At 44.6% G+C, this 72,089-nt stretch overlaps 1 long non-coding RNA gene across 1 annotated transcript; it reads left to right on the forward strand.

Annotated features, from left to right (window-relative positions):
- The first annotated feature begins 30,729 nt into the window (after positions 1-30,729).
- LOC116978787 lies at positions 30,730-30,907 on the forward strand. Its single transcript, XR_004413552.1, has 2 exons — positions 30,730-30,767; positions 30,798-30,907. It is a non-coding gene; the product is annotated as an uncharacterized LOC116978787 (long non-coding RNA).
- Positions 30,908-72,089: the final 41,182 nt, after the last annotated feature.

Here is a 72,089-nt window from a genome sequence, read left to right on the forward strand (position 1 = left end):
GCCAGAAGCCTTTTTAACCACGCTATCTATCTATGATGCCACTTTCATGGAACTATGTACCTATGAACCTGTACTTGTCTGAAGAAGGTTTGCAACCTGAAATGTCGCCCATTCCTTTTCTCCAGAGATGTTGCCTGTCCTGCTGAGTTACTCCAGCATTTTGTGTTTACCTGTACTCCTAGATCCCTCTGATCTACAACCCTCACCAGAACCCCACCATTCACTGTGTAGGCCATGCCCATGTTAGTCTTCCTGTAGGTCCTGCCCGTCAGTCTTCCAGTAATTCCATTCATATTATCGTTGATTCTCCTTCCATAGAGTTTATGTGACTTAAACATGAGATTTGAGAATTGAACTTTATCAAAGTAACATAATGGCCTTGAGCCCAAAATGGTTTCCAGTGGAAATAACTTGTTCAGCTATCTGTTAACTAATTAGCATCTCAGATCCGTTGCAATGCATTGTGACAACAACAACTCAGATGGAAGTAATTTAAGACTTTCACACCGCCCACACTAAGTGTTAGATTGGAGTTTTCGAGATCTGAATCAACCTCGACAGAAACACATGGATGCACTCTCTCGCAAACTGATTATCTTAATTTCACAAATAATGTATGGATTAAACTTGTAACACAATTTTGTTTTATCCACTTTGGAGACATGAGCATCACTGGCAAAAGTTTTCTGACTGATTTTCTGACTGAGTAGCTTGCTGTTGCCTATTAGTTTAGTTAGATACAGCGTGGAAATAAGCCCTGTGGCCCATCGAGTCTGCGCCGACCAGCAATCCCTGTACACTAGTTCTATCCTACACACTAGAGGCAATTTACAGAAGACAATTAAATTACAAATGTGCAGGTCTATGGCATGTGGGAGGAAACCGGAGCACCAGGAGAAATCGTACAAGCTTCGTAGTCAGAATCAAACTCGGGTCTGGCGCTGAAAGGCAGCTACTCTGCCACTGTGCCACTGTGCAGCCCTTCCATAGATGAGCTAGGAGTCAGACATTGTCGACCCAGACACAGTTTTAGACCAGATCAACTCTGGAAAGTAGATTGTCTTCCCTATATCACAATTGTGAGCCAAATACCTTTCACAACGAATGGTACCAATGGTTCAATGATCAGCATCAATAAAATCAGCAAAAGACACAAAGTGCTGGTGTAACAATGGATCAGGCAGAATCTCTGGAGAACATGGATTCGAGTTAGGACCCTTCTTTAGAAAGGTCTGAAGAAGGGTCCTGAAGCGAAACGTTGCCTATCAATACACACCACAGTTGTTGCCTGACTCACTGAGCACTTTGTTCTTTTTGCTCAAAATTCCAGCATCTGCAGTTATAGTCATGGAGTGATACAGCGTGGAAACAGGCCTCTGTACCCAACTTGCCCAAGCAGACCAACATGGTCCGTCTCTAGCCCAACTACCTACCTGCATTTGGCCCATATCCTTCTAAACGTATCCTATCCATGTACCTGTCCATATCGTTTAAATGTTATGATAGTACCCCCCTCAACTATCTCCTCTGGCAGCTCATTCCATACACCCACCGACCTTTGTGTAAAAAGGTTATCCCTCAGGTTTCTATTAAATCTTTACCCCTGCACCTTGGTGCCAGCAGCCTCCACCTACAAATCTTTTTGTTTTTTTGTTTATTTAGTTATGTAAAAGTGTGTTTTTTTTGTGTTTTGATGTGGGGGAAGAGGGTACGGTGCGGGGGATACTGTCCTTCAGCCGCTTCCTGGTGAAGATGCGACTATTATTCGAGTCGCGTCCTCGCCCCCCCCCCCCCCCCCCCCCCAGCGGCCTACCTACTGGATTGGCGCGGCCTTTCCTGCTGGGATCGACCAGAGCTCCAGCAGCGGCGGGACAGCGCTGTAACATCGCGGGGCTGGCGATGCCTTACCGGGGATCGCTGTCTGGAGCCCGGAGTGCTGGGCCTGCGGCACCGACATCATGGAGCTGCGGTTTGCGGGTTTGCGGGCTCCCAACGCGGGCGGCGCTGATGGACAGTGCGGGGTCCTGTGACTCTGCCTGGCTCGGCCTGCGGACTCGGGAGCTGCGGACTCCGGCTGCGGGAGGCGGCTGATCTGGAGGTCCGGGCCGCTGAGGAGGAGGATGTTCACCGTCGGGGTTCGGCGTCGGCGTTCCACCGGCCCGGCGTGAGGGCCTGGACATCGGGCCGCCCGGGGCGGCGACTGCGGGTGCTAGGAAGGCCTCGACTACGAGTGAACATCTGGGAAGAACGGAGGGGAGGCTGGCTGGACTATGGTGCCTTCCTCACCTTGGTGCCACTGTGTTATGTTGTGTCGTGGACTTTCAGTGTTTGTGCTTTTTTTTAAATTCTATTTTATTTTTAATATGTTTTATTATTTATTATTATTTATTTATTTATTTTTATTTTTATGATACTGCCTGTAAGGGAAATTCATTTCGTTGTCTCTAACTGAGACAATGACAATAAATTTGAATACAATACAATACAATACAAAAAACTATGTCCCCTGGCTCTTGATTCTCCTACTCTGTGCATTTAGTCTATCTATTCCCCTCATGATTTTCCACACTTCTATAAGATCACTCCTCATCTTCTGTGCTCCAAGGAATAAAGTCCTAGCCTACCCAACATCTCCCTGTAGCTCAAGGATGTTGCCAGAAGTTCATTGTGTCGTGCTAGTTTTGTTCGTATCCCCTCGATATCACCTCCACATCCAACATTTGACCTTTGTGGGCTATTTGGCCATCGGTGCTGGCTCTGATCTGTCCTGTACCTTTTCAAACCTCTAGTTTCCCTCTCCCCTGACTCAGTCTGAAGAAGGGTCTCATCCCGAAACGTCACCTGTTTCTTTTCTCCAGAGATGCTGCCTGACCCACTGACTTACTCCAGTATTTTATGTCTATCTTTGCTGGAGTCAGGCACCATTTCAGGAGAAATAGGATGGGTGATGTTTTGGGTCTGGAACCTTCTTCAGAACCATCTTCATGTTGTGTATGTTGCCTGACCCGCTGAGTTACTCCAGCACTTTGTGTCTATCTTCAGCATAAACCAGCATCTGCACTTCCTTTCTACACATTGAACGCAGACCATCTGTTAGAAATGGAGATGAGATCCATGTAATTGTATAAATCAGCAGTCCTGCCCACTTGCATCTGAGTCACAGCCAAATACAATGGGATGCTATCAAGTAGCTCCTCCACTGTGGTAATTGGGGACGATTTATCCTTTTAAAAAGGTTGTTCCAATGATAAGATTTTAATTGTCCCTGAAAGTAAGACAGCTTATGCTGAGACAAAGGAATGGGTTGCTGTCTCCTTAAATTTGACTTTCACTGCTAGAGAGCAGGGGGAGAAGGGCTGATTTGTATGCTGCAAATGGATGTTCTCCACACAAAACTTAATGGGATCACTTGCAAGAATTCAATGTTGAACACTGACTTCTCCAAAGGACACAGAGTGCTGGAGTAACTCAGCAGGTCATCAAGCAATAGAGTTGTACAGCATGGAAACAGGCTCTTCAGCTCAACTTGCCCATGCCAACCAGTAGAGAGCCATTGAATCATAGAGTCATGCAACACTAGTCCCACCTGCCTGCGCTTTGCCCATGGCTGCGGTTTGTCCGTCTAAACCTGTCCTATCACCCCTCATCCTCCTGCGCTCCATGGAATAAAGTTCTAGCCTGCTCAACCTCGCTCTCTATAACTCAAGCTCTAGGCTTGGCAACATCCTGGTAAATCCTATCTGCATCCTTTCCTGCTTGACAACACCTTTCCTATAACATGGTGACCAAAGCTGAACACTATGCTCTAACCATCGGACTTACCATCATGGAGCTGGCCGGCTTCGGAGTGTGGAAAGCTGTGGTGGCTCACTGCTGCGACACGACTCCGGTGCATGGAGGCTCCAGCCCACGTCGGGAGTTCGCGGGTCCCTGGTGGGAGACCGCTTTTCGGAGCTCCCGCAACAGAAACTTCTCCTGCCCAAGTTGCGGGATTGAAGGCGACCCAGAGCGGGGCCTTACATCACCCGGCGCGGCTTTAATGGCTGCGGGACTTGCCAGCGCCCGCCGGGGGCTCCAACATCAAGACCCGGGCAGGGCCTTACATCGCCTGGTGCAGCCTAAATGGGTGCGGGACTTGCCATCGCCTGCCGGCGGCTTTGACATCGGGAGAAGAATGGAGAGCAGGGGAGAGACAAAACTTTACCTTCCATCACAGTGAGGAGGAGATTCACTGTGATGGATGTTTGTATAAATTGTGTTGGTGTGTGTCTTGGTTCTTTTCTTGTTGTATGACTGCAGAAACCAAATTTCGTTTGCACTTCATTTGAGGTTCAAATGACGATAAACGGTGTTGTATTGTATTGTATTGTATTGTATTGTATGTGACCTCGCCAACATCTTATATAACTGCAACATGACCTCCCAACTTCTATACTCAATGGTCTGAAGAAGGGTTTCGGCCCGAAACGTCGCCTATTTCCTTCGCTCCATAGATGCTGCTGCACCCGCTGAATTTCCCCAGCAATTTTGTGTACCTTCTATACTCAATGGACTGACTGCCTCATGTGTCAAAAGCCTTTTTGACCACCCACTCTACCTGTAGATGTACAGTGTATAAGCACAATTCTCTGGTAGACAAAAATGCTGGAGAAACTCAGCGGGTGAAGCAGCATCCATGGAGCGAAGGAATAGGTGACGTTTCGGGTCAAGACCCTTCTTCAGACTGATGTGGAGGAGGGGGTGGGGGGGGGGAGTGCGGGAAGCAGAAACAAAGAGGCGGAGACAGTAGGCTGTGGGAGAGCTGGGAAGGGGAGGGGAAGGCGGGAGAAAGCAAGGACTATCTGAAATTGGAGGTCAATGTTCATACCGCTGGGGTGTAAACTGCCCAAGCGAAATATGAGGTGCTCAAGTGCAAGTTCAAGTTCAAGTTACATTGATTGTCACATACACCAATTGGTGCAGTGAAATTTGACTAACCATGCAGCACACAAATAAGTTAAACACAACAATATAGAATTTGACATAAACATCCCCCACAGCGGAATCAAAGTTTCCCACCGTGAGGGAAGGCAACAATGTTGAATCATCTTCCTCTTGTTCACCCATGATCGGGGCCATTTGAGGCCTCTGCAGTCACCGCAACGGGGGCCCAATGTTTCAAGCCCTCTTGCCGGGATGATCGGAGCTCGGGCGTCGAAACGGAAGAACGCTCTCAGCGGCTTGGAGTTTCCAAATCGGCCGCTTCCTCCCGGGGACCGCGGCTTCCGAAGTCCACAGGCCGAGCTGGGCGGAGCTCTAATACTGGCAATCCTCGGCGAAAGATCACAGGCTCCGGGATGTTAAAGTCAGCGCCGTCCGCAGCTGGAAGCTCCGCAGACCACAGCTCCATGGTGTTAAAGTCGGCAGGCCCAACACTTCGGAGCTCCAACACGGCGATCCCGGTAAGGCATCGCCCGCTCCGCGATGGTAATTTAGTGCTGTGCCGCTGCTGAAGCTCTGGCCGGTCTCCGGCAGGAAAGGCCGCGCCAATCCAGATGGTAGGCCACGAGGGGGGGGGGGGGGGGGGGGGGGGGGCGAAGATGTGGCTCGGAGAAAAGATGCATCCTCGACCAGATAGTGACTGAGAAGATGTTTTCCCCCTCCCCCACCCCCCAACCCACCCCCCACATGCGGCTCCTCCAATTTGCGATGGCACTCACTCTGGTCATGGAGGAGGCCGAGGACAGAAATGTCGGATTTGGAATGGGTGGGGGAGGTGAAGTGCTGAGCCACTGGGAGATCAGGTTAGTTAGTGCGAACTGAGAGGAGGTTTACACCCGAGCGGTATGAACATTGACCTCCAATTTCAAGTAGTCCTTGCTTTCTCCCTCCTTCCCCTCCCCTTCTCAGCTCTCCCACAGCCTACTGTCTCCACCTCTTCCTTTCTTCTTCCCGCCCCCTCCCCCCCCCACCTTCACATCTGTCTGAAGAAGGGTCTCGACCCGAAACTTCACCTAATCCTTCGCTCATTAGATGCTGCCTGACCCGCTGTTTCTCCAGCATTTTTGTCTACCTTCGATTTTTCCAGCATCTGCAGTTCTTACTTAAGCCCAATTCTCTGAAGATCCGAGTGAAAGTTTACATAAACTTCCTCTCTGTAGCTATTTTTTATCGAAATCTTCCATTCTTTACAGAAAGTACACAACTGGACTTTCTACTGCTATCGGCTAAAAATGTTTTTCATTTTGAATTAACATCCGTGCAGTCTGTTAATGCTGATATATTGTTAATGAGAATGTGGGGAGAATAAAATGTGGGATTAATGGAGGATTAGTGTAAAAGATTTGGCCTGTGGTCTCAGTAGGATTAAGGTCCTGTTTCTGTACTGTATCTCTCTATGGCACTCTGACTCTGTTCGATTGCATCTGCAACAACAATTCATGCCATTTTTTTCCCACAGGCATTGTCTTTTGCTCCTGAACTCTATCCTTTGCAATGACTGCGGGTTTTACATGTGTTTGATCGTTGCATTGGCTGATATTCTTTAGTTTTCCTCTCTATCATCTCCACAAACATTGTAATTTTACAGGCAAGATCGAATAGAAGATTCTAACCAGTTTATTTTAAATAAATGATGGACACAAAATGCTGGAGTAACACAGCGGGACAGGCAGCATCTCTGGAGAGAAAGAATGGGTCGAGGCCCTTCTTCAGACTGATGTACAGAGATAAAATGCTGTCGGAGACAGTAAAGGGCCTGTCCCAATTGGGCGACCAAATCCACGAGTGCTGGCGAGTTTGCCCTCGACTCATACACTCAGCATGGTCGAGACGAGGTCATAGGAGGTCTTCGTAACTCTCCTTCATGCTCGAGAGTGGTCTCTGCGTACTCGAGGCCTCAGCTAGGAAACGGCATTTTTTTCAATTTGTTAAAATATGCCAGGAATAAAAAAAGGTCGCCATGGAAAAAATCGATACTTTTTTTACTTGTAGGTTTAGTCGTAGTAGGTCGTAGTAGGTCGGCATGTTAGTTGTAGGTAATCGAGGGTAGTCGAAGGTAGTCGAAGGTAGTCGTAGATAGTCTTCATCATAGTCGAAGGGAGGTCAGAGGTCAAAGGGAGGTTAAAGGAGATCGAAGGAGGTTGTCTTCACTCTCCACTATTCGGTGTCCAATTTTCCCGAAGTTAGTCGTAGCTAGTCTTCAACATAATTAAAGGAGGTCGAAGGAAGTCTTCAACATTTCATTTTTTTTAACTCTTCTAAACTCGCCACTTAGGTCACCCAAGTGGGACAGCCCCTTAAGACTGGTCAGAGAACTGGGAAGGGGGAGAGGTTGGAGAGAGGGGGAAAGCAAGGGCTACTTGAAGTTAGAGAAGTCAATGTTCATACAGCTGGAGTGTAAGCTACCCAAGCAAAATATGAGATGCTGGCCCTCCAATTTGCACTGGGTCTCACTCTGACAATGGAGGTTGGCGTTTATGAACTTGGTCGATATGCAGGAATCCACACCTGGAACAGCAGATACAGTAGATGAGGAGGTGCAAGTGGACCCCTGCCTCACCTGAAAAGACTATCGGGGTCCTTGGACAGTCAAGGGGGGAGGTATAGGGGCAGGTGTTGCATCTCCTGCGGTTGCGGAACAAAATACCTGGGAAGGTTGTGGTTTGGGTGGGAAGGGACGAGTTGACCAGGGAGTTGCGGAGGCAACGGTCTCTGCTGAAAGCGGAAAGGGAAGATGGGAAGATGTGGCTAGTGGTGGGATCCCGTTGGAGGTGGCGAAAATCTCAGAGGATTATATGCTGAATGCGACGGCTGATGGGGTGGAAGGTGAGGACAAGGGGTACTCTGTCCCTGACCTAAATGGGGGGTGGGGGAGCAAGAGCAGAGCTGCGGGATATCGAGGAGACCCTAGTGAGAGCCTCATCAATGGTAGACGGGAATCCTCATTCACTAAAGAATGAGGACATCTCCAATGACCTGGTATGGAACACCTCATCTTGGGCACAGATACAAGATACAAGATAGAAGATACAAGATACATTTATTTGTCACATGTGCCTGTTGGCAATGTGTGATCACCATACAGTCATACAATAAAATAAAGAACACAACACAACACACGATAGAGTTCAACATAAAACATCCCCACACAGCAGAATCAAAGTTTCCCACTATGAGGGAAGGCACCAAAGTCAGTCATCGTCCTCTAATGTTCCTGATGTTCACCCGTGGTCGGGCCTCCGGAGTCCTCTGCAGTCGCCGCTACGGGCGTCCCGCTCGCCGGGATGTTGGAACCGGAGTCCGCGGCTCCCGAAATCCCGGGTGGAGATTCAACGCTGGCGGCCCTCGGCAAAGGGCCCCAGGACTCTGCGATGTCGGTCAGCGTCGCCCACGCTGGGAGCTCCGTGAACCGCAACTCCGCAATATTGGAGCAGCGGCCCAACGCTCCGGAGCTCCAAACGGTGATCCAGGTAGGCATCGCCCGCTCCGCGGTGAATCCAGCGCCGAGGCGTAGACGGAGGAATTGGGAGTAGGAGATAGAGTCTTTACAGGAAGCAGGGTGGGAAGAAGTGTAGTCTAGATAGCAATGGGAGTCAGTGGGTTTATAATAGATGTCAGTCGATAGTCTGTCTCCTATGATAGTGATGGTGAGAACTAGAAACGGTAGGGAGATGGCAATGTTCAAGTGAATTTGAGTTTAGTTCAGTTTAGTTTAGTTTAGATTAGTTTATTATTGTCACATGTACCAAGGTACAGTGGAAAGCTTTTGTTTGCATGCTATCCAGTCAAAGTACTTATGAATACAATCAAGCCATCCACAGTGCACAGATAAAGAATAAAGGGAACAACGTTTGGTATGAAGTTATAACATTAAAGTCTGATAAAATTAGTTACTTAATTACTTTATATTCTATGTGTAGAGCCAGGTCCATAACAAATCGTTATGAGACATTGGCAATTGTAAAGGTTGTAAAACTGTAAAATCTCGATGTAAGGAGATGGCTGGAGGCCTGCTACAGCCTGGGACTCGCCTGTAACAAGCACCGCTCATGAGAACTGCAGCGTGGACTTTGAAAAGGCACCAAAACATGGTGCCGCTTGCATGCGGGCTCAGTAAACTATTTCAGTATGCGTGCTTATCGAGGATCGGGAGTATGGCAATATTCTACTGGACTGTTTGCAGGGAAAAGTATTTCACTGCTTAGCAAATCAGACATGTGACAATAAAAGTAACGTGTGAAGTTATTCCACTAAATAGATAGGCATAGAGAAGTTTTACATAGAACATAGTACTGCAGGCCCTTCAATCCATGATTCTGTGCCAACCATTATGCCAAATTAAACTAATCACATCTGCCTAATATTCAATCTCTATTCCCTATCTGTTCCCTATTTGTCTAAACGGTGCTTAATCATTACTATCAAATCCGTTTAGTTTTGTTTCGTTTAGAGATCCAGGCCCTTCGGCCCACTGAGTCCGTGCCGACCAGCGATCACCGTGAAGAAGCAACTCTACTACTGTGCCACGCTGCTTTCACCACATCCCCTGGCAGTGCTTTCCAGGTATCCGGCATTCTATGTGGACAAAACTTGCCCTGCAAATCTACTTTAATATTTTCCCTCTCGGTTTAGAGCTATGCCTTTTAATATTTAACCGTACTCAAATAACAATCAAGTTTGTAAGATGTGATTTCCACCACACAAACCCATGCTGACTAGGCTTATGATAGTCCCTACCACTGCGAGTGGATCCTATCCCTTCTCCAATAATTTCCCTACCATTGATGTAAGGCTCACTGGTCTATAACTTGGTGAATTACTCCTATTGTCCTTCTTAAATTGAAGAATGACACTGGCTCTTCTCCAGTTCTCTTAGACCTCACCTGGAGGAAAAGAGTATAAGGGGCCTGCATTGTGTTAATGGGTTTATAAAGCTGCTGCAAGTAAGACTTTCACTATAGAGCCAGAGAGTCATTGAGTCATACAGCATGGAAACAGGCTCTTCGGCCCAACTTGCCCACTCTGGCCAACATGTCCCAGCTACACTAGTACTACCTGCCTGCCTTTGGCCCATTTCTTTCCAAACCTGTCCTATCCATGTACCTGTCTAACTGTTTCTTAAACGTTGAGATGGTCGTTGCCTCAACAATCTCCTCTGGCAGCTTGTTCCATAGGCCCACCACACTTTGTGTGAAAAGGTTACCCCTTAGATTCCTACTAAAGCTTTTCCACTTTGCCATAAACTATGTCCTCTGGTTCTCGATTTCCCTACTCTGAGCAAGAGACCTCTATATATACCTCTCCACGATCACCCCTCATCCTCCTGCACTCCAAGGAATAGAATCCCAGCCAACTCAACCTCCCCCAAAATCCCTCTAAACCTTTCCTTGGTGGTGAATCTGTGGAATTTCTTGCCACAGATGGTGGTCAAGTCATTGGATATTTTTAAAGAGGAAATTGATAGGTTCTTGATTAGTAAGGGCATCAAAGGTTTTATGGAGAAGGTAGAAGAATGGGGTTGAGAGGGAAAAATAGTTCAGTTACGATAGATGAGCCAAATGGCCTAATTCTGCTAAGATATTGTATGGTCTTCCAGGACTTATGGACCAAATGTGGGCAAATGAGAATATTCTAGATGGGGATCTTGGTCAGCAAGAACGAGTTGGGCCAAAGGGCCTGTTTTCGTGCTGTATGACTTTATGACTATGAACACTAATATAAAATAATATTCAGTAATATATTCTCATTCATTCATTTATCGAAGATGCCAGGATTCCTGTTTCAATTGCAACCGGTTATGGATTGCAATGTCTTCAGCTTCTGATCAATTGAACCTCTGGGTTATTAACCGCCACTAAAGATGATGCCTTGTCTGCATCTTCTATGCTACATTACAAACTTCATTTACATGAACTGCTTCCATATTCATTACATGAACCAGTTATTCACTTACTGTTAAGCAGCAGGACATTTTATCATGAACAGCATTAATCAGGCATAACTACAATGGTAGCGTATGATGAAGTGTTGACTCAGAGGAGCCAAACTATTATCCCATGGCTCAGTCTGAAGCCTTTATAAATTAGCCTACATTGAGGCTTGTTTACAATATGAAAATGGAATTGTAATATTTTCCTCATTCTTAGTGAAAACATGTTCCTGATTTGTCCCAATTTGTCCCAACCTGGTCATTCCTTCTTCTCCCTTCTCCCGTCCGGCAGAAGGTACAGAAGCTTGAAAGCGGGCACCACCAGTGAAAAGCCTGGATAAAGTGGATATGGAGAGGATGTTTCCACGAGTGAGAAAGTCTCGGACCAGAAGCTGCAGCCTCAGAATAAAAGGACGTACCTTTAGAAAGGAGATAAAGAGGAATTTCTTTAGTCAGAGGGTGGTAAATCTATGGAATTCATTGCCACAGAAGGTTGTGGAAGCTGTTAATGAATATTTTTAAGGCAGATATGGACAGATTCTTGATTAATATGAGTGTTAGGGGTTATGGGGTGAAGGCAGGAGAATGGGGTTGACAGGGAAATATTGATTCTCCATAATTGAATGGGGGAGTAGACTTGATGGGTTAATTCTGTTCCTATAACTTATGAACATGAAAACTCAGGAACAGCTTCTTCTCGTTTGTTATCTGGGTTCTCAATAATCCTTCCATAAGGTAAGGACACCATCTGATTCACATCTACCCCATTTGGACAATGGACTTTGTCTATGAAACTGTTGGCCTACAATTTTGAGAACTATATTCAGCATGCAATCAGCTGTTTGACCTGCCCTGTGCTTGAAAATACAATGGCAATGGAAATGAAATGAAAATGCAATCAGCTGTTTGGCCTACACTGTGCTTGAAACTGCAATGGCAATGGAAGTGAAATGAAAATGCAATGAGCTGCTTGGCCTGCCCTGTGCTTGAAACTGCAATGGCAATGGAAGTGAAATGAAAATGCAATCAGCTGTTTGGCCTGCCCTGTGCTTGAAACTGCAATGGCAATGGAAGTGAAATGAAAATGCAATCAGCTGTTTGGCCTGCCCTGTGCTCGAAACTGAAATGGCAATCGAAGTGAAATGAAAATGCAATCAGCAGTTTGGCCTGCCCTGTGCTTGAAACTGCAATGGCAATAGAAGTGAAATGAAAATGCAATTAGCTGTTTAGCTTGCCTGTGCTTGAAACTGCAATGGCAATGGTATTGAAATGAAAATGCAATTAGCTGTTTGGCCTGCCCTGCGCTTGAAACTGCAATGGAAATGGAAATGAAATGAAAATGCAATGAGCTGTTTAGCCTGCCTGTGGTTGAAATGAAATGGATATGAAATGAAATTTGTTGTATGGCCTGCCTGAAACATTTAATTTCAGCCCACAAGGCCTCTATTAGCTGAGAAACCAGTCCCTTGTGCCCAAAATGCCCGTATTAGCCCAGGAGCGGCATTTTGGCCCAAAAGCCCCATGCCAGGTTGGGAAAAAGTCCAGAAAAAGTGCCTTTCACTGAAATTTCACTCAGATTTTTTTAAAGAGCCCATTCGGCCCATCATGCCTGTACTAGCCCAGGAGGAGTCCCTCAGCCCATCAGTAAGTATTCTCCCTGCAAGTATTAAACCTCACCCCAGTATTTTTCCCCCTCCCTTCATTGGCTCCCTGTGAGATCTAGGCCAGGATAGACTTTCCTGTGATCTGCAGAAAAAGATGAAAAATGTCTAAAATTGATTCTCCACCCTCTCCCCCTTCTCTCTCACACTCTCACCTGTTTTGGGCGGAATTTCTGACAGTTTCTGAGCTGCCAGGCCACCAGCCCTGAGTGACTGAGCTGCCAGCCCACCAGGCCTGAGTGACTGAGCTGCCAGCGTACCAGGCCTGCGTGACAGAGCTGCCAGCCCACCAGGCCTGAGTGACTGAGCTGCCAGTCCACCAGGCCTGAGTGACTGAGCTGCCAGCCCACCAGGCCTGAGTGACTGAGCTGCCAGCGTACCAGGCCTGCGTGACAGAGCTGCCAGCCCACCAGGCCTGAGTGACTGAACTGCCAGCCCAAGAATCCATTCGGCCCACAATGTCCATACTAGCCCTCTGGAAACCAGTCCCTTCGGTCCACAACACCCATACTAGCGCTCCAGCAAGCCCCCCCCCCCCCTCCATTGGCCACCAGTATTGGAATTGGTGGAGAGGTGGCTAATATTGCGTTGGAGGACCAGCCCTCCCGTGTGAACATGAGACCTAACGGGTTCCACTTAGTCTAGTCTCCATTAAACATCCTCCCTCTCATCTTATAGCTGCGCCTTGTAGTGTTGGACATTCACACCATGGGAAAAAAGGTTCTGACTGTTTACCCTACCTATGCCTGTCATAGTTTTATATATTTCTATCATCTCCGTATGTACTGTTGGAAGGCCAGTCAAATGGCAGAGAAAATGAAGCGTACGGCAACATTATCTCAATCATAGGGCAGCAAAATGCTGCAGCTGGTTGAGCTGCTGCCTCAAAACTCCAGTGACTTGGATTCAACCTTGACTGCAGAACCGGTCTCTGTGGAGTTTGCTCGTTCTCCCTGCGACTGCTGGTTTCCCTCGGGTTTTCAGGCTTCCTCAAATATACACTGATAACTGAAAAGAGGAGGAACTTTCAGAGGGTCATGAATCTTTGTAATTCTCTATGCTCCAAATTAGATCTACGATCTGTGGAGAGTTATAGAGTCATACATCATGAAAACAGGGCCTTCAACCCATCTTGCCCACACCCACCAACTATACCTCATCTACACTAGTCCCATCTGCCCACGTTTGGCCCATATCCCTCTAAACTTACCCAATCCATGTACCTGGCCAAGCTTCTCTTGAACGTTATGATAGTACCTGCCTTAGTTACCTCCTCCGACAGCTCGTTCTATGTACTCACCAACCTTGTGTGAAAAAGTTACCCCGCAGTTTCCTCTTAAACCTTTGCCCCCTCGCCTTCTCAATTCTCAATTCTCCCACTCTGGGCAAGATCACCCCTCATCCTCCTGCGCTCCATGGAATCAAGTCCTAGACTGCTCATCCTCTCCCTTTAGCTCAGGCCCGCAAGTCCTGACAACATCCTGGTAAATCTTCTCTGCACCTTTTCCAGCTTGACAACATCTTTCCTATAACATGATGACCAAAACTGAACACAAAACTCTAGATGTGGCCTCACTAATATCTTACACAACTGTTAGGTGATCTCCCAATTTCTATACTCAGTACTCTGACTGATGAAGGCCAATGTGCCGAAAGCCTCCTTGACCACCCTAAGAGTGAATTATAGAATTATCATTCCCTCGCTGATCCTTCATCAGAATTGGCTAATGAAGGGCCATCCACCATAATTGCAAACTCTGCATCTTACTCTACAAAAGCTGCCTGACCAGCTGAGAATTTCCTGTTTTATTTCACACCCTTAGTCTAAACCCATCTTCCTCAGTGTAAACCAACTCCCTCAGTGTAAACTCACCACCCTCTGTGTAAACCAATTTCATCTGTGTCAATCCACCACCATCTCTGTGTAAACCCACCTTCCTATATGTAAACTCAGCACTCCCTGAGTAAACCCACTTCCCTCAGCATAAGCCCACCACACTCTGTGTAAACCCACCACCCTCTGTGTAAATGACGACTCTCTGTGTAAACCCACCACCATCTGTAGATCAGCCAAAGCTGATTGAATGGCGCTGGGCAGACGAGGGCTCCGCCTGAGCCGACTGCCTACGTCCCTGCCCGGGTTTCCCTTGATAGAGAACACACAATGTCCACGGGAACCATGGAGAGGTTCTGGGACCGCTGGGTACCGCGGTGGATTGTCTGTACCCTGGATTAGGATTGCAACATAGTCATTTGTTGTTTAGTAGTAAGAACACCTGACAATTTTTGTATTATGGTGGTAGATGTATTTTTATTGTTAAGCCCTTGTCCCACTTAGGTGATTTTTTCAGACAACTACAAGCGACGAGGCTGTCGCCACATGGTCACGGGATGACGCCTGTATGGTCGTGAGTAGTATCCTTGTTGCCTAAAGAGTCGTAACATTTTTCTGGTCGCTGCTGGATTTTGAAATGTTCTAAACTCTACGGCAACTGTGGGCTTGACACCAACAACATAATGGTTGAACACAAATTCAAAACCGAAGCTGGGGTCGGGTGAGCGGGCGCAGGGAAGGGTAGTGGGATATATCTCCATCTTCTTTTTCTCACTTTTTCGTTCGTTCAGGGGCTTTCTGTAGGGGGCGCTCCTCTGTGCAGCCATGTCAGCAGCGCGTCAGTTTTTACAGCTTTTTTTTATTTTTTAGTATGTTTTAAAGTGTGTATTTTGTGTTTCTTCGTGTGTTTTGTGTGGGGGGTGGTGTGGGGGGGTAAGGGGGAAACCGCTTTGGTCGCCTCCTCCGTGGAGAGGCGACTTTTTCCAGGTCGCCTCCCCCGTGGCCTAACATCAAGGATCGACGCGGCCTTTCCCGGAGACACGCCCGGGGCTTCAGCGGCGGGTGCAGCGTGGACTCTCGGCGTGGAGCGGGTGAACCCTCGCTGGGGCTCGCTGGAGGGGAGCGCTCCATTTCGCTGGCCCGGGGCAGCCGGCAGCCTGAAGTCACAGCCTGAAGTCGCGGTCTGCAGAGCTCCAGCTGGTGCGGCGTCTACAGCCCGGCATCCCTCGTGGGGGACCCGGGGGAAGAAGAAGCCATCACTGCCGGCCCGCGGACAACTTCTACCGCGGGGCCGGCATGGACTTACCATCACCCCTGGAGGGGAGCTTCGACCGCTGGCCCTGCAGTCTACGGTGCTTCTGGCTGTGGCGGGGAATTTAAATCTCGACCGCCGGCCTGCGGCCTACAACAACTTAAAGCCGCGGTCTCTGGTGAGGAAGAGCCGATCCTGGACTGACTTGGACTCTGGTCCTGTACACGGGGGGGAAATGGAGGAGGACTGGCCAAATTTTTGTGCCTTCCACCACAGTGATGAATGCTGTGGTGGATGTTTGTGTTACAGTTTTATTGTGTGTTCTTTATTATTGTACTGCTGCTGACAACCCAAATTTCCACCAACCCTGGTTGTGTGGCAATAAATTATATCTATCTAATTATATCTATCTATCTTCTTTTTTCTTTTCATATCTTTTTCGAAATTTTTTCTTTTCTCTTTCCTTTCTTCTTCCTTTCCCTTTTTCCTTTTTTTTTTTTTCCGATTTACTTATTAGTTTATAAAATGTTAAAACTGAAGCTGTACGAAAATTGTATAATGGTTATGTCGATTACGTTCTCCTTGTACAATTGCTTTTAATAAAATAAATATATTTTTTTAAACTGTGGGCTTGACATAGCTTGTCTTCTCCTGTCGTAGGTGCTGTCATAGGTTGTTGCCAGGTGACGTTGGTTATCGCCGGGTGAACCAGTGAATTCCATTGGTGTCAACCTACATCAACTGGCGACAGGCACCAACGACTGAATTGTCTTCAGTTGTCTTCAGTTGTCGCCAACAGGGTCGTTGCTTGTCGTAGCTTGCCACGGGTGGACATAGGTTGACTTTGGTTGTCGTAGGTTGTCACTTGTGTGATCGTAGGTTGTCGAAGGTGCGGTCGTAGGTGGACGTCCTAATAGGTCGGCGGTTGTCGGTAGGTTGTCACAGCTTGTCGTAGATATTGTCATAGGGAGGGGTCCAGTCGCCGCTTTTTTGGCGACCTGCTTCGACTGTGACAGTCGCCGGCAGTCGTCGAAAAAATCGCCTAAGTGGGACAGGCCCTTAAATGTAATTGAAAATAACTGAATATATTTAATTTTGTAAAAAAATAAGCTGATTGAGTAAATCCGATTGTACCTGATTGTCCACCAGACCTACCTTGTCAATCTCTGTCCCAACCCATGTCTGAGAGAGTAATACCAACAGGCACAAGTACAACATCGACTTATTGGCATCCGAAGGAAAAAAAAGCAAACTCCTTAAATGTTATACTTTAGCCTTTGCAACACAAACACATTCACTATTGAAGTACATCATTCATTTACGAGAACTAGTTTTTAATGAGAGACTAACAGCAAATAGAAATGTGGTTTCCATATAACTCCAGCTCTGCAGATTGCTAATAAAGTCAGTCAAACGCAGCCAATCTAGTTAATAAACATGAAACACTGATATTCTAACCTATTTTTACTTGCCTTTAATGTTATTATATTTGCTCATATTTTTCGCATCAAGCTATCTTGCATCAAATCACCGTGATAGATAAATATGTGCATTATTTGTTTTACATTTTAAATTGTGTGTATTTGGTTATGCCATGCATTGCATGAGCAAAACGATGAGTATTTTCAATTTTTAATATTCTTTCACATTTCCACAGAACACAGAAGGCCATTTGGCTCATCGAGTCTTATGCTGGCTAACAGAGTAATCCCATTCTGTTTTTATTTGGTTTAGACCGTGGAAACAAGCCCTTCAGCCCATTAAGTCCACACCAACCATCGATCACCCGTACACTCGTTTTTGGAAAGTGGAATTATCCATAGCCCATTTTCTGTTATTTGCACTTTATCAGTTTATTTATTCATGTGTGTATATATTTATATAATGGTATATGGACACACTGATCTGTTTTTGTAGTCATGCCTACTATGTTCTGTTGTGCTGAAGCAAAGCAAGAATTTCATTGTCCTATCAGGGACACATGACAATAAACTCTCTTGAATCTTGAATCTTGAAAGAAACCAGTGCATCTGGAGGGTGACACGGTGACACATCTGGTAGAGCTGCCCCTTCAGAGTGCCAGAATTCCAGGTTCAACCCTGACCTTGGGTGCTGTCTGTGTGGAGTTTGCACAGTCTCCCTTTGACCATGCGGGTTTCCTCCGGGTGCTCCGCTTTCCCTCCACATCCCAAAGACGTGTGGGTTTGCAGGTGAATTGGCATTGGTAAAATTGTACATTGACCCTAGGGAGTGGTTGCGGAAGTAAGATAATATGAAACTACTATGTATGGGTAATCAATGGTCGGCATGGATTCAATGGGCCAAAGAGCCTGTTTCCACCCTGTAAGTAGGTTTAAGACACCCACAAGGTTAAAAGAAGAACATGCAAACTATAAACAGACATCACTCAAGATCAGGTTAATTTGCTTCTGTAAATTGTCTCTAGTGTTAATGTACAGTGTTATCGCTGGTTGGTTCCAACTCAGTGGGCTGAAATCCCTGTTTCTTTGTTCTATCTGTGAAGTCGAAAGTCTTACTGCAATTAAACCAGATTTAGATTTAGGTTTATTATATACACATGTATTGAGGTACAGTGAAAAGCTTTGTTCTGATGGCTATCCAAACAGTTCAGATATAACATATGTAGATACAACAGTTCAAACTCTAGTACAATAGACAATAGACAATAGACAATAGACAATAGGTGTAAGAGTAGGCCATTTGGCCCTTCAAGCCAGCACCACCATTCAATGTGATCATGGCTGATCATCCTCAATCTGTACCCCGTTCCTGCCTTCTCCCCATATCCCCTAATTCCGCTATTTTCAAGAGCCCTATCTAGGTCTCTCTTGAAAGCATCCAGAGAACCTGCCTCCACAGCCCTCTGAGGCAGAGAATTCCACAGACTCACCACTCTCTGTGAGAAAAAGTGTTTCCTCATCTCCGTTCTAAATGGCTTACTCCTTATTCTTAAACTGTGGCCCCTGGTTCTGGACTCCCCCAACATCGGGAACATGTTTCCTGCCTCTAGCGTGTCCAAGTCCTTTACAATCTTATATGTTTCAATGAGATCCCCTCTCATCCTTCTAAACCCCAGAGTGTACAAGCCCAGCTGCTCAGAAGGTGAAGCCCAGAAGGTGAAGTACAACAGATAGAGCAAAAGAGAAGCTATGGAGTGCAGAATATAGTTCTCGGCATTGTAGCACATTATTGAGCATCAGTCCCATTGATAAAGTCCAATGGGGTAGAGATGAATTGAACAGGACCCCAGCTTATGGAAGAACCATTTAGAAGCCTGAAAACAGAGGGGAATATGCAGTTCCTGAGTCTGGCGGTGCGCGCTTTCAAGTTTCTGTACCTTCTGCCGGACAGGAGCAGGGGGAAGGAAAGACCAGGGTGATACAGGTCTTTGATTATGCTGGTTTTCTGAGGCAACATAAGGTGTAGATGAGTCAATAGTGTGAAATGCAAGTCTAAAGTCTGTTCTATCTGTGCCATTGTACTGACCTTCCAACTCCCATGGGAAAGTCCTACTGCTGAACATAGGACATCTACAGTACACTGGCATTGGAAGCTTAGACAGGTGAAGGTATTGTGTTTCTCTCAGAGCAGAGAAGATTAATGGAAGATTTCATTGCGTTCAAAATCATGAAGGCGTTTGATATATGTGCAAATAAGCTATCAAAATGTCTTTCATTGGATAGTAATCAAAGAAGGTGATTTACAATAATTGACAAAAGGGACACAGATGAGACAAAATTATGTTGCAGCCTGCAATTATGATGTAGAATTTAAACATGAGGTGAGAAATCTTTGCTCAGAGGATTGCGCATCTGTGGAGTTTATTAGGGCAGAGACTGTGACTTTTGGAATACTTATATAAAGGGCAGCACTGTGGCGCAGCAGTAGATTTGCTGCCTTATGGCACCAGACACCTGGGTTCAATCCTGACTCCGGGTGCTGTCTGTATGGAGTTTGTACGTTCTCCCTGTGATTCTCTCAGGATAATCTGGTTTCCTCCCACACTGCCAATGACGTGCGGGTTTGTAGGTTAATCGGCTTATATGAATTGGTTGGCACGGACTCAATGGATCGAAGGACCTGTTTCCATGCTTGTCTTTAAACCAGACTGTGTAGCTGGTAGAACCAAGAATCCTGGGTTCAATTGTGACCTTAGGTGTTGCCTATGTGTATATTGCACTTCTTACTGTAAACGCATAAAGTTCCTCTGGCATGTGTTCCAGAGAAACTTTATGTGTTTATCCATAACTTCGCCACCCACCCCCCCCCCCGTAAAGGCGTACAGGTTGGAGGGTTTATAAGCCATCATAAATTGCCCCTGGTGTATCGGTAGAGGCAGAATATGGTGGGTGTTAATGGGAATGTGGAGTGTTTTAAAGCATGTAATTAGTGTAAGATTGGTGTAACTGAGTGGTGGATAGTCAAAGGGTTTATTTCAGTACTGTATGATCGTGTGAATTCATCGCTCGATGAGCGAGATTGAGCACGCCAGTGGCACTGGGTTGGTCTTAACACTGCTACCCAGCCTAATCTCACCTTCCAGCGCTTGTTCCGTAACCCCAAAGATCACAACTTTAGTTTAGTTTAGTTTAGTTTAGTTTAGTTTAGTTTAGTTTAGTTTAGTTTAGTTTAGAGATACAGTGCACAAACAGGCCCTCCAGCTCACCGAATCCGTGCCGACCAAAGATCACCCCGTACTACTAGCTCTATCCTACACACTAGGGACAATTTACAATCTTTACTGAGACTAATTAACCCACAAACCTGAGATAGACACAAAAAGCTGGAGTAACTCAGTGGGATAGGCAGCACCTCTGGAGAGAAGGAATGGGTGATGTTTCGGGTCAAGATCCTTCTTTAGAATCACCCGAAACGTCAGCCATTCCTTCTCTCCAGAAATACTGCCTGCCCCGCTGAGTTACTCCAGCTTTTTGTGTCTATCTTTGGTTTCAACCAGTATCTGCAGTTCCTTCCTAGCCCACAAAGCTGTATGTCTTTGGAGTGTGGGAGGAAACCAGAGTTCCCGGAGAAAACCCACGCGGTCATGTGAAGAAAATCCAATTTCTGTACAGACAGTACCCATGGTCAGGATTGAACCAGGTTCTCTGGTGCTGTAAGGCAGCAACTCTACCACTGCACCACTGTGCCACCAACTGACCAGGAACTCACCCAAGTATTGCTCAAATGCGACTCTACCACCCTTTCAGGCAGTGAACCTCGCACCAATACCCTCTGTGTGAGAGTGCTGATGGATACTGTCTTCTTGAGGCTGTGATCGTTGGAGTTCCTGAACACTAGGAACAGAAGGTACTGAGGGATCGTTCAATTCCATGAATGATAAAGTAGTCGTTAAGAAGGAATGTAGCCTATTCCTTATGTTATCTTATAATTTTATTCAAAATGGTGCAGAGGGCGGCATGGTGACGCAGCGGTAGAGTTGCTCCCTTACAGCGTGAGAGAACCGGATTCAACTACGGGTGCAGTCTGTATGGTGTTTATACGTTCTCCCTGTGACTTCATTGGTTTTCCCCGCGCGCTCCGGTTTCCTCGCACATTCCAAAGACGTACACGTTTGCATGTTAATTGGCGTCAGTTAAATTGTAAATTGTCCCTTGTGTGTAGGATAGGGGAATGAATGCTGGTCTGCGCGGACTTGATGGGTCGAAGGGCCTGTGTCTGCGCTGTATCTCTAAACTAAGTTAAACTAAATATTACCTGACCAGATGCGTAATGAGCAATAAAAAAGAACTGCAGAAGCCGGTTAAGACGAACACTAACACTAAATCCTTGAGTAACTCAGTGGGTCAGACAGCATCTCATGAGAAAATGGATAGGTGATGTTTCGGGTCGGGACCCTTCTTCAAACAGAAAATAGGTCTGACGAAGAGTCCTGACCCGAAACGTTGCCTATCAATTTTTTCGAAATATGCTGTCTGATCCGCTGAGTTACTCCAGCACTTTGTGTCTATCGTAGTTGACTCAAAGGTCTTAAGGCATAATAACGTAGAGGGAAATGGACAAAGATTGGAAGGGGAGAAGTGTTGCTAGGCCCTGAGATAAGGGCAGAGGAGTGGGACTAATTGAACAAGCCACTGCTCTGCAACAGTGTGTTGCACGATTCCCTGAAATAGGTTTTAATGAACGTGGAATTTCAGCAAGTTTACAAGACAGCACAGTGTACAACATACTTATTATTGGTCCACCACTGATCTTCCGGCACCCTTAAGCGGCCTTTTCACGGGGCGACTTGACGCAAGAGTTAACCGGAGTTTAACATCGTGGGAACCTCGTGCGATAACAGTACGGCATTCGTGGACCACCGTGGACCACCGTAGCGCTAACGGCAGGTCATCGTGTAACTTGGTCACTCGGGAGAAAATTCAAGAAAGTTTGAATTTCTCCAAGATTGACTTGTACACTTGTGGTTGAGTATTGCAACATTATATGGACGTAATGGCCAGTGCGATATCCGTGCGATATCCGTAATAACTCTTGCGGGTACCGTGGGAACTCCTGCGAACGGTGAACCCGGAAGCTGGACAGAGGGGACAGAAGGTGAGTAAAAATTATCTTCTGTGGGATTGAATTTAAAAAATAAATAAAAATAAATATTTGCATCCGCATATGGACATCAACTTATTCATGAGTTATGTTAATGAGATTCAAGAAAATAACTATAATCTTTAAAAGGGACTTTAAAAGGGACTTTACTGAAAGGTTACGCATTTTTATGGTCCGTGAGAAATTTTTCACATGTACTTCTTTGAGAGATACAGGTCGGAGTCCTCGGGTCCAGGGGTCCGGAACGCTACCAATCAATGTTGTACAGAGACCCGTGTAAGGAGTGAACTGCACATGCTGGTTTAAACCGAAGACAGACACAAAAAGCTGGAGTAACTCAGCGAGTCAAGCAGCATCTCTGGAGAAAAAAAGCTGATGTTTCGGGACGAGACACATCTTCAGACTCAATTCCGATTAGGCTGTCTGAAGAAGGGTTCCGATTCGAATCGTCACCTATTCTTTTTCTCCAGAGATGCTGCCTGACCCGCTGACTTACTCCAGCTTTTTATGTTTTTCCTCCCAGATCTGACTTACCTGCTGAGTTACACCAACATTTTGTGTCCTTCTGTGCGTATTAACCAGCATTAACCAGCGTCTGCAGTTCCTTTAGACATTACCTAACTTCAGATTTTAGAGATATAGCGCGTGGGAACTCCTGCGAACGGTAAACCCGGAAGCTGGACAGTGGGGACAGAAGGTGAGTAAAAAACGTGGTCTCAATATCGACAAGGGAACATGTGTCCTTCGAGGACGTCCCACCCAATTGTCATTGTTGGATAATCTTTTTAACAGGAACACTTGCAGAGATGGCTCCCAGAAAATCTCAAAGAAAGGGGGTAAAGCGTGTCAGAGATGTTTTTGCCATGTTGCGCTATTCAGTTTCTATATTGTTTCAGTTTCTATATCTATATTGTTGCTCTATTCAGTTTCCCAGGGGGTCGGGACGGGACTGGAGTTGGGAGGGAAAGGTGGGGGAGTCGAGGGAGAGGAGGGGGAGACAGATGGGGGTGTCTTCATTTACTGGCGGCGGGTGTCTGTCACTGAAACAGGCAGGTGAGATTTCACATCCACCTTGTGTGTGCCTCTCTCTCTCTCTCCCTCCCTCTTACACAGGCTGAGAGACTCTGCCTCTGTGAGTGTACGTCTCTTTCTCCCCCTCTCCCACACACAGTAAGACCGAGGTACTGTGCTCAGTCCATCTGTGTCTCCCACATACACAGTAAAATATGTCTCCAAATGAGCCAATTCAACCAAGGGAGGATATATATAGTGTGTGAAAAAAAAAGTTACATCATTTGTGTCACGTGTAGTTCACGATGTTCATTCAAGATTTAACGCGAAAGCTCGGGAAACGGACAAGTCACTCGCACAAATAACAGAAATGCCGAGTACCGTGGGAACTCTTTATCTACCCCCGTTATATCGTGCGAGACTCGTGCTGGACCACGACCTCTTCACTCTGGTGACATCTTGCGTCAACTCGCCCCGTGAAAAAGCCCCATTAGTTCCAGAGCCTTGTCGTATTATCCATTTTGCCGGACCAACAGAGGTCATGGCATTGGGGGGCCGAGATACCGGCCCATAAAGTTCGGCCATGGAAGTCAGTTATGGGAACGGATCTGCCGGCTCCGACCGAGCTAGAATTCCAGACTGCAGGGAGCAAATCCGATCCGCCAAACGGCCGCAGAAGTCCCAATGATATCGAGATTGGCCGCCTCTCCCAGCCTAGGTGCCACATTCTTGAAGGGACTTCCGGGGGGGTATTTCAAATGTGCTCTCATAATTGTGTCTGGATTAAAAGAAATTTGGTGTTGGACCTGTACTAATTTCCAATGCAAGCATTCAACTCTTAAACGAGTTTTCTTCCTCTAATAACTCATAAAAGCTCCCAAGTAAATAACCAGCTTGAGAAACTACAGAGCAGCTGCCACGATACAAAATTACTCTCATAATTCATCAAATGCACAACAAATAACAAAATAAAATGATCAAAGAACAATTCCAGAATTCAACAGAGCAACCAGAATGGCATCCAACTATTGGTCCCTTTATTGATTATGTGAACATGCATATGTCAAAATGTGCAGCATGATTGATACCTTTCATTTCCTTATGACAGAAGGTCTGTAGAAACAGCCCCCAGAAGAATGGAATTTAAGGAAAAGTTCTCCCCCGCGCAAAAACTCAGAGGAGCAACCTAGATGAACAGCAGCGTGCAGATAATCTTGGCATAAATCAGCTGTTGCAAGCACTACCGTATGTTTCTGAGAATTAGTGTACGGGTGATCAATGGTCGCCGTGGACTCGGTGGGCCAAAGGCCCTGTTTCCACATAGTATCTCTAAACTAAACATATCAACCCGTACATCTTTTCTAATGGTGAACATTCCTATTAGATCTTCCTATTATATATTCCTATTAGATACCTATTAGGGCAGCTCAGTGGCACAGTGGTAGATTTGCTGCCTTACAGCGTCAGAGACCCAGGTTTGATCCTGACGATGGGTGCTGTGTGTATGGAGTTTGTACTTTCTCCTCGTGACCTTCATGTTTTTCTCCGGGATCACCGGTTTCCTCCCACACTCTAAAGACATACAGGTTTATAGGCCAATTGGCTTGGTATAATTGTAAATTGTCCCTAGTGTGTGTAGGATAGTGTTAGTGTGCAGGAATCCCTGGTCGGCGTGGCCTCAGTGGGTCGAAGGGCCTGTTTCTGCGCTGTATCTCTAAACAAAAACTAAATTAAATCTCACCTAATTTACAATAATTAAAAACAATGCAAATTTTTCAAGTCTCTCACTTTAGCAACGTGCTGAAAGACAGGAGATGAGATTTAGGGGATTAGTATTTTTTTAATCCTTCATAGGCCTAATGCCCTTCATTGTGCTGAAACTTCAATTATTCTAATCCTTGCTATCAATTTTTATTTCCAAAAATAAGCTTTATTCAGAATAAAAATATATATACAAAACAAGAACTGTGCAAAAACTCTTCTGACATTCTCAGCTGCTATACATACATTCATTAGCATGGTATTTGGTAGTTTACACAGACTATCGGGGTGGGAGATTGCAACCTTCACGTGGGCCACCCTGTTTCAATGAATGCAATCAAATAATATCAAATAGAACAAGTTGTCCTACAACTTTAGGCTGTGCACGACGTACGCAAGAAGAAGACAGAACTATCATGATATCAGGCACCCTTGCCACTTTTGGGCCCTTTGGGGTGATAGCCCTTCCCTCAATTGAGGGTCGGGTCCACCATACCATGTCCAGCAGCGGAAGGACCATTGCACATTGGCCTTCATCAGTTAGAGTATTGAGTATAGACGTTGGGAAGTCATTTTGCAGTTGTATAAGACATTGGTGAGACTGCAGTTAGAATATTGTGTTCAGTTCTGGGCACCATGTTATAGGAAAGATGTCGTCAAGCTGGAAAGGGTTCAGAGAAGATTTACAAGGATGTTGCCAGGACTCGAGGGCCTGAGCTATAGGGAGAGGTTAAGCAGGTTAGGACTCTATGCCTTGAAGCACAGGAGGACGAGGGGTGATCTTATAGAGGTGTACAAAACCATGAGAGGAATAGATCGGGTAGACGCACAGAATCTCCTGCCCAGAGTAGGGGAATCAAGAATCAGAGGACATAGGTTTAAGGTGAGGGTGGAAAGACTTAATAGGAACAGTGAGGGGTTACGTTTTCACACAGAAGGTGGTGGGTGTATGGAACGAACTGCCAGAGGAGGTAGTTGCGACAGATAATATTGCAATGCTTAAGAAATATTTGGGCCGGTACATGGATAGGACACGTTTAAAGGGATATGGGCCAAACACAGGCAGGTGGGACTAGTGTAGATGGGACGTTGGTCGGTGTGGGCTAGTTGGACCGAAGGGTCTTTTTCCACACTGTATAACTCTATGACCCTAGTCCACCCCCACAGAGACTGTGGTCACCCCCACAGAGCCTCGGCATAGGCTGTACCAAGCTTCAGTGCGTCCCTCAGCATGTTTCCCTGAGGTCTGGAATTGCATCTTGTGTACCTGAGACTCTGATAGCCTTCTCAGCAGTGTCATCTCTTCTGAATGGCATTCAGATGATTTGAAACATCTTGCCTCTGGTTGGTGCTGATGAAATAATTACCCTCTTAAAAAAGCCGTGGAGGCCATCGTTTTATTTTTTCCACTACACTTCAAGACCCCTGCAGGAGATAAAAGTAAGGACTTCTCTTTAATGGCACAAGAATGACTCGGAGTACCCATGATGTGCACACCATTAGTAGAGCACAGCGACACATTTGCACGTAAAACACTGTGGTCTGATAATGATGTTTTAATGCCCATGAATGAGAGGCTAGTGGTGCAGAACAACGAGAAGATCAATATAATTTCACAAGTTGTAGGAGCAGAATTAGGCCATTCGGCCCATCAAGTCTACTCTGCTATTGAATCATGGCTGATCTACCTTTCAATCCATTCTTTTCCCGTCACCCCATACCCCTAACACCCTTACTAATCAAGAATCTGTCAATCTCCACCTTAAAACATTCTGTGGCAATGACTTCCATAGATTTGCATCCCTCCGACTAAAGTTATTCCTCCTCATCTCCTATCTAAAGTTACATCCTTTTATTCAGAGGCTATGGCCTCTGGTCCTAGACTCTCCCACTAGTAGAAACATCCTCTCCATATGCACTCAATCCAGGCCTTTCACTATTTGGTAAGTTTCAATGTGGGACCCTCTCATCCTTCTAAACTCCAGCGAGTACAGGCCGAGTGCTGTCAAACCCACATCATATCCTAAGCCATTTATTAATGGGATAATCCTCGTAAAGAATATGTCTGTCAGGGAATGTTACCAGCTGGCCCATTCCAGACTGCATGAGTATGTGCTGAGGGACTGTAGTGTAAGGGACACAATGGAAACACACTGAAGCTTAGTTTAGGTTTAGGTTTATTATTGTCACATGTATCGAGGTACAGGGAAAAGCTTTATTTTGCATGCTATCCAAACAGATCAGATAACACTATACAAAAAGACACCACTACAATGCTGAGAACTATACTTAGGATGACATAGTGATGTCGTGGTAGAGTTGATGCCTTACAGCGCCGGAGACCCAGGTTCGATCCTAATTGCATGGAGATTGCATTTTCTCCCTGTGATCGCATGGGTTTTCTCCGGGTGCTCCGGTTTCATCCCAAACTCCAAAGATATACAGGTTTATAGGTTAATTGGCTTGGTAAAATTGTAAATTGTTCCTAGTGCGTGTAGGATGGTTCGAGTGTGTGGGGATCGCTGGTTAGCACGGACTCGGTGGGCCGAAGGGTCTGTTTCCACGTCTAAACAATCTCTAAACTGAACTAAACCAAGCTAAACACACACACACACATGCACACACATGCATACACACACAAACATATATGCACACACACATATACATGCACACACACAAACATATATGCGCACGCACACACAGAGACACACAGGCACATACATATACGTGAACAAACATACACACACGCACACACATATATGCACACGCACACACATATATGCACACACTGACATACACAGATACATATATGCGCAAATAGGCACATACGCACACACACATACATACGTATCTGTACACACACACATACATATCTGTACACACACACATACGCACACAAACGATTATCAGTGCATTCTTGTGCTGCATGTGATTGAACCTTGTGGCGTTCTATAACAATGCTCGGTACCACAACCAAACAATTGTTAGCTGCTTGACTGAGAAAACTTGATCTTAACATTTCAGGAAGAGGAAGCAGAAGTCCTTGGTGAAAGAAACTAAAGAGGAACTAGCTAAACATTTCTGCCTTTTATTTTTGGATTGCAACGTAGGCACTTTGACATTTATAACCTCCCAGATACTAATGGTTAGACATGAAATACTGTGTGGTTACTGCTTCATATTGATTACTGTCCAACCTTTTCCTGCTTATGTGACCACAGCAGGGATTTGGGAAGACATATAGTAGCTTAATACACAGGTAACCTTTTGAAGCTTGACCCTGCATTTTTTATTGTTCATCGTTCTAACCTCATTATTTAGTTTTTGAGTTTAGAGATACTGGGCGGAAACAGACCCTTCCGCCCACTGAGTCTGCGCCGACCAGCGATCCCCACACACTAACACAATCCTACACACTGGGGACAATTTACTATTTTACCAAAGCCAATTAACCTGCAAACCAGCACGTCTGTGGAGTGTGGGAGGAAATCGGAACACTCGGAGCAAACCCATGCAGGTCACGGGGAGAATGTACACACTCCGTGCAGACAGCACCCGTAGACAAGGTCAAACCTGGGTCTGGCACTGTAAACAGCAACTCTACTGCTGTAGCACCTCATTATCTTGGAGGTTTAAAAAAAAGTGCTTATACAAGCTATTTTATATCAGATGGTTTATGATAAAAACAATGTAGTAAACAAACTAGCACATTTAATATCTTCTCAAAATTATATTTCACAATGTGAATAATAGCCCATAAATTTCTGGATTAATTGGGATGCTTTGATTTGCTCATGAATTTTCTTCCAGCTATTTATTTATCAATTTCATTTATTCTAACAGAGAGAACAGGAAGCTCAAAACAACAGGATGGCATAGTGAGTAGAGTTGCTGCCTTACAGCGCCAGAGACCTGGGTTTGATCATGACCATTGGTGCTGACTGTACCGACTTTGTACATTTTCTCTCTGACCTCTGAGTGCTCCAGTTTCCTCCCACACTCCAAAGACATACAAGTTTGTTGGTTAATTGACCTCAATAAAGGGGTGGGAGATTGCAACCTTCACGTGGTCCGCCCTGTTTCGACGAATGCAAGCAACCTGGTGTGCACAATCAAATAAGATCAAATAGAACAAGTTGTCCTACAACTTTAGGCTGAGAAGAAGGAGAAGGAGAAGGAGAAGGAGAAGGTGAAGGAGAAGGAGAAGGAGAAGGAGAAGGAGAAGGAGAAGGAGAAGGAGAAGGAGAAGGAAAAGGAAAAGGAAAAATAAAAGGAAAAGGAGAAGGAAAAGGAAAAGGAAATTGAAGTGGAAAAGGAAGAGTAAGAGGAAGAGAAGGAGGAGGAGGAGGAGGAGGAGGAGGAGGAGGAGGAGGAGGAGGAGGAGGAGGAGGAGGAGGAGGAGAAGGAGAAGGAGAAGGAGGAGGAGAAGGAGAAGGAGAAGAAAACATAGAACATAGAAAATAGGTGCAGGAGTAGGCCATTCGGCCCTTCGAGCCTGCAACACCATTCAATATGATCATGGAGAAGGAAAAGGAAAGGGAAAAGGGAAAAGGAAAAAGGAAAAAGGAAAAAGGAAAAAGAAAAAAGGAAAAAGGAAAAAGGTAAAAGGTAAAAGGAAAATGGAAAATGGAAAGAGGAAGAGGAAGAGGAAGAGGAGGAGGAGGAGGAGGAGGAGGAGGAGGAGGAGGAGGAGGAGGTGGAGGAGGAGGAGGAGGAGGAGGAGGAGAAGAGGAGGAAGAGGAAGAGGAAGAGGAAGAGGAAAAGGAAAAGGAAAAGGAAAAGGAAAAGGAAAAGGAAAAGGAAAAGGAAAAGGAAAAGGAAAAGGAAAAGGAAAAGGAGACGGAGAAGGAGGAGAAGGAGAAGGAGACGGAGGAGAAGGAGATGGAGGAGAAGGAGAAGGAGAAGGAGAAGGAGAAGGAGAAGGAGAAGGAGAAGGAGAAGGAGAAGGAGAAGGAGAAGGAGAAGGAGAAGGAGAAGGAGACCTCAATAACATTGTAAATTGTCCATGGTGTATAGGATAATGCTAGTGTGTACAGGGTGATCGCTGGTCAGCATGGACTAACTGGGCCAAAGAGCCTGTTTCCATGCTGTATCTCTAAAGTAAAATCTATAGTAAAAACAAGGTTTCTGTCATTGTTAATATAATTGAAGAGTTGAGGCAGACATGTGAGGCATGAGTGATGCCAAAGATGTTGGATAATGCATACAAAGAAGAATCTAACTAAATTCTTGGAAACTGGAGAAATACATTAATGGTACCAATCATCATAAATAAGGTGCAAGGTTAATGGAACAAATACAGAGAAATGAAATGACTGAATTGCTTGGGAAAATATTTAACAAGATTCACTTATTACAAGGGAAACAAAAGGCTGCATCGTGAGTTGTCAAAGTACTTTGCAGTTAAAGAACAGTTACATTATTTCTGGGTTTTTTCTTTTTATTTCAAACTCCCAGTACGTTTTATTTAAATTTATAAAAGAAAGCTTTAAGGGCCTGTCCCACTTAGTCTATTTTTTAGGCGACTACAGGCGACTAGGCTGTCGCCACATGGTCGCCAGGGTGTCACCTGTCTGGTCGTGAGTAGTCTCCTCAGTCGCCCAAAAAGTCATAGCGTCTTTCTGGTCGCCACTGGATTTTCAACATGTTGAACATTTTTCGGAGACAGACAGAGACAGTGGGTTTGACGCCAATGAGCCTAGCTTGACTTCTCCTGACGTAGGTGCTGTCGTAGTTGTCGTCAGGTTAAAGTAGGTTGTCGCCAGGAGACGTAGGTTGTTGCCGGAGCTGACTTTGTTGTTTTTGTTGTTGTTAAAGTAATGATTCTATTTCAAATTTTATGTCGAAAGGGGGTCCAGTCGCCCGTTTTTTGGCAACCTGCTACAACTGTGACAGTCGTCGTCAGTCACCTAAAACTATCCTAAGTGAGACAGGCCCTTTACTGTTCCTTCTAACAAACCATTATTCTCTCCCTGATTATCAGAATCATACTCAGAAAATTTCTGGAAGTACAAGCAGCTCAGGAGGTGTGTGCGGCTAACATTTATTTTGAGAGGACTATAATATACTAGACCAAGTGCAGACCCATTGGGTCTGTTCCCCCAATGTGTGGTTGTGGGGGGGGGGAGGCGGCATGCAGCGTCACACACACTAACTATCCCCCCCCCCCCCTCCCCCCCGCACTCACGCTAATTACCCCACTTGATATTATATTAATATTATAAATTTGCTCCTTTTACCCCATAAACACCCTATCTACTGACGCATAGCCCCCAACTTGCAGTCACACCTAGACAGGGGGGGGGGGGTAGAGAGTGAGGGCAGAGAGAGAAGGGGCAGAGACAGAGAGAGAGACAGAAACAGAGTGAGGGGCAAGAGGGAGAGGATGGTGGAGAGGAGGAGAAGAGGGAGGGTGGGTGAGGGGGAAATGTGGGGGAGGAGGGGAGGAGAGAGAGAGGGTGAGAGTGAGGGGGAGAGAGAGGGGGGGTGCTGAGGGGGGTGAGGGGGAGAGGTGGGGAGCAGGGAGGGGGAGGTAGGGGGGAGGGTGGAGGGAAGAGGGTAGGTGGTGTGGAGGGGAGGGGGTTTGGAGGGGAGGGAGGGAGGGTGGAGGAGGGGAGAGAGAAGGGAGGGGAGGAGGAGAGAGGGGAGGAGGAGAGAGGGGGGGAGGAGAGAGGGGGGAGGAGAGGGGGGAGAGAGGGGGGGAGAGAGGGGGAGGGGGAGAGAGGGGAAAGAGGGGGAGAGAGAGGGTGTGCTGAGAGGGGAGGGGGAGAGGGGGGTAGAGGAAAAGGGGGGGAGAACCTAAAAAACATTTTAGAACCAAAAAAGACACATTCTGCAAGCATTGTGGAACCAAAAGAGACACTTTTTGCAAATATTTTAGAACCAATAGACACTTTTTGCAAACATTTTAGAACCAATAGATACATTCTGCAAGCGTTTTAGAACCACTAAGGACACTTACATTTGAGTAGACATGTGAAACATGACCCTCTGCCTTCCTCCATCTTGAAGAGACTTTGAGGCACACCACTTCCTGGTTTTATAGTCCCCCCCCCCCCTGCCGCCAGCAGGGGCAGCAGAGAGAATGGGGAATTTTGTAAAAACATTAATATCTCTGTCATTTTTCATCGACAGGAAAAATCCTCGGCACACATACGGCAGAGGGGGGCTCTGAGCAAGGTGGCCAAAAATGACGGCCGTAAGTGGCGGCGTTCTCTCGAAAATCGCAGCACAGATGGCCAAAACCGGTCAAGAACAGACTTTTAGTAATATAGATAAACAGGGATGTAATGTTAAGGCTTTTTAGTCACTGATCAGACCATATTTGGAGAGTTGTGAGCAGTTCTGGGCCCGAGGAAGGATGTGCTGATGCTGGAGCGGGTACAGAGGAGGTTTACGAGAATGATCCTGGGGATGTCTGGGTTAACGTATGATGATTGTTTGACAGCACTGGGTCTATGTTCGCTGGAGTTTAGAAAGCTGAGGGGGACCTAATTGAAACTTAGTGAATAGTGAAAGGCCTGGATAGAGTGGATGTGGAGAGGATGTTTCCACTAGTGGGAGTCTAGTACCAGAGGCCATAGCCTCAGGATAAAAGGACGTTCCTTTATAAAGTAGACGATGAGGAATTTCTTCAGTCAGAGGGTGGTGAATCTGTGGCATTCATGTCACAGTATGCAGTGGAGGCCAAGTCAACGGATATTTTTAAGGCAGAGATTGACAGGTTCTTGATTAGTACGGGTATCAGGGGTTATGGGGAGAAGGCAGGAGAATGGGGTTAAGAGGGAAAGATAGATTGATTGAATGGCGGAGTGAACTTAATGGGCCAAATGGCCTAATTTTGCACATAGAACTTATGAATTTCTGTATGGCCTAATTCTGCTCCAATGGCTTATGAACATAAACCACATCCATTAAATAGAAATTCGAGTAGTGATGCAGAGGAACAGGCCCATCGGCCAATAGTGCCTACGCAGAGCATGATGCCAGATTAAACTAATCTCTTCTACCTGCAAGTTCTTGTAGGAAGGAAATGAGGAGATATTTATTTAGTAGGAGGGTGGTGAATCTATGGAATTGTTTGCTGCAGAAGGTAATGGAGGCCAAGTCAGTGGATATATTTAAAGTAGAGATAGATAGATTCTTGATTAGTATGGGTGTCAGAGGTTATGGGGAGATGGCAGGAGAATGGGTTTTGGAGGGAGAGTTAGATCAGCCATGATTGAATGACGAAGCAGATGGGCCGAATGGTCTAATTCTGGGTTGCAAGAAGACAAATTGTTGATAGAACATTCTAGATCAATGTACAATGATCAATGTACAAGCTCATGAGAAGAATAGATCGGGTGGACGCACAGAGTCTTTTGCCAAGAGTAAGGGGACCAAGAACCAGAGGACATTCATTTAAGGTGGGGGAGAAAGATTTAATAGAAACCTTTTTTACATAAAGGGTAGCAGGTGAATGGATCGAGTTGCCGGAGGAGTTAGTCGAGGCAGGTACTAATGCAACGTTTAAGAAATATCTAGACAGGTACATGGAAAGCTGAATGTAAATGCGGCCTCACCAACATCTTACGTAACTGCAACTTGACCTCTCAACTTCTATACTCATGTTTGCTCAACAAACTCCTATTACAATGCCAGATAAATACATCACACAGATGTTACATCTCAAAACATTTGGATGACAATTTGGATTATTTCTGATGACTGGAGTGTTTTCTCCTGGAAACACGTTTAAAATTTAAACATATCTACAACAACCTACATCTGTAATGCCCCTTAAATGTAATACAACATCCCAGGGGTCCACAAAGGGGTGTTATCAAACAGAGAATTTGGCACAGACTATCCTGAGATAAAAGAGCCTAATTTTACATAAATTGGGACTGATTTGATATCTTGTAATTAGATGATGCCAAAACAGATTGTGATCTAAAAGACTTGTGATAATCATTAGATACTGTTGTACTGCTTCCCAGCAAGATCCTGTTAGAAGATTCAATTGAGCATGACAGGGATGGTGAACTAGAGATTGGGAGAACAGTGTGAATCGTTTAATGTGTAGGAAGAAACTACAGATGCTGGTTAAAACCACAGATAGACACAAAATGCTGGAGTAAATCAGTGGGTCAAACAGCATCTCTGGAGAGAAGGAATGGGTGACGTTTCGGGTCGAGACCCTTTTTCTGATTAGGATCTCTCCAGAGATGCTGCCTGTCCTGCTGAGTTAATCCAGCATTTTGTGATTTGTTTAACATGTGCATTCATCAGCAAAACCTGAAAGGAAAGGAAAAGTCGCAATTATATATTAAGGGTCAAATGTCTTTTGGGATATCCAGACTATTTTAGACAATTGTATTGATTTGTGTAGTTACTGACAGGAAAATATGGCAGTTTATTTGTACACAAAATGCTCACACAAAAAGAATAATATAATAAGGACATGCTGAGGGGTAACAATTAGACAGATACCTGGATAGGACAGGTTTAGAGGGATATGGGCCCATGCTGGCAAGTGGGACTAGTGTAGATGGGACATGTTGGTCGGCGTATTGCAGGGGAGGACATGTTGAACCTGAGGAGTACCTTCAGCAATAGAATGGTTCCACTAAGGTGCAGTAGAGAATGCCACAGGAGATACTTCGTCCCTGTGGCTGTCAAACTATACATCTCCCCTTTCTGTCATGGGGTAGACTGATCCCCCCCGCCCCCCCCCCCCCCCCCCCCCCTCCTCACCCATCCCGCCTCCCCAATCATTGCACATCCCCAATCCTTTCCACTCGCCACTTTAATTTCATATTTCATGTATCTTGTGTTTTATGACTGATGGCAGATCAATTTCAATCCTGGGATAAATAAATTGTATCTATTGTACAATGTATTGTTTCGTATTGTGTGGGCAAGTTGGGCCAAAGGGCCTGTTTCCACACTGTATGAATCTATGACTATGACTCTAAGGAACTGCTGATCTGATTGGAAAGATTTGATAGGAAACATTTATAGGAATAGGAAGTAATCAAAATCAACAATTTCACTGTACCTAGGTACATATAACAATAAAGCATCTGTGAATTATTGAATCATTAATAGGAATCTGAGGGGTGACGTTTTCACACTATACTGAGTACAATACTTCAGGTGTGGCCTCACCAACATCTTGTACAACTGTATCATAACATGTGAAGGAAGGAACTGCAGATTCTGGTTTACACTAAGGAAGACACAAAATGCTGGAGTAACTCAGCGGCTCAGGCAGCATCTCTGGGGAAAAGGAATAGGTGACATTTCAGGATGGAACCCTTCTGCAGACACTGGAGAGTCTGAAGAAGTGTTTCAACCCGAAAAACGTCACCAATTTCCTTTCTCCAGCATGCTGCCTGACCTGCTGAGTTACTCAACATTTTGTAACAAAATATCCCAATTCTATACTTATAATGAAATGTGTGAAGAATAAATTATGGGATTAATGTAAGATTCATAATAATAGGAGATTGATGGTCAGCAAGGACACAATGGGCTGAAGGGCCTGTTTCTATGCTGTATGTCTCTGACTTTGACTCGGTAAAAGAGTGGACCACACTTTAGTTTAGTTTAGTTTAGTTTAATTTGGTTTAGAGACAAAAGCCCTTCGGCCCACCCACCAGCGCCCCCTGTACACTAGCAATATCCGACACATTTACAATTTTTACCAAAGCCAAATTAACCTACAAATCTGTACATTTTTGGAGGATGGAAGGAAACCGGAACACCTGGAGAAAACCCACGCATTTACAGGGAGAACGTACAAACTCCGTACAGACAGCACTCATAGTCTGGATCGAACCCAAGGCTGGCGCTGCAAGGCAGCAACTCTACCGCTGAGCCACCATGGTGCCTCGACAATACACACTATTATAAATGGAACAATCCTTCCCCAATTAGAATTGTGTCTCCCCAGAATCTATTTCACATTCTTTATAGATGACAGAAGAAATTGGGCTGGATTTAAACATTTCTCCCAGAAGTATAAGGTAATTTTGGATTCATTATCACCTCAGAGGCACTAAGGTTTCTCATCTACTGTGCAGAGACAAAGAGCTATTTTAAATCCCCTCTGATCTCTCTCTGCTGGCACTCTAATCTGTGAACAGCAAGCAACACTAAAAGGGCCTGCAGAGGCCCGTAGAATAAAGCCTTGTCACCAGCCCATAGACTGCTGCATATGAAGCCTTCCAAGGTGGCATTATCACTACTTTGAATTCTCTTGCTATAGAAGATCAGAGGCACTTTCATCCTCCTTGTCAGAATACCATTATTAAGACTAAACCACATAAAACATTGCAGACAGTTATAATCCTGGAAAATTGGGAATAATCAAAGATCACTCACTTCCTCTTCTCCACTCACCCATCAGGCAAGAGGTACAGAAGTGTGAAAACGCACACCTCCAGATTCAGAAACAGTTTCTTCCCAGCTGTTATCAGGCAACTGAACAGTTGTCCCTCCAGCTAGAGTGAAGTAATTGTCTCCCATCTAACTCATTGGAGACCTTTGAACTTTCTTTAATCAGGATGGCACGGTGGCGCTGCGCTGACAGCGCCAGGGACCTGAGTTCAATCCCGACTACAGATGCTGTCCGTTATATGTACGTTCTCCCCGTGACATGCGTGTGTTTTCTCCAAGACCTTTGGTTCCCTACCACACTCTAAAGACGATGCATATTAACACTATCCTACACACACTAGGGACAATTTTTACACTTACCAGGCCAATTTACCTACACACCTAGACATACAGGTGTGTAGGTAAATTGGCCTGGTAAGTGTAAAAATTGTCCCTAGTGTGTGTAGGATAGTGTTAATATGCAGGGATCGTTGGTCGGTGTGGACCTGGTGGGCCAAAGGGCCTGTTTCGATGCTATACCTCTAAACTAAACTAAACTAAACTAAGATGGGGTCGAGATAGGCTGCCTCACCCGGCCTAGGCACCATATTTTCAGGGGGACTTCCATGGGGGTTGGGATTTCAAGTGTTCTCTCATATCATGTCCAGATTAAAGGAGGCGCCGGGCCATCAGTTGCCGGAAAATCTGTGGTGGACCTGTACTATGTTCCATATGATGTGACCTCACTCTGCCAACAGCAGCATTCTGTCCAGTCAGATAAGTCCTTCACATTGAATGTAACCAGAGAATTCAATGCATTAACCATAAATTCATGACACCATTTTGAAAGCCTATTAATATATTGAGTGGTCGGCCTACTTGATTCATGAAGCTCAAATAAATATTGCTTGAAAATTTTCAAATAAAGTTACTTAAGTCGAATTTGGCCACGTAAAATATCCAAACTGAGACAGTGTCCCAACCCAAAATATGGCCTATCCATTCAACCCCCCCCCCCCCCCCCCAAAAAAAATGTTGCCTGACGCGCTGAGTTTAGACACAAAGTGCTGGAGTAACTCAGTGGCTCAGGCAGCATCTCTGGAGATTCATTCTGAAGAAGGGCCCCGACCTGAAACATCATCTATCCATTTTCTCCAGAGATGCTACCTTACCCCCTGAGTTACTCCAACACTTTGTGCCTATCTTTGGTATTAACCAGCATCTGCAGTTCATTTTTCTTGCAACTCAGTTTAATTTTAGTTTACTTTTAGTTTTAGAGATACAGTTTGGAAATTAGCCCCTCCGGTCCCCCATGTCTGCACTGACCAGCGATCACCTGTACTCTAGTTCTATCCTACAAACGAGGAATAATTTACATTTTACAGAAGCCAAGTACAAACCTGTACGTCTTTGGAGTGTAGGAGGAAAGCAGAGCACCCGGAGGAAACCCACCCGGTTATGGGGAGAACGTACAAACTCTGTACAGACAGAACCCATAGTCAGGATCAAACCCAGGTATCTGGTGCCTTAAGGCAGCAACTCTACCATTGGGCCACCGTGTCACCCAAAAGAGAACCTTTGACCATATGGGATTGCTCCGGGTGCTCCGGTTTCCTCCTATGTCCCAAAGACGTACTGGTTTGTACGTTAATTGGCTTCTGTGAAAGTGGCCCTTGTGTGTAGGGAGTGGATGAGAAAGTGGGATGGCGTGGAAATAGGCCTGGAGCTGATGCAGCGGGGCTCGGAGCTGAGACTGCGGGACCCGGAGCTGGGGCAGCGGCCCGGAGCTGGGGCGGCGGCCTGGAGCGGAGACTGCGGGACCCGGAGCTGGGGCGGCGGCCTGGAGCGGGAGCGGCGGCCCGGAGCTGGGGCGGCGGCCCGGAGCTGATGCTGTGGCGGGCCTTCTCGGAGCGGAGACGGCGTTCCGGCTTTCGGCGGCGGCGACATCACCACGGAGGTCCGCTGGACTGGAGGACGGCATCTCCGGCCTGGATCAATCGCCTCAGCGCAGAGGGAGAACAAGGAGGGAAGAGACGGAGACTAAGACTTTGCCTCCATCACAGTGAGGATGTGCTTGGTGAACTCACTGTGGTGGATGTTTAATTTGTGTTTATTGTATGTTTTGTTATTATTGATTCTGTGTATGACTGCAGGCAACATAATTTCGTTCAGACCGAAAGGTCTGAATGACAATAAAGGAATCTAATTCTAATCTAATTCTAATTCTAGTTTGAACGGGTGATCGATGGTCGGTGTGGACTCAAAGGGCTGAAGGACCTGTTTCCATGCTGTATCTCTAAAACAGAAACTAAATCACTGGATATTAAAGGAATCAAGCGAAACAGGAAAGCAAGGAAATGACGCTGAGATGAAAGATCAGCCATGATCTTGTTGCGTGGTGGAGCAGGCTGGGGTGAACAAATATCCTGTATTTTACAATTTTATGTTATTACGTTCGGCATAGACTCACTCTCAGCCCGAGACACGTTGGATCTGACATTATCGTCGGCAGTGAACAAATATATTCTGAACGATAAATCATAACCAGATATTGACAGATGAATCAATATTTTAATTGTTGACACAGTTCTTACTGTTGTATCCTTCCGATCTACAACTAATAAATCATGTTCTCAGGCAGAGTGTCTTCAGAATGCATGGTGAGTTAAGGGGTGATTCATTTTGTGTTTAACATTTATTTGTTTGTTTTATTTATTTGACAGGTGCGTGGATAAAAAGTGGGAAGCAATTAGCATTTTGACCCCTGTATTAAAACAAGAACAGATTAATTTAGTTTAGTTTAGTTTAGTTTAGAGATACAACGTTGACACAGGCCCTTTGGCCCACCGAGTCTGCGCCAACCAGCGATCACCAATGCACTAGCACTATGTTATCCCACGTTTACATCCTACACACCAGGGGCAATTTACAGAAGCCAAATAACCTACAGACCTGGTTAAAATGTGGTCATAGACCCAGAAAGCAGCAGGCATCACAAAAGGGAAGCAGTGAGAGAGGGTGTTGCAGAACTCCCGTCAGAGAGAGGGGAACTTCTTCATAGTAGGCAGAACTTGAAGAGATGTCGCAGTGGAGCAGACTAAATACTCCTTTTCTCCACAGATGCTGCCTGACCCACTGAGTTAAAAAAAGAAGAGAAAGAGAGACAGGGAGGAAAGATTGAGAGAAAGATAAGAACGAAAGAACTAGAAAGAGGAAAAAAAGTTAAAGAGAGAAAAAGATAGATAGAAATACAGAAAGACAGGCGAGAGAGAGAGAGAGAGAGAGAAAGAGAAAGAGAGAGAGAAAGAGAGAGAGAGAGAGAGAGAGAGTAGTGAACTGCAGATCAGAGTTGTTGCTGAAACCTAAAGCTGAAGAACAAAAAGGACTATGCTAGGAATGTCCAACAGATTGTTTACCACATTTGGAACCTTACCTTCAGAATAATTACCTTTAAATAACAATTTGTGTGAAAAGTGTATTGTGCTTCACTGTGGGAACTGCAGGGCCCTGCGATTGTGTGTGAACAGAGATGGAAGTACAATAGATCCCTGTTCGCATCATTGTTCAGGTATACCGTGCCCTCAGTGCATTCATCGACATGCCTGTGAATGGGGAAAGGGCAGCTCATTTGGGAGTGCAGGGACCCAGGTGCTTCCTCCTTCTTTCAATACCGATTTAGCAGGCTCACCTGCTGTTGCATTTCATACAATAGATGCTCACACACAAACCTTTCAAATTGAATGAAGATCTAAGACTGGCACCTGCTGCAAATCCAAAGTTTCTTCCAATTTCCAGTTGAAGTCAAATGTTTGAAGATTTTTCCTTCTCCCTCTGTGTGGAACAAATTCTTATTTGCTGCTTATCTATTGAGGAAATGCAATGAAATTAACTGAATTGCATTGTGTAGGGAGTGGAAGAGTTAAATGGGATGTTCATAGGTTCAACGGGCAAAACTAGGCCATTTGGCCCATCAAATCTACTGCTATTCAATCATGGCTGATTAATCTTTCCCTCTCAACTCCATTGTCCTGCCTTCACCCCATAAACTTGGATACCCTTGCTAATCTGTGATAAAAGAACTAGTATGAATTGGTAGGTAGACCAAAATGCTGGAGAAACTCAGCGGGTGAGGCAGCATCTATGGAGCGAAGGAATAGGTGACGTTTTGGGTCGAGACCTGTCTGAAGAAAGGTCTCGATGCGAAACGTCACCTATTACTTCATTCCATAGATGCTGCCTCACCCGCTGAGTTTCTCCAGCAATTTTGTCTACCTTCGATTTTTCCAGCAGCTGCAGTTCTTTCCTAAACAATAGTTTGAACTGGTGATCAATGGTTGTCGTGGACTAGGTGGGCCATAGGGCCTGCTTCCATGCCGTATCTCTGAACTAAAACTAAACAAGGTACAAAGTAGACCAGCAACATTTCTGTATAGTCCCATCCTGGGACTATACAGGGACTATACAAAGTCCCAGCTTCCATAAGTTGTAAAAATTGTCCATAGTGTGTAGGATGGTATAAGTGCATGGGCTGATCGCTGATTGGTTTGGACTCCGTAGGCCATAGAGCATGTTTACGCGCTCTATCCCTAAAAGTCTATAAATAAGTCTATAAAATGGTAGAGTAAAGAGATACATATAAAGTGCAGAATATAGTCTCACACCGCCAGAGACTCGGGTTTCATCCTAACTTCAGATGCTGTCTATGTGGAGTTTGTACATTCTCCCTGTGACTGTGTGGGCTTCCTCCTGTGCTCCAGTTTCCTCCCACGTCTAAACGACGTGCGGTTTTGTAGGATAATTGGCCCTCTGTAAATAGCCTCTAGTGTGTGAGCAGTGTTCCAAAAGTGGGATAACATAGAACCAATGTGAACGGGCGATAGATGGACTCGATGGACCAAAGGGCCTATTTCCACAATGTGCTTTTCAGTCAATCAATCAATAAACACAATCAAGTCAAACTGAAGTACAACAGATAAAGCAAAGGGGAAGACACAGTGTAGAATATAGTTCTCAGCATTGTAGAGTTGAATGTCCTTGATGGGTTAGAGGTGAATCGGACAGTACTCTAGCTTATAGAAGGACCGCATAGCAGCCTGATAATGGAGTGTAAGAAGCTGTTCCTGAGTCTGGTAGTGAGCACTTAATCCACAAACTTCCTCAGACAAAACATCCTTTGAATACCGTGTAACTCTCAGTTTTACAGTAAAAGATAATACACAAACAGAAAGCACCAAAGAATACAAACAAAAACAGACCAGACAATCGGGTTCCTTGTTATAAATTAATGCCCTAAATCTCTATGCTTACTTTCCCTTTGAGATGCAAAAGCAGGTTATGCACCTGAAAGCAAGAATCTGAAGGAAGGATAATCCACCGATATTTAGTTTAGTTTAGATACTGTGTGGAAACAGGCCCTTCAACCCGTCGAGTCTGCGCCAACCAACAAACACCCCTTCACACTAACTAAACCATCCTACCAACAACTAGAGAAGCATCCTGAGCTACTATCTACCTCATTGGACTTTCTTTGATTGGACTTTGCTGGACTTAGCTTGCATTAAACATTATTTGCATTATTCCCTTTATCCTATATCTGAACAATTGTGCATGGCTCAATTATAATCAAGTATTATCTTTCCGCTGACTGGTTAGCATGCAACAAAAACTTCACTGTACCTCTGTATATGAGACAATAAATTAAAGAAACTCAAACTTTAAACTGTAGACTTTAGAGATACAGCACAGGGTGAATGCTGATCAGCATGGACTCGGTGGGCCGAAGGGCCAGTATCCACATTGTATCTCTAAACAAAACTAAATTAAACTAAACTAAACCCTTCTCCCTCTCACATGTATCCACCTATCACTTGTCTGGCTTTGTGACGCACTCCCACTCCTCTTCCTCCAGTTTTCTCTATCCTATTACAATCAGTCTGAAGAAGGGTTCAGACTTGAAATGTCACCTATCCTTTTCCTCCAGAGATGCTGCCTAACCCGCTGAGTTACTCCAGCCATTTGAAAAGTTGACTCTTGATTCTAGCATCTGAAGTTCCTTGTGTTTACTAGTAAAGCACCCGATCAACGCATGTACTGAACAGTGTTTAAGAAGGATCTGCAGATGCTAGTTGACACCAAAAATCTTCCATTTGCCAAACATTTCATCTCCCCTTCCCACTCACATAGTGACCTTTCTGTCCTGGGCCTCCTCCACTGTCAGAGTGTGGCCACACACATATTTTGCTTTGGCAGTTTACAAGGCAGCGGCATGAATATTGATTATTCTAACTTTGAGTAACCCTTGCATTCCCTCTCTCTCTCTCTCCATCCCTCCCCCACCCTAGACCTCTTGATAATTTCACCATTTGTATTCCTACATTATCACTTCGTCCCCAGCAAACAATGGACCACTGTGGGCTCCACCTTTCCTGAGTCATCGACGCAGGCTCTGCTTTGTTCTGCACCTTCCCATACCTCTAGGTTCCCCCTCTCTGACTCTCAGTCTGAAGAAGGGTCTCGACCTGGAACGCCACCCATTCCTTTTATCCAGAGATGCCGCCTGACCCACTGAGTTAACTACAACAATTTATGTCTAACTTTGCATGCACTGAAATATTTCTTAGCTCTGTTGATGTACAGCATTCCAGGCAAGGAGCCCAATTAGCTGCTCATGTTCTGCCAAATTTGTAAATCATACATTTTTCCGTGTGTCCATGGGATTTTCTTACCAAACTGTGGAACCAAAATAGGAATATTCACTCACAGTGGAATCCAATCTATTCCTGTGGCTCCTCCCAGTCTCGGTTCTCTGCTTCCCATACAAGATCCACATTTAGCACATCCCATAGAAGACCTTCTTTTGCCACTGAAATGAATAAACGCCACAAATCCCATGATTTTTGCTCTGAGGTTGTGGGAAAAGCATGACATGTTCTTTTGGACTGTGGTCCAATTTCCCTCGTCTGTGCTCCCTGCAAGGAACAGGGTCATGAGGGCATTCTCGTTTTCTTGTGACAGTATTTCTTTTCAAAAGATAGTCAAAACTGTGGATAACATTTGAAAGCATAAACATTGGAAAAATAGTTGAGGGTCTCCAATGAGGTAGATAGTCCTGAGCTACTACCTACTTCATTGGAGAAACTCAGACTATTTATTTATTTATTTTTTTAATTAGAAGTACAGTAAATTACAATAATACACATCAGATATATCTTATTACATTTGTTGTACCACTTCGTTTTTCGAGCTTTAAAAAAGATAGATATAAAAGAAGTAAGGAAAGTGAGCAAGAATCGTGAAGGTGCAGGAAAGTGTTGGGGAAAGAAAGCCCCTTAGGGAAGAAGTTAGAGAAGGAAGTAAAGAAAGGAAATAAGACCCTAGAAAGAAAAGAAAAAAAAAGGAAAAACAATCGCTCTATTGTAACACAAAACTCCGCAAAAAAGGATATACTAACCGTATATTTTTGATTGGACTTTACTGCTTTTATCATGCACTAAATGTTATTCATGTTATTCCGTTTATCAAGTACAGTATTTGTACCTTGTGGATGGCTCAATTGTAGACATGGATGGTCTTTCCACTAACTGGATAGCACGCAGCAAAAGCTTTTCACTGTACCTTGGGCCATGGGACAATAAACTAAATCAAACCAAACTAGGTCATAGAATCACATAATTGTGCAGAACCAAAACATGCTGATGGCCAAACAGGGTTTATGGGGAGAAGGTAGGAGAATGGGGTTGAGAGGGAAAGAAAGATCAGCCATGAATGAGCGGTGGAGGAGACTCGATGGGCCGATTGGCCAAATTCTGCTCCTATGACATGAACGCGAACGAATCATCGATGCAACTTTGACTGAATGCTAGCATTTATTTCAAGAGGCCTTATATACAACAACAGGGATGTAATGTGAGGCTCTATAAGGCGCTGGAAAGGCCGCATTTGGAATATTGTGAGCAATTTTGGGCCCTATAATCTGAGGAAGGATGTGCTGGCTCTTTAGAGAGTCCAGAAGAGGTTTACAAGAATGATCACAGATATAAGTAAGTTACACTGTGATGAGCGTTTGACGGCACTGGGCCTGTACTTGATGGAGTTTAGAAAAATGAGGGCGGACCTAATTGAAACATACAGAATAGTGAAAGGGTCGGGTAGAGTGGATGTGGAGAGGATGTTTCCACTAGTGGCAGAGTTTAAGACTAGAGGTCATAGCCTCAGAATTAAAGGACGTTCTTTTAGGAAGGAGATATTTATTTAGTCAGAAAGTGGTGAATTGTGGAATTATTTGCCACAGAAGACTGTGGAGGCCGTCAGTGGATATTTTTTATGGCAGAGATAGATAGATTCTTGATTAGTACAGGTGTTAGAGGTTATGGGGAGAAGGCAGGAGAATGGGGTTTAGGAGGGAGAGATAGATCAGCCATGATTGAATGGTGGAGTAGACTTGATGGAACAAATGGCCTAATTCGCTCCTATTCCTGATGACCTTATGACTGTCTGAAGAAGGGTCTCGATCTACAATGTCACGTAACGGTTCAATGGTTCTTTTTCAATTGTTCAATGCTTCTTTTATGTACAAAGGTAGAGTGAAATTCTTTTTTGCACTGGTCAATAAGATTATAGCCATACCTACATACAATAACTACATAATGCATAGAAATAGCCAATTGAGTCTATATAGAAACATAGAAACATAGAAAATAAGTGCAGGAGTAGGCCATTCGGCCCTTCGAGCCTGCACCACCATTCAATATGATCATCGCTGATCATCCAACTCAGTATCCTGTACCTGCCTTCTCTCCATACCCCCTGATCCCTTTAGCCACAAGGGGCAGATCTAATTCCCTCTTAAATATAGCCAATGAACTGGCCTCAACTACCTTCTGTGGCAGAGAGTTCCAGAGATTCACCATTCTCTGTGTGAAAAATATTTTTCTCATCTCGGTCCTAAAGGATTTCCCCTCTATCCTCAAACTGTGACCCCTTGTCCTGGACTTCCCCAACATCGGGAACAATCTTCCTGCATCTAGCCTGTCCAAACCCTTAAGAATTTTGTAAGTTTCTATAAGATCCCCCCTCAATCTCCTAAATTCTAACGAATACAAGCTGAGTTTATCCAGTCTTTCTTCATATGAAAGTCCTGACATCCCAGGAATCAGTCTGGTTCCCAGGAATCAGTCTGCAAGATTTGCTGTGTTTTGGCGTCATTTTCAAAGACCCAGCTGCAGCTGGCCATAAAGGCCTGTTGCAGCAGTTACCACGGTCTACATCATCCAGTGAACGATCATCCCTCTATTTGCCTGGCCTCCTTCAGCCTTCGTGCCCCAGGGGTGCCAACCTTGAGGACGCAGAATAGAAACCCCTCCGGATCTTGTAGACTTTAGACTTTAGAGATGCAGTGTGGAAACAGGCCCTATGACACACAGAGTCCATGCTGACCAACGATTACCCAGTACACTAGCACTATCCTCGATATGGAGGACAATCGTAATAATGGACACCATTCCCCCCCCCCCCCCCCCCCCCCCCCCCCCCCCCGCTCCCCTCATGGTCAGTTCTAACAAGGGTTGTAACTGTAAAAGAAGCAATTGCATATTTAGTTTTTAGTTTACTTTAGCTTAGAGATACAACGCGGAAACAGGCCCTGCGGCCCACCGGGTCCATGCCGACCAGCAATCCCCACACATTTGCACTCTCCGACACACTAGGGACAATTTTACATATTTTTGTACCAAGCCACGTGGAGAACGTTCAAACACCGTAATACAGCACTTGTTGTCAGGATCAAACCCGTCCCTGGCGCTTTAATAATAATAATATAATAATAATATATCTTTTATTGTCATTGCACGTCAGTGCAACGAGATTTAGTGTGCAGCTCCACTGATGTACAAGAAAGGTAAATAAATACAATACATAAATAAACAAGCTGAATTGATTTGACGTGACCATCTGAGGGAGACTGTCCAAAGGGGGTGGGTGGGGGGGGCACTCATTAGGGCCGGTTCAGAGCCGCTATAGCTCTCGGGATAAAACTGTTCCTGAGTCTGGAGGTTCGGGTGTAGAAGGCCTTGTAACGTCTGCCGGAGGGAAGTAGTTGAAACAGACCGTGGCAGGGGTGTGATGAGTCCTTATGGATGCTGAGGGCCTCCATGGATTTAAGGCAGCAACTCTACTGCTGTTGCACTTTGCCACCCGGTGTTAGATTCAACTGTACAACCACATAGTTCCTTCACTGTTCCTACCAGTGTCCTGTTGTCGAGCACACAATATAAGCAGGGCAGATATCAGGGCACTAGGAGTCACTGCAGCTGACAGACCCATTTCAGACAAGCATAAAAAGACCATCAGTTTGTCTTCTCTAAATTCACTCCTGAAGTTTACAATCTCTCGCCTGCCAGTTTGCTCTATAATCCATTAGAATAAAATATTACCAAGGGCAGCATTAACTTATATTTAGGTTAGCATCACTGTCACTGCTCATTGGACGATCGATAACATTTTCCTAGATTTCCATGAAGTTCAGCCACAAAGGTAAATCCAGATTAATCAAGACTTTAGGGAAAATAAATTGACCAGTAGAAAATTAAGCTGATTCAGGGTCGTTTTGTTTAGAGATACAGCAAGAAAACATGTCCTTCGGTCAACCGAGTCCGCGCTGACCACGATAAAGGTCTGCAGAAGGGTCTCAATCCGAAATGTCACCGATGCCTTTTCTCCAGAGATACTGTCTGACCCACTGAGTTACTCCAGCTTTTTGTGTCTACCTTCTGTAAATAAGCGAGTTCGGTATTCCGACTGCGCATGCCCAGGTCATAGGTCATTCACGATAAACATTCTCGACAGCTCAGCTGCTGCGTGTATACAGACCTGCGTTTCATCCATAGTCAGGATCGAACCCGGGTCTCTGGCGCTGCAAGCACTGTTGAATAAGCAAGTTCGGTATTCCGAAAAATGCAAGGAATTATGGGATTTGTCAAAGGTCATTCGCGATAAAGAAAAAGCGAATGAAGCGCTGGCTGCATAAATTGTGCATAAATTTGTATCTTTATTCAAAATTTATGTGCAAAATTATATTTAATCTGAGGAAGGGGTGCCAGTTAGCGGGAGAGCGGGGTGTAACAGCGAGAGATAAGGGGGCAGATGCGAGTGGAAGACAGGGAGAGAGACTGGACCGGCAAAGAGACATTCTTGGCAGCTGAATTGCTGCATGTGTATAGACAATAGACAATAAATTAAATTAAATTAAATTTCTTTATTTATATAGCACATTTTTAGTCAACTTGCATTGACCCCAAAGTGCTTCACATAATTACATTCACACACACAGGCTTCACATAATTACATTCACACACACAGACAATAGACACTAGACAATAGACAATAGGTGCAGGAGTAGGCCATTCGGCCCTTCGAGCCAGCACCGCCATTCAATGTGATCATGGCTGATCATCCCCAATCAGCATGCCTTCTCCCCCATATCACCTGACTCCGCTATTTTTAAAAGCCCTATCTAGCTCTCTCTTGAAAGCACCCAGAGAACCTACCTCCACCGCCCTCTGAGGCAGAGAATTCCACAGACTCACCACTCTCTGTGTCTCCTCGTCGCCGTTCCAAATGGCTTACCCCTTATTCTGAAACTGTGGCCCCTGGTTCTGGACTCCCCCAATGTCGGAAACATGTTTTCTGCCTCTAGTGGGTCTAAGCCCTTAACGATCTTATATGTTTCAATGAGATCCCCTCTCATCTTTCTAAAATCCAGAGTGTACAAGCCCATCTGCTCCATTCTCTCAGCATATAGATCTGCACTTCATCCGTAGTCAGGATTGAACCCAGGTCTCCAGTGTTGCAAGTGCTGTTGAATTGCTACTGAATCGTCCCCATCCCCATCCCCTCCCTCATGTTCCATCCCTGTCCGGGGACGTCCGGATCTGTACGGGGTGACCATGGACACCGGCCCAGAGCAGTGGCGGCCCCAGACTTACAGCCAGCGCGGAGAAGAAGCGCTAACTCCAGCACAACTCTGCCTGTCCCGCCTGTCGCGCCGGGTTAACCGACAGCCCTGGACTGACGGTCCGCACTGCCTTTAAGCCTGGGGCCGCCACTGCTCCGGGCCGGTGTCCCATCAGTCCAGGGTCACTCGGACATCTCTGGCCGCCCCCGGACAGGGATGGGACACTCGGGAGGCGACAGGGACTGTCCAGTAGCAATACGCGAGTTCGGTATTCCGACTGTGCAGGCCCAGGTCATAGGTCATTCGCGATAAACAAGTACTCAAGGGTATAGCTTTAAGAATAGGGTGAGAAAGTTTAAATAAGATATGCAGTGCAAGTTTTTATGTTTTACACAGAGAGTGGTGAGTGCCTGGAACATTCTGCCTGGGTGGTAGTGGATGTGAATAAGGTAGTGACGCATGAGATATTTAGATAGGGACATGAATGTACAAGGAATGGAGTGATATGGATGATGTGTGGGCAGAGGAGATCAGTTTAAGTTGACATGATGTTCGGCTGGGACATGGTGGGCTGAAGGGGCTGTTGCTGAGCTGCACTGTTCTACATTTCATCTATTCATGTTCTATATTTTAACGGTGCAGGAGTCCTCAGGTTGAGTTAGAATGGGAGAGTGATGGAGAATTAAAGTCAAGAGCCAAGAGAGTTTTATTGTCATATGCCTCAAAGAGAACAATGAACTTCACTTGGACATTTAGACAAGGAAAGGTTTAGATGGATATAGGCCAAACGTGGACAGGTGGGACTAGTGTAGATGGGGTATGTTGTTCGGCATGGGAAGGTTGGACTGAAGGGACTGTTTCCACGTTCTATGACTCTTTGATTCTCTGGCTAACACTACAATCTCCAAATAAGCTCTGAACCACATAGACTTGCCAGCATTCGTTTTGTCTTTTTGCACACATACATTTGTTTATTTGTTTTATGTACATTTGTAACATATACATATTTGAAAAAGTACAGTATATATATATTAACATACATATATAAACAAAAAAAGTACAGTATATATATATACATACAGTACATATATAAATGTATATATATATTTATATATATATATATATATATATACTTTTTTTTAATGTAAATATTTATGTAAATATATATACTGAACTTTTTTCGTTTAAATATATTGAATGAAGGTGATCTGCGTAGAATTCACCCAGTCTGCATCTGATTTGTCCAGTATAAATAACACTGCAGTGTCCATATTGAATGCCATGAACTAGATGGTTCAATGGTTCAATGGTTTGATGGTTTCTTTATTATCACGTGTACTAAGGTTCAGTGAAATACATTTTTGCAGACAGCTCAGCAAGACTATCCCCGTACATAAGCACAATCCTTCAGTTAGTACAGTAGGTACAGAACAGCCCACTGAGTCCCTATGTAAGAGGCGTCATTTCAATATCAATATTTATTACGTCATTTGAACCTCAGTGAGGCTCAAACGAAACTCCGTTTCCACAGCCATACAAACAAAGACAATTTCCTACAGACATACACACAATTCAATTGACAAAAACATCCATCACAGTGAACCCACTGTGATGGAAGGCAAAGTCTTTTCTCTCCCCTGTTTTCCATTTCTCTCCCGATGTCCAAGCCCCAGGCGGGCGATGATAAGTCCCACGGCCATTTTAGGCCGCGTGGGACGATGTACGGCCCCGCTCCTGGTCTAAATGTCACAAAGTTGGAGCCCCCGGCGGGCGCTGGAATGTCCCACGGCCATGTAGCCGCGCCGGGCGATGTACGGCTCCGCTCCGGGTCGTTCCAACCCCGCGACACAGGCTGGAGAAGTTTTGTTGCGGGAGCTCCGGAAAGCGGTCTCTCCACCCGCGAGCTCCCGATGTCCCGACAGTCCACCGGATCTGCGGCTGCAGCTGGAGCCTCCGAGCTACGTGGTCGGGCCGCAGCAGCGAGTCACCACCGCTCCCCACGCTCCGATGCCGGCCAGCCCCACGATGGTAAGTCCGCAGCTCTGCAGGCTCTGTGACTGGAGCCTCCAGGTCGTTCAGGCTGGAGGCCACTCCCCGGTGCTAGGCCCCAATGACAACGGAGACCCGACAGGAAAAAGGTCAGGTCTCCCGTACAGGGAAGAGATTTTTACAAAGTTTCCCCCTTCCCCCCCCCACGCCCCCCACATATACACAGTTAAAAACACTATTAAAAACCACAAACAACTACATTTAACTAGACAAAAAAAAAAAAAAGACAGACAGGCTGTAGGGACCGCTGCAACAGTGAGTCGCGCCACCGCCATTTTGTGTCTGTCCCCCTTTCTGCTGCCGGGTTTCAAACTTTGGTGTCATTTTACAGTCCCAGCTGCAGCTATGGAGGTCAGATGGGAAGAAGTGCATGTGAATCACTTCCTCACCTGTAAAGATTATTTGTTCATGTCATAGGAGCAGAATTAGGCCATCGAGTCTACTCTGCATTCAATCATGGCTGATCTATCTTTCCCTCTCAACCCCATTTACCTCCCTTCACTCCATAACTTTTGACACACTTACTAATCAAGAACCTGTCAATGTCTGCTTTAAAAATATCCAATGACTTGACCTTCAAACTCATCTGTGGCAATGAATTCCACAGACTCACCACTCTCTGGCTAATGAAATTACTCCTCATCTTTCTAAAGGTATGTCCTCTTATAGTGATGCTACGCTCTCTAGTCCTAGACTCTCTGACTAGTGGAAACATCCTCTCTGCGTTCACTCTATCCACGCCTCTCACGTTTCGATAGGTTTCAATGAGGTACCCTCTCATCCTTCTAAACTCCAGTGAGTACAGGTCCAGTGCCATCAAAACCCCTTCATACGTTATCCCAACCATCAAATTTGACAGTCAGGTCCTTAAATGGCTCAAGCAGCTTTTAAGATGACAAGGGTAAAGATTTAATAAGATCCTGCGTGGCAACTTTTTCACACAGATGAAGTTGGTTTATGGAATGAACTGCCAGAGGAGGTAGTTGAGCCAGGTACTGTAACAACATTTAAAAGATACTTGGACAGGTGCATGGGTAGGAAATGTTGAGAGTGATAGGGACATATGCGGGCATATTAGGTCTAGCTTAGATAGGGCATGTTGGTCGGCATCGACAAGTTGGACCAAAGGGCTGTATGTCTTTTATGACTCTAATCCACCACAGACACCAAAACCAAGGAACAATATGCATACTGGCATCTTTTATCTACAAAATATCATAGTGTATAAATTAAATCTAGGATTAGGAACAAACAAAAGAATGAAAGTCGACAAACCAACGATATTTTGTTCAGGCAGGGGGCAATAGCTCTTTAAAGAGATCGGAAGATGAAAGCTATGGATCATCTTGTGATTATCATGGTTATGTGCCCTGACATTAATGTTATCTAATTGGTGAGATGGAGTTAAATGGGATAAACTTCAACTGTTGAGCCGTGTAGAATTCCGGGAATTATTGGGGTGTGAATATTCGCCATCAACCTCCTCCGTTTCCAATTTTCCAGTTCATGTAACAATACCATGTCTTCCTTCAGCACGGAAACAAAAAGACATGAATGGACATGACTGGATCTGTTCACTCATTCATTAATTCGATTTCAAATCAAAAGAGAAACCATGAACTCTGAAGCTGATAGGACAGAAATTCTACATACATGCTCACGTTAGGCTTAAAAGAAACAGCTTTTTTTTTAACACACATACACATATAGATAATATATAATAACTTAAAATAACACCCATACTAGTGCAATAAACCCCAACATCCATCGTGCAACCAAAGACAGTCCATATAAGTTCATAGTTGAGGTTGTTGATTTCAATCAGTTTAACTTAAGCAATTAATTCTCCATGGAAAAGAGGAAGAATGCTATATTTACCCAGCCACATGTCAAGATAGCTCTCAACCTACAAACGAGGTTTGACACTCAAATGCCCTATGAAGAAGCAGGCACAACATTTATCACAACTTAAGATAAACTAAGGCAACAATTATGTAGAAACAAGGAACTACAGTTGATGGTTTACTGAGGAAAGACACTAAGTGCTAGAGTAACTTAACAGGTCAGGCAGCATCTCTGGAGGACATGGAGATGCTTTCGACTAATGACTTTTGAGACACAGCAAGGAAGTAGCGACCAGCGATCACCCCACACACCAGCACTATTCTACACACTGGGAGGAAACTGGAGCACCCAGAGAAAAACCACAGCATCACAAGGAGAACATGCAAATTCTGTACAGACAGCACCCATAGTCAGGATCGAACCCGGGTCTCTGGCGCTGTAAGGCGACTCTACCGCTGTGCCACTGTGCCACCCTTTGCCAGATTGGCAAAGTTTCTGGTTGGGTCCCTTCTACAGAGTGAGAGTGGTCAAGCTCTATCTTGCCCCTCCACTCTTTCAGCTTTCTTCCCCCATTCCCTCCACCCAACACTCATGTATACAATTAGTCTGAAGAAGGGTCCCTACCCAAAACGTCACCTATCTATGTCCTCCAAAGATGCTGCCTGATCCATTCAAACTTCCCTCGGTCAACAATTCCTGGCCTTAAGATAAATTAAAATAGTTAAACTACCTGGTGGTGATAGTAAGTTTTCAACTCATAATCTCGGGATCAATGAGAAAGATCTTTGGAGCCACAGTGTATTAGTGTCCTTCCCTACCATGTCTTTTAGCAAGAGCTGAAGAACGAAATGTACTTTTGGTCACAAAAAACCCAATGGTCTTGAGTACAAAACACTCGATGGGGGTGGGGCAGTGGTGCAGGGAGAGAGCTGCTGCCTTACAGCGCCAGAGACCCAAGATCGATCCTCATGATGGGGGTTTCGTTTAATTTAGTTTAGTTTAGCTTAGTTTATTGTCACGTAGCAAGGTACAGTGAACAGCTTTTGTTGTAGCCAGTCAGCAGAAAGACTACACTTGATTATAATCGAGCCGTGCACAGTATACAGACACATGATAAAGGGAATAGCATGTTAACATTTAGTGCAAGATAAAATTCAGTAAATTCTGATCAAAGATTGTTTCTATGAGGGTCTGAAATGAGGTAAATAGTAGCTCAGGACTGCTCTCTAGTTCCTGAATGGATGGTAGGTTGCCTGATAAGAGTTGGGAAGAAACTGTCCCCGAATCTGGAGTTGTGCATTTTCACATTGTCCCTGTGACTGCATGGGTTTTCTCCAGATGCTATGGTTTCCTCCCACATCCCAAAAATGTGCAGGTTTGTGGGTTAACTGGCTTCTGTAAATTGCTTCTAGTGTGTAGGATAGAACTAGTGTGAATTGGTGATCGCTGGTCGGTGCGGGCTCGATGAACTGAAGAGCCTGTTTACACGCTGTATCTCTAAACTAGAAAATAAATTCAACTAAACACCCCCTTATGTACATGATGGAGCATGTCTATTAGCTGAGAAAATATCCTGATGAAAAATTGGAACATCTTATTCATTTTTGTATGCAGAGATTATTATTCCTGGAATATGGCTTTGTGAAGGAAGCCATATTGAATACCTCATAAAGTATTAACAGCAAAGGACACCGAAATAAAACTTAGTACTGTAATAACTGTAGATATTGTCAGAGCAGGAGTTATGAAGCTTTGCTCTTATGCAACAACAGATATGACAATGATAAATTACGTTTATTTTAAAGCGACTGAGTATCTTGGGTCTGTACGCTGAATTTTAGAAGTTATCGAATGTCATTTCCTTTTCTGAGATCAGCCTCATGAAAGCATTTCATGTCGTGCTTTACTAGTGATGAAACCTGGTCCAGCTTTCCAACCAAGAACAGTTCTCCTCAAATTCTTTACTTTTATCTTTCCTTACATCTGGGGTGCCACAGCGGTGCTGCTGTCGAGCTGTTGCTCAACAGTGCCAGAGACCCGGGTTTGATCCTGACTATAGGTGCTGACTATGCGGAGTTTGTGCGTTCTCCATGTGACCCCGTGGGTTTTCTACGGGTGTTCCGGCTTCCTCCAAAACTCCAAAGATGTGCAGGTTTATAGGTTAATTGGTTTCGGTAAAATTGTAAATTGTTCCTTGTGTGCAGGATAGTTCTAGTGTACGGGGTGATTGCTGGTCAGCATGGACTCAGTGGGCCGAAGGGCCTGTTTCCGTGCTGTATTTTGAAACTATACTAATACTAAACTAAGTCCCAATAGCGGAATTCAGTTCTCTCTGTTATAGTGACATGGCACTACAAGTTAATTTTCCTTGCGCATATTCAATTTCCTTTTAAAATTATTGATTATTTTCACTTCCCCTTATAGACACTGAGTTCCTGATCCATAACCACTTGAAATATGATGTAAGGATGTAATTCTTTCTCTCTTTAAACAGCCTCTTAACACTACTCCCTCTTGCCCCAAATCTCAAATTTATACCAAATCAAACCTGAAAGGTTATATCAGGCTAGAGCTGATATAACCTTTCTCAAGGTAGACACAAAGTACTGGAGTAACTCAGCAGGTCAAGCAGCATCTCAGGAGAAAAAGGATGAGTAACATTTTGGTTCAGAACCCTTCTTCAGACATATACCGAAGAAAGACAGTGTTGGTGTAACTTGGTGTTGACAGAAAGTGTTGGTGTAACTCGGCGGGTCAGGATGATCTCTGGAGGAAAAGGATTGGCGACATTTCGGTTTTGAAGAAGAGATCTAACTTGAAACGTCACCCTGGTCTTTTTCTCCAGACTAGCACTTTCTGTCTGAAGAAGGGTCTTGACCCGAAACGTCACCCATTCCTTCTCTCCAGAGATGCTGCCTGTCCCGCCTAGTTATTCCAGCTTTTTGTGTCTATCTTTGGTTTATTTGCAGTTCCTTCCTACACTTTCTGTCTATGTTCAGTATAAACCAGCATCTGATGTTCCTTTCTACTTATCATCTTTCCCACTCTTGTGCAAATTTTGCCATATTTCTTCGCTCAAAGATAACAACAGCAGCTTCTCCAATCTAACCCTACAGCTAAAACATCCTCATCCCTGGAAACATACAGATAAGAGACCTAGAAAGGTGGTTGCCACTAAACTATGCAATTAACTGTTTTGGCAAGTTCTTTCACTCATGAAACCATTGGAGATGAGCAATAAATGTCAGCTTTAACAATGTATTTAGCATGTGTTCTTTATATATACTGAAAATGTTTTGCTGTTTATTATGGGTTTTACGAAGTAATATGTCTATATACATGTTGTGCTGCTTCAGGTAGATGTTGGGAGGTCATGTTGCAGCTGTGTAAGACGTTGGAGAGGCCTCATTTAGAGTATTGTGGTCAGTTCTGGGCACAGTGTTATAGAAAAGATGTTGTCATGCTGGAAAGGGTACAGTGAAGATTTACGAGAATGTTGCCAGGAGGAGGAGATGTGAGCTTATAGGGGTGTATAAGATCATGAGAGGAATAGATCAGGTAGATGCACAGTCCATTACCCAGAGTAAGTAAATCGAGGGCCAGAGGACATAGTTTAAGGTGAAGGGGTAACAATATAATAGGACTATAATAGGTGTGATAACTTTTTCACACATTGGGTAGTGGATGTGTGGAACAAAAAAGCACTTTATTATTTGCACCAGGTTACAAAAGCACTTTATTATTTGTAACCGGACATCTAGAAATCTTGAAAAGTGCTGCAAGGATGTAAGTCTTGCTTTCTAAACAGCCTCTTAACATTATCGACCACAGGGAATGGTTATGTGCATGTTTTCATGGCTGTCCACATAGAGACATCGAGTCATAGTCATACAGTGTGGAAACAGGCTCTTCAGTCCAACTTGCCCACACCAACCAAAATGCCCCATCTACACTAGTCCAACCTGCCTGCATTTGACCCATCTCCCCCTAAACCTGTCCTATTCATGTACATGTCCAAATATGTTTTAAATGTTGTGAAAGTACCTGCCTCATCTACCTCCTCCAGCAGTTCCATTCACCTACCGCCCTTTGTGTAAAACGGTTACCTCTCAAGTTCATATCAAGTCTTTCCAACCCTCACCTTAAACCTAAGTCCTCTGTTTTTTGATTTTCCTACTCTGGATAAAAAGACTGTGCGTTAACCGGATCTATTCCTCTCATGATTTTGTACACCTCTATAAGATCACCACTCATCCTCCTGGACTCCAAGGAGTAGAGTCCAAGCCTGCCCAACCTCTCCCTATATCTTAGGCCGTCGAGTCCTGGCAACATCCTCATCAATCTTCTCTGCGCCCTTTCCAATTTGACATCATAGGCCCCCCTCGGTCACGACTGACCATGGATGATGCATCTTAGTTGTTGGCTGCTTGCTCCAAACCTCGGCTAGAGCAGCGTCGCTTATGATGATGTGTGATCGGATGCAAGCCTGGGCGATGTCATATGGAGGACAGGCTGTTGCCCATGCAGCACGTCCCCCCTCTCCACATCGCTGATCGATCCAAAGGAACAGCAGGGCCGTTACAGTTTGGTATCAGCGCCATCGCAGGAGCTGCCAGAGCGAGGTTGTAGACAACGACAAACTGCCTTAGGGGCTCCGACTGGATTTTCTTAAGGTTTACTCCAGGAGCCTTTTCCATGACTGGATATGGCCACAAGGCAGTGGAGGTTTTAAATCAGAGTTTTCCCTCTCCTAGACTGCCTTCCCAAGCTGACGAGCCCCATCAACCCGAAACTCGTGGGGACGGGAGTGTCTACCTTCCCCTGCAGGTCTATAGCACCTGCCCACTGCCCATACCAACTTGACAACATCTTTCATATAACATGGTGACCTCTTGATATATAGCAAACATAGTAAGATTAGATCCATGATATGAAAAATAATCAGCTAGTTAGCTGAAGGAGAGAAAGACCATTATGAATTCACTATCAGCCTAAGGTTTGAATAAATTCCTTGCAACTATTTAAGCTTAAACATTAAGAAAAGTAATTAATAAGCTTGGTTCATCCATCAATGAATTGTGTTCTGGTCATTAACAATCTTTATTACAACACATCCACACTGATGGGACTGAGGGCAATGAGTCCTTTTGAGGGGCATTCCAAAAATTATGTTTTAATATTTAATGCTTATTAGCTCATCCAAGTGGACACAAAATGATTAAAGGGACAAGAAGAAATGAAATATGAAGATTGAATAATACATAATAATCATAAGAAAATTGTAGCTTGATTATGCAAAAATGAGTTTAGTTTAGTTTAGAGATACAGTACGGAAACAGGCCCTTCGGCCCACTGAGTTTGTGCTGACCAGTGATCCCTGCCCACTTACATTATCCTACACACACAATTCACCTACAAACCTGTGCATCTTTGGAGTGTGGGAGGAAACCGGAGCTCCCAGGGAAAACCCAAGCATGTACAAACTCCGTACAGACAGCACCTGTAGTCATGATCAAACCCGGGTCTCTGGCGCAGTGAGGCAACAGGTGGACCCCTGTGCCACCTTACCGCCATCATTGACTGTAAGTTCCTATGATCCTATGGCATGCTCTTCCTTGACCCTGGAAGATTGGGTGTGTGGTGCAGAAGGAAGGCCAGGACCCCCCTTCTTTCTTAGCGCCTCCCCGCCAGATCCCCTCCCCCCCCCCCCCCATTGCTCTCAATGGTCCTACTCGCTCTCGATGCTCTCGAGAAATGCTTCAATTTATATGGTACAGTACCTCTAATGATTTATCCCAAAGCAATCTGTAACCAATATAGCTTCTTCACCATCACGACTATAATGCAGTAAATGTAAACGACATGATAATGAACAAATATTTGCTCAGCAATATTATTGATTGATAGATGTTTACCAAGACGGTGAAGATAACTCTTCTCTGAAGACTTGGCATGAAGAGTGTGGATGAGAATCACTCGTCTCAATATTAAAAGACTGAATGATTGATGCTGAACCATGAGCTAGAATACCACCAGGGCAGCCGTGAATTTAATTTTGAATAATTATCTGAATCTGGAATATAACATACTATGAGTCAGGAGAGAGCAAAGAATTTTTAATTGCCAATGTAATGTCTGTCGCAAGTAACAATGAATTGCAATACAAGCTAATAATATGTAATAAATTTTAAAAAATCATTAATTAATTGCCACAAAACTGTAGCATGGCATGATGGCGGAGCAGTAGAGTTGCTGCCTGAGCGCCAGAGACTCTGGTTCGATCCTGACCACGGGTGTTGTCTGTACGGAGTTTATACGTTCTCCCTGGGACCCTGCATCGGTTTCCTTTGGAATCTCCGGTTTCTTCCTACATTCCAAAGACATACAGGTTTGTAAGCTAATTGGCTTGGTTGAACTGTAAATTGCCCCTAGTGTGTGCAGGTTAGTGTTAGTGTGTGGGGACCACTGATCAGCATGGATTTTGTGGGCCGAAGGGCCTGTTTCCGTGTTATATCTCTAAATAAATCAAAACTAAATACTAGTGCAAGAAACCCCGAGTCATCCATGCCACCCAAGACAGTCTGTAGAAGTTCGTACTAGAGTTTAGGATTGTGTAGTGTTCAAGAGCCTGATTGTTGTTGGGAAGAAGTTATTCTTGAAACTGGTGGTGACAGTTTTCAGACTCCTGAATCTTCTTCCCGATATTGGAGTGAGTTGAGAGCCAGGGTGGGTGTGGGTCTTTGATGATGCAGGCTGATGTTTTGAGGCAACGTCCCCTCTCGATCTCTTCGATGGTGGACTAATCTCCTCTGCCTGCATGTTTAGTTAGTTTAGTTTAGTAAATTGCCATGTGTACCGAGGTGCAATGAAAATATTTTGTTATGTGCTAACTAGTCAACAGAAAGAAGGGTCTTGACCCAAAACTACACCCATTCCTTTCCTCCAGAGATGCTGCCTGACCCACTGAGTTACTCTAGCTTTTTGTGTCTATCTTCAGCAGAAAGACTATACATGGTTATAATCGACCGGTTCAGAGTGTACAGAAAAATGATAAAAGGAATAACATTTAGTGTAAGAAAAGTCCAGTAAAGTCCAATTATAGATACTCTGAGGGTCTCCAGTGAGGTAGATAGAAGCTCAGGACCGCTCTCTAGTTATTGATAGAATGGTTCAGATACCCGATAACAGCTGAGAGTGATCCACATCCCTCCATTCTATGCATACCCACGTGCCTATGTAAAAACCTCTGAAACACCACTATTGTATTAACCTCCACCACCACCCCTGGCAGCATGTTCCAGGCACATACCGTCCTATGTGTAAATAAACTTGCCATGCATATCTCCTTTACACTTTGCCACTTTCAATTAATATATTGCAAATGGATGCTTTAACATATCATCTGATGGCCAATACTTGTATACTGGGGTTATTTAAGTAGGTTTAGCATACTGTACATTTCCTCTTTGTGCTTGTTTATAGGATCTGTGTCACTATACCTCCTCCCTCGACTCTGTCCAGGGACCCCGACAGTCCTTTCAGGTGTGGCAGAGGTTCACATTGCTCCCCTTCCAACCTCATCTACTGTATCTGCTGTTCAAGGTGTGTGGACTCCTATATATCAGCAAGACTAAGCTCAGACTGGGTAATCATTTTGCTGAACACCTATGCACAGTCCGCCTGTGCCTATGCAATCACCCAGTTGCCAAACACTTTAACCCCCCATCCCATTCCCATACTGACCTTTCTATCCTGGGCCTCTCCTACTGTCAGAGTGAGGCCACATATAAAATGGAGGAACAGCACCTCATATTTCGCTTGGGCAGCTTACAACCCAGCGGTATGAGTATTGATTTATCTAATTTCCAGTAATCTTTGCATTTCCTCTCTCTCCGTTCCTCTCCTACCCAAGTTGTCCTTCTAGTTTCACTGTGTCCTGCTTAGATTCATTGTTTGTATCCACTCGTTATCACCTTCTCCATAACCAACAATGAACCATTGTGGGCTCCACCATTCTTAGATCATCGTTGCTGGCATTGATTTGTCCTTTTCATATTTTTCGTTCATTTGTTCTTCATACCTATTCATGTCTCCAGTTTCCCTCTCCCTTGACTCTCAGTCTGAAGAAGAATCTCGACCCAAAATGTCACCTATTCCTTTCCTCAGGTTGCTGCCTGATCTGCTGAGTTACTCGGGCACTTTGTTTCTCTTGAACAACTTGCCTTTCCACCTTCATAAGTTTATGTACACATTCATATCACCTCCTTCAAAATTATACTTTGATGTGGATTTAATTCAAATTCTTATGGAGGGGCTTAGGTGATATTTTAACCCATTTTAATATTTCAGTACACATACTTAATTTGTAACTGCACATAGATATCTTGATCAAACTTAAGGCAAATTATTAGGAATTTATACACATAAGAGTCAATTAATAAATGTTGAATTGTTGAGAATATTGACATTCACATGAATGAAATGATATATTTTAGAAGGGAATGGATAAAATGGACAACTGCCCAGTGGATGTTTAAGAATTACATCACAGAATACAACTTGAATGTCCAGGAATTTAGGAGATTATAAAAAGTGGTGAACACTGTCCAGTCCATCACAGATAATTACCTCCACACTATCGAAGAGATATATAGGAAGCACTGCCTCAACAAAGACAACCAACATCAAAGGCCCACACCACTCTGGCCACGCTCTCATTTCACTCCTGCTGGGAGTGGCACAGTGTCACAGTGACACAATGGTAGAGTTGCTGCCTTACAGCGTCCAAGGCCCGGGTTCGATCCACAGGGGGCACTGTCCTGTACGGGTGTGGCTGCCCAGCCTGCAGCTGTCCGTTTTTTCATCTCTGTTTTATATTTTTAGTTAGTTGAGTTTTTGTTTTCGGAGTTCTAGCCTTTTTTATGTGGGGGTTGGGGGGGGGTGGGGTGGGGGGGAAGGGGGAAACTGCTTTTCAGGTTCCCTACCTGGACGGAGAGGCGGCTTTTCTCCGGGCTGCACCATCAACCCGTCCTCGCGGCCTACCAGCGGGCCTGGAGCGGGGTTTGCTGAGGGGACCGCCCAGAACCTCGGCTTCAGCGGCGGCGCAGCGCTGTAACTCTATCGCGGAGCGGAGCGGGCGATGCCTTGCCCGGGTCGCCGCGCTGGAGCTCCAGAATGCTGAGACCGCAGGTGAACATTGCAGAGCTGCGGGTCTGTGGAGCGGCCAGCTGCGGGCGGCGGCGCTGACTTTAACATCGGGAGCCTGGGATCTCTCGCCGAGATCGCCAGTGGTGAAGCTCCGTCCAGCGCAGCCTGTTGGCTTCGGAAGCGGCGGTCTCCGGTAAGGAAGCGGCGTTCCAGGCATCCCAAGCCACTGAGAGGATTCTCCCAACGCCGGAGCACCATCACCCGGCGAAGAAGGGTCTGTAACATCGGCCCCCATTGCGGCGACTGCGGAGGCCTCAATAGGCCCGACTATGGGTGGACATGGGGATAGGGACTGGACTTTGTGCCTTCCCTCACAGTGGGAACCATTGTGAAGGGATGTTTTTATGTTTATTGTTAAATTCTTTAATGTTGTGTCTTATCCTTATCTGTGTGCTGCATGGCAAGTCAAATTTCACTACATCAATTGGCGTATGTGATAATAAATGTCCTTTGTATCCTTTGTATCCTTTGACTACGGGTGCTGTCTGTAAGGAGTTATATAGGGTATAGGGTTTTGTGGGCTAATTGACTTTGGTAAAATTGTAAAATTGTCACTAATGTGTAGGACAGTGTTTTTGTACCGGGTAATCACTGGTCGGCGTGGACTAGGTAGGCCGAAGAGGCTGTTTCCACACTGTATCGGTAAAATAAAGTCCAAAGCAAAGTCTAAAGGTGGACTGGGGTATCAACCCAATGTATTTAAACAAGCCCAAATCTGAAAACTAATGTTAATGACAGAGAGCCTTTGAAGCTACAACTGGAAGGATAAATAAATGCAGCATGGCATCAAAATAAATTAATTAGAGTAGCTGCCTCACATTGCAAACACTAACTTGAAAGATTAATTTAGCGAAAATTAATAGTTAAAATTTGTGCTGCCTGCCCCAGGCCGATTGAAGTACGGTTTTGTTGCAATCTGTCAGAAATTATCATGTGCAGTTTAGATGCTTCTGAAACCACAATGAAGGTTAAGGACTAATTTTAAATGTTTATTACGCAAGTCGGGAAATGCTATTTGTAACCTCCTGAACACCATTGATTGGAGTGGTAAAGAATGGATAATTGTTGGCAAAAGGAATGCAGCGGTAGAGTTGCTGCCTCACAGGACCAGGGACCCGGGTTTGATCCTGGCTACGGGTGCTGTCCACGCAGAGTTTGCACGTTCTCCCTGTGACCGTGTGGGGGTTTTCCAGGTGTTCCGTTTCCTCCCACACTCCGAAGACATGCAGGTTTGTAGGTTAATTGGCTTCTGTAAATTGCCATAATGCGTAGGACATGGAGCAGGTGTATGTGCGATCAATGGTTGGCGTAGACTCGGTGAGCCGATGTGGCTGTTTCTCACTGTATCCCTGAACTAAACTAAACTAAACTAAATTAAACTGAACACTTTAAAATGCCCTTAAAATTGTCCAGATTTTTTATTTTGCTTTGTTGAAACAGACAAAAAGGAGGTGACGGGTTGGAGACACAAAGAACTGCAGATGCTGACACCTTGTGTAAAACAGATTTAGGACGGCACAATGGCGCAGTGGTAGAGTTCTGTCTTAGGGTGCCAGAGACCCGGTTTTGATCCTGACTGCATGTGATGTCTGTAAATTCTGGGGGGAGATTAATAAACTAAATCAAGAGAATTAATTTGGATTAAATTAGTGTAGGATAATTGTGAATGAGTGTTATATGGTCTGAAGAAGGGTTCTGACCCAAAACATCACCCATCCTTTATTTCAGAGACGCTGCCTGACCCACTGAGTTACTCCAGCACTTTGTGTCTATCTTTGGTTGATGGTCAGTGTGGATTTAGAAGGCCACAGGTCCTGCTTCCAGGCTAATCTATCTAAATCTCACTGTTTTTCTTTGACAACACAACAGACATTGTCTACTATGTGTAAGCAAGTCAGAAACCATGTACAGAGAACGGCCCAGTGCTCGTTCATCAAGTGAACTGTCAGGTCCCCATGATATCCTCTTTGAAAGAATCCTAAGCACAAGCAGAGAAGATCACAGCACAATGGAAGACATTGATCGCTGAAGAATATCCATAACGATAGACATGCTGTCTCTTTGTATTACTGTGGTCCTACCAGATAGGAGAGTTTTGCAAAAGGCTTGCTTTGTGACCAATGCAACAATTTCACAGATAATCAATCTGTTTTAGCAACATCCGAGGCCTCTACATTTAGGTGTTTGCCTTGCAAATAAACCACTAGGATCTTATGCAGCTCTTTAATGCAATGGTAGCGATGAGGGAAATGAGGGAAACCAGTTTTTTCACTTGAAGCAAAAAATAAACTGCTGGACGAATTCTGCAGGTCAGGCAGCATCTGTGGAGGCAAAGCAATGGTCGACGTTTCGGGTTGAGACTTTGCGCCAATACCCAAAACTGTGACTATATCTTTGCCTCCATTAAGTCTATAAGACCATAAGACATGGGAGCATGATCAGGCTATTCAGTCTATCAATTCTGTCCCGCCATTCGATCATGGCTGATCTCTTTTTCCCATTCTCCTGCCTTCTCCCCATCACCTTTGATGCCCTTACTATTCAAGAACCTATCAACCTCCACCTTAAAAATACCTAATGACTTGGCTTCCACCGTTGTCTGAGGCAATGAATTCCACAGATCCACCACCCTCTGGCTGAAGAAATTCCTCATTTCCATTCTAATGGTAAGCTTTTTTAAATTCTAAGGCTACGCCTTCTGGTCCTAGTCTCTCTGATGACTAGAAACATCCTCTTCACATCCACTCTCTCTAGGCCTTTCATTATTCAGTTTGTTTCAATGAGATCACCCCAAAATGACCACCACATTCCTGTCTCCACTGGCTGGCGGTGTGGGTCATTTTCCCACACAAGCCATTGGTGACTGGGTAATCTGAACCTGATCACCAAGTTGTAAGCGGCCGAAGGTGCGCATCCCTCGGGACAGCCCCCACTCTCCCATGGCCACCCTCTGTGGGCTGCGGGTCGGGTGGAGCGGAGGTTTGGGACAATGTTCATCCCTCCACAGTGATGTGATGGACGCGGAGGTCTGGACCAATCGCTGACAAGTCCCGCCTCCCGGCAACATCAAGTCTGTTATTTGACTTTTCTGTTGAGCGGCATTCGGTTCGTTGGCTTGTACGCGACGCCGCCTTTCGGGTAGGTGGCGTTTCGGCAGAGCAGCCATTTGGTGAGCTTGCTTTTAGGTGATGCAGCCTTTCAGTTAGTTGGCCTTTAGGTGATGCAGCCTTTCAGTTAGTTGGCCTTTAGGCGTCCTGCCCTTTCGGTTAGTTTGCATTTAGGTGTCCCACCTTTTCGTTTAGTTGGCGTTTTGGCTTTGTTTCCATTCGGTTATTTGGCTTCCACTTCTTTGCTTCAGCTTCTCATCCGTCTGCGCCACGTCCGGGTACACTGCAGTACATCCTTGCTTCTTTATTCCAGTCCTCTCAAAATGAACACTGACATTGCATTTGCCTTCCTTACTACGGACACAACCTGCAAATTAACCTGTGTAAGAAAGAACTGCAGATGCTGGTTTAAATTGAAGGTAGACACAAAATGCTGGAGTAACTCAGCGGCTGAGGCAGCATCTCTGGAGAGAAGGAATGGGCAATGTTTTGGACCCAGACCCTTCTTCAGACTGATTCTTCTTCAGTCTGAAGAAGGGTCTCGATCTGAAACGTCGGCCATTCCTTCTCTCCAAAGATGATGCCTCACCCGCTGAGTTACTCAAGCATTTTGTGTCTACTTGCAAATTAACCTTTTGGGAATCCTGCACCAGCACTCCCAAGTCCCTCTGCACCTCCTGGAGTGAAGTATCAGCCTGAAACATCAACCATCTCTTTGCCTCCACAGGCGCTGCCTGGCCCACTAAGTACCCACTGTAGTTTTTTTTTGCTTCAGATTGAAGCATCTGAAGTGTTTTACGACTCTTTTTCTTTGGCGTATTGTGGAAGAATTGTAATGTTCTTGCTTGATGAGTTTGTAGCACCAAAACTGTTTTTTTTTTTTTAAGTGTTTTGCTGCCATCGCCAATGGGATCTCCTTCACCTGAATTTTCCAAGTGTACTGATGGAAGTGTTTAACACTGTAAGTCATAGAAACAAATTTCAGCAGAGCTGATTTATAGCTGAATCATGTCCCAATGAGTAGAAATGGGACAACATGGTTTTCCAACTAAGTAACCTGGGATATTCAACATGTACAACCCAACAAGAACTATTCAGTCTGTCGAAACAAGGTATGGCAGATGCTAGTTTACACAAAAGAACACAAAATGCTATAGAAAATTAATAGGTCCAGCATGATCTCTGGCGAATATGGATGGGTGATATTTCTGATCGGGACCCTTCTTCAGTCAACAAATAAAAATACAATAATCAATAGGACAATATATTATAAATCAGCAAAACCAGGTAACAAAGACCAATTGGTTTATTACTGAACCTACCTTTTCATTACACTTTTGCTGCTGTTTTAGATTATGCTTATACATAGAACAGAGAACAGTACAGCACAGGAACAGGCCTTTTGGCTGCAGCAAACAAGATGCCAAGATCAACTAATCTCATCTGACTTCACACGCTCCATACAAAGGCATTCTATGCAGATTGCTAAATGAACAAATTCAGTCGAAACAGATGAGCATCCAGTCAGATATTTGAACTTGTGTATAAAATTGCTCTTTATGAAAATAACATCCAAGAATGCTTGAACTTTTAATTCACAATAAGAGAATGATATAGTTCCAACTCACAGTCAATCAGCAAGAGTTAAGCCTTAGACTATAAAATGGTCCAAAATGTACTGCTGAGACCAGTTCAGTTATTGTCATTGCAAAGGTCACCACTCATCAGTCTTGTCAGCAGAGAACAGCCAAGTGTTTCAGTTTGCCAAAACAAAGACTTTACTTTAGACTTTAGACTTTAAAGAACAGGACCTTCAGCCCACTGAGTCCATGCCGACCAGCGATCACCTCATACACTTGCACTATCCTACACACTAGGAACAATTTATAATTTTACCAAAGTTAATTGACATACAAATCTGTACGCCTTTGGAATGTGGGAGGAAACCGGCACACCTGGAGGAAACACTACACTGACAGCACCTGTAGTCAGGATCGAACCTGGCTCTCTGGCATTGTAAGCCAGCAACTCTACCGCTGCACCACTGTGCCGCCCGATAGGTCATATTCTGAGACAGATTGAAGGCTAAAGCAAAGAACAAATGCATTTTCAGTGAGAGTCTGTATGGAGTTTGTATGTTCTCCCCGTGATCTGCGTGGGTTTTCTCGGAGATCTTCGGTTTCCTCCCACACTCCAAAGACATACAGGTTTGTAGGTTAATTGGCTTGGTCAATGTAAAAATTGTCCTTAGTGGGTGTAGGATAGTGTTAATGTGCGGGGATCACTGGTTGGCGTGGGCCCGGTGGGGCGAAGGGCCTGTTTCCGTGCTGTATCTCTAAACTAAACTAAACTAAAAATCTGAAACTCCAACAGAAAGGAGAATCTTGGGGCAGCAGAGTGGCACAGCTGGTAGAGCTTCTGCCTCATTGTGTCAGAGACCCAGGGTCAATCCTGACCTCTGGTGCTGTCTGTGTGTGGAGTTAGCATGTTCTCCCTGAAGTCATGTCAGGGAGAGTTCCCCCGGCATGGTTACCATGTAATCCCGTGCCACCTGCTCCATGGTTGGATAGTCGGCGACTAAACCATTTCCCCCACCTGGTTTGCCAAGTGAGGAGGGGGCTGTGGACCCCCAGCAGGACCAAAATCAAGACCTGTCAAAGGGTGGATGAGGTTCTGACGAGCCAACGGCCATCCACACTTCAGTAGAAGTTGCGATCATTGTTGTACTTGGCATTGTAAGGAACGATGATTGATCACACCCACCAAATTCCTATACTTCCAGCAGTGGAAGTCCGCAAGAAATGGAGAACAGAGATGTGTGGTGCGTCCATCATTGTTCCCGTCGGAAACCAGCACCACTGCGTCGCTAATGTTTTCAACGATGATGATGACCTGAGATTGAATGAGTGATACAGTTTCCTTCCACATCACAAAGACATGAAGGTTTCTGAATTAATTGGCCTATGTAAAATGCTGCCTAGAGTGTGTAAGGAGTGAATGCAAAAGTGGGATAACATAAATTTAGTAGTTCTTCCCTACCCCCACACCTCCCACCATCCCCCCAACAACAATCTTTCAACAAGCTATGCATTTCTCAATTGTATATATTTTTTAGGTTCACACCTGTTTCTATCCAACAATCTGCCTATCAGGGACCCCCCCCCCCCCCCCCTCGCCTGAGTTCATCTGTTGCTGACCGTTATAACCATATAACCATATGACCATATAACAATTACAGCACGGAAACAGGCCATCCCGGCCCTATAAGTCCGTGCTGAACAATTATTTTCCCCTAGTCCCATCTACCTGCACTCAGACCATAACCCTCCATTCCTTTCCCATCCATATACCTATCCAATTTATTTTCAAATGGTAAAATCGAACCTGCCTCCACCACTTCCACTGGAAGCTCATTCCACACTGCTACCACTCTCTGAGTAAAGAAGTTCCCCCTCATGTTACCCCTAAACTTCTGTCCCTTAATCCTGAAGTCATGTCCTCTTGTTTGAATCTTCCCTACTCTCAATGGGAAAAGCTTGTCCACGTCAACTCTGTCTATCCCTCTCATCATTTTAAAGACCTCTATCAAGTCCCCCCTTAACCTTCTGTGCTCCAGAGAATAAATACCTAACTTATTCAACCTTTCTCTGTAACTTAGTTGCTGAAACCCAGGCAACATTCTAGTAAATCTCCTCTGTACTCTCTCTATTTTGTTGACATCCTTCCTATAATTGGGCGACCAAAATTGTACACCATACTCCAGAATTGGTCTCACCAATGCCTTGTACAATTTTAACATTACATCCCAACTTCTATACTCAATGCTCTGATTTATAAAGGCTAGCATACCAAAAGCTTTCTTTACCACCCTATCTACATGAGATTCCACCTTCAGGGAACTATGCACAGTTATTCCTAGATTCCTCTGTTCAACTGCATTCCTCAATTCGCTACCATTTACCATGTACGTCCTATTTTGATTTGTCCTGCCAAGATGTAGCACCTCACACTTATCAGCATTAAACTCCATCTGCCATCTTTCAGCCCATTCTTCCAAATGGCCTAAATTTCTCTGTAGACTTTGGAAATCTACTTCATTATCCACAACACCACCTATCTTAGTATCATCTGCATACTTACTAATCCAATTTACCACACCTTCATCCAGATCATTGATGTACATGACAAACAACAGTGGACCCAACACAGATCCCTGAGGCACCCCACTAGTCACCTGCCTCCAACCTGACAAACAGCCATCTACCATTATTCTCTGGCGTCTCCCATTCAGCCACTGTTGAATCCATCTTGCTACCCATTTATACCCAACAATTGAACCTTCTTAACCAACCTTCCATGAGGAACCTTGTCAAAGGCCTTACTAAAGTCCATATAGACAACATCCACTGCTTTACCCTCATCAATTTCCCTAGTAACCTCTTCAAAAAATTCAAGAAGATTAGTCAAGCATGACCTTCCAGGCACAAATCCATGTTGACTGTTCCTAATCAGACCCTGTTTATCCAGATGCTTATATATATTATCTCTAAGTATCTTTTCCATTAATTTGCCCACCACTGAAGTCAAACTAACAGGTCTATAATTGCTAGGTTTACTCTTAGAACCCTTTTTAAACAATGGAACAACATGCGCAGTACGCCAATCGTCGGGCACTATTCCCGTTTCTAATGTCATTTGAAATATTTCTGTCATAGCCCCTGCTATTTCTACACTAACTTCCCTCAATGTCCTAGGGAATATCCTGTCAGGACCTGGAGACTTATCCACTTTTATATTTTTAAAAAAGTGTCAGTACTTCTTTTTCTTTGAATCTCATAGTATCCATAGCTACTCTACTTGTTTCCCTTACCTCACATAATTCAATATCCTTCTCCTTGGTGAATACCGAAGAAAATAAATTGTTCAATATCTCCCCCATCTCTTTTGGCTCTGCAGATAGCTGTCCACTCTGTCTCTCTATTGGACCAATTTTATCCCTCGTTATCCTTTTGCTATTAATATAGCTGTAGAAATCCTTTGGATTTACTTTAACCTTACTCGCCAAAGCAATCTCATATCTTCTTTTAGCTTTTCTAATTTATTTCTTAATATTATTTTTACATTCTTTATACTCCTCAAGCACCTCATTCACTCCATGCTGACTATAATTATTGTAGATCTCTCTCTTTTTCCGAACCAAGTGTCCAATTTCCCTTGAAAACCATGGTTCTTTCCAATTTTTACTATTTCCTTTCAACCGAACAGGGACATAAAGATTCTGTACTCTTAAAATTTCCCCTTTAAATGTCCTCCATTTCTCTTCTACATCCTTCCCATAAAACAAAATGTCCCAATTCACTCCTTTTAAATATTTTCGCATCTCATCAAAGTTATTTGTCCAGCCACTTCTTAACTCCCAGTTTTCGTTTCCCACTCCCCTCCCCCACCCCATAATCAGTCTGAACAAGGGTCCCGGCCGGAAATGTGAGCTATCCATTTTCCCCTACCCCCACTCAAGATAGTAAGAAGGTGCCAATTATAGTAGGGATTGTAATATCAAGTCCTATTAGCTCAACTCCAGAGATGCTGCCTGAGCCTTTGAGTTACTCGAGCATTTCGTGTCTATCTTCGGTATAAACCAGAATCTGCAGTTTCTTGTTATTTACATAGAACTAGTGTGAACGGGTGATCAATGGACGGCATGGACTCAGTGGGGCACAGGGCCTGTTTCCATGCTGTATCTTTCACTTTCAATAGTCAATTTTTCACACTCTCTCAGTTCTTTCAGAAAATACACAATAATTTACCAGTCTGGTTCTAAATCCAACAATGTGGTGAGCTCCGATTTAGAGATGGACAATAATTGTCATAGTCATAGAATCATGCAACATGGAAACAGGCCCTTCAGCCCAACTTGCTCATGCTAACCAAGTTGCCCCATCTATACTAGTCCCACATGCCTGTGTTTGGCCCATAATCTTCCAAACCATTCCAGCTCATGTACCTGTCCAAATGATTTTTTAAATGTTGTTCTAGTATCTGCTTCAACTACTTCCTCTGGCAGCTCATTCCATAAATCCACCATCCTCTGCGTGTAAAAGTTGCCTCTCAGCTTCCTAAACAACCTTTTCCCTCTCACCTTAAATCTATGTTCTCTGTTTCTTGATTCCCCTGCTCTGTGTAAAGTATTCTGTGCATCTACTTTATCTATTCCCCTCATGATTGTATACACCTCTTCAAGATCACCACTCATCCTCCTTGTAATGTATTCATACATATTCATGTATATGTTAATGAGTTGGTGTTCAATATAAGCAGGGAGTGTTGGGTAATAAATCTCTCTCTCGTGATCCAGGCAACCTGCGTGTAAGTTGTTATTCATTCTACTGTTCGGAATATAACAAAATTGGCCACGAGGATGAGATAGAGTTTGTGAACTCACCCTTTAAATACAGTGCAGGACTGTTTTGCAACATGCAGTATTGTTTAACATTTTAAACAGTACATACGGAGTTGTGTCGCAGTTGTTTGGGAGCTGGACACGCTAGGCCGCAAATCCTTCTGTGTATGGGACTGTAGTTTAAAACAGCAGCTGGAAAAATTGTTGAGAGTTTGTCAGGCTATCTCTATGTTGTGTCTACGTCGCAAGATGCCGTCCTTGGGATTGTATAAGATTTTTCTTTTGTCGAGTTCCTCAAGATGAATAGCTTTTGTACAGCTAAGTTTTAGGTGAATTGTTACACCAGAACAGACAGGGAATCGGGGTTTTTAAACAGACTTTAAAAAAAAAGAGAACGACTGCGTCCACGTGCTACATCGGAAACCTTGGCACTTTTGACAAGAGTAGAGAGCCGTTCAGCTCCTATATGGAGAGAGCAAACATGTTTTTCACGGCAAAAAAGATAATGGAGATTAGTGGTGAAGGAGAGATAGTGACTGAAACAAATAAGGCGGTTTGCGAATGCATGAAAGCGATTCTGCTCACGGAGATCGGTCCTGAAGTGTACGGCACACTCATGAATCTCCGTGCGCCCATAAAGACAAAAGACGTGCCATTCAATGACATTATGAAGAAGTTGAAGGAGCACTTCAACCCAAGGCCTCTGGAAATTGCAGAAAGCTATAAATTTGGCACTAGAAACCAGAAGCAGAATGAGACAATCAATGAGTACATTGTTGCCTTGAAATACTTAACTTTGCACTGTAACTTTGGAACTTTTCTCGGACGCGCACTGCGTGACAGATTTGTTTGTGGTCTAGTGGATGAACTAATTCAGTCCAAACTCATGAACACTCCAGATCTTACATTCAAGAAAGCATGCAAGATTGCTACCACAATGGAGATGGCATCAAAGAATGCTCGCGAGTTTCGTCCACCAGGCACTGCAGTGGCCGTTTACAGTCACAAGGCAGTGCCTATGGCCAAACCAAGAGGAGCTAAACCAAAACCTAAGTATGGCGGGGAGCCGAGTTCAGCCAGTTGTTATCGTTGCAACGGTAATCACTCATCCCAATTTTGTCAGTTCAAAATAGCCAAGTGCTATAACTGCCAGAAGA

The sequence above is a fragment of the Amblyraja radiata genome, chromosome 11, assembly GCF_010909765.2.
Source record: "Amblyraja radiata isolate CabotCenter1 chromosome 11, sAmbRad1.1.pri, whole genome shotgun sequence".
In the NCBI taxonomy this organism is placed as follows: domain Eukaryota; kingdom Metazoa; phylum Chordata; class Chondrichthyes; order Rajiformes; family Rajidae; genus Amblyraja; species Amblyraja radiata.